This window comes from Corvus kubaryi, unplaced genomic scaffold (genome assembly GCF_017639235.1).
Source record: "Corvus kubaryi isolate FWS band 111438036 unplaced genomic scaffold, C.kubaryi_AGA036_p1.0 74, whole genome shotgun sequence".
Lineage (NCBI taxonomy): Eukaryota > Metazoa > Chordata > Aves > Passeriformes > Corvidae > Corvus > Corvus kubaryi.
Window position 1 is genome coordinate 11564209 of NW_024582061.1, and position 56258 is coordinate 11620466.

Consider the following 56258-nt stretch of genomic DNA (forward strand, 5'->3'; position numbering starts at 1 on the left):
TAGGGAAAAACCTGCTCACTCCTAGTGCACAGAAGGACAGCTGCTACTCACTGACTGTAATCTCCCGGGAACCATGGAAGCTGGAGGCCCCATTCAGTCTGATAGCCAGTTTGTGCTCTTGGCTCATACTTACATAGGAGAAATACCAATAGCCACTCAACGAGACCATGAACAACAGAGTGGGGAATGCAGGGAGAGGAGCATCAAAGCTCCACTTATTCTTCCAGAAATTTGAAACCTTTTAGTTTCCAGCCCAACTTTAGTCCTAGACAATGTGCAACCACTGACACTGTTATTGTCTAGATTTTCAAATTTCTTCTCTCTATCTAGTTTATACTTTTCCTTATGTCTGCTGAGCTTACAATCATTGGGACATCCAGCAGCCTTTGACTTGCTGGGCTGAACAACCAGTTGGTTTCGGTCTTCTTCTATAAGGCAGGTTCTGATCAGCTGTGTGGCCATTCTCTGTACCTGCTTCATTTTCTACATCTTTGCCACACGTGGGTGGTCAGAATTGTATTGTATTCAGAGTGGAGGCTTGCCAAAGCTTTCTGGGATGACAATAACGCTTCCCTTTCTTTAGCAAGACATGCTAGAGTCATAGCTGTCATCTTCTTTGTGGCTGCATTTCATTAATGACTAATCATCAGCCCTTTCCCCCCTTCTGTCCTGTTTGTGCTGTCCTAAGATCTGTAGCTACGCACTGTAACTAGTAAGATAGGTTTGGGTTTTTTTGCAAGGCAGTGCTTGGACATTGCCATAAAACTTTCAAAAGAGAAGTTCATTCTGTTCACACTTTTTAGGAAAAATTTACTGCTCATTCTGATCTCAGTAGCCAAAAGATTATTTTAATAGGTGTGGCATTTGCAGGTAAAATTTAACAAGTGAGGTTGGTTTGTGGCTGTTTTTTCCCCTTTTTCATGCTTCGGTGTGATTATGATGAAAGATCCAGAGGTTCAGATGAACAGAGTCAGCCTGTGTCAGATGGTCCCACATCTTCTTGATTCACAGAGGGAAAGGATTCACCGGCTGAGTAGCAGGACCACATTATTTAGGTGACTGACATTTTCCTAGACAGTGCCATTTGGCAGCTGTGCTCATGGCCAGAGTTGGAGGCTGCTTAGCCCTGCCTGCCTTCCCTCACACCAGCCTGAAGGAGCTGCCTGGACCAGGGGTCAGTTATTGAGAAATACACACAAACTCTCACAGGCGTGGGGGAACAGAAAAGCAGAACAACAGTCAGGGGTCCCCTCATTCTCTCAGTAGAACACACCTTGGTGTTCCCTTATATCCCAAATCACCATCTGCTTCCTAATGGGCCCCAATGCCCACCTCTCAAATTCTTAGTTTCATAATGCCTATGCAACTGCAGAGATCATAGAATCATATAATGGTTTGGATTGGAAGGGACCTTTAATGGTCATTTCATTCAAGCCACCTGATGTGGACCACATGTTGATTTGTCTTCTCTCTAGGAAACAAATTTAAATCAGTCTCTGTTGTTCTCTGTGTAGTGGTCATGACAGTCACCATAAGGTGGAGTCTGGGACATTTGAGTAGTTGCTGCAAACTCTTATCAATAGGATCCAGCACCACCAGTCCTTGATTCCTGGTTGATATAATGCCCCAAGGCTGTTTCCCCAAATTTTTAGGGAAGAAGCCTCCATGTTATTTCAAGGATTCTTGGGACATTGGTTCTTCACAAGGAAAGAAAAGTCAGTGGAGAGGCAGATCTTTTGTTAACTGGATCTTTTGTTAGTCTCTAAAGACCCCCTTCTCTCTCCCTTAACCTCAGAATAGCTGCAGGCATTTCCAGGGCGCATCCCAAATCTCTACTGGTTTGTATTCTTCTCCAAAGAAAGTATAGAAAAGCAAGAGGAAGCTTCTGGCCAGAACAGCTAACAGCCCACGAAGCCAGGCCTGTAGATAGCAGAGGATCAGCAACAACAGCATCTCTTTTTCCTTGCCTTTGCCTAACTCTTAACTTGTTAGAGGATTTTAAGAAGCCTGGATAATCCTCTGCCCCTGCTTCCAGTGTTAGGAGCTTAAAATCCTGACAAACTAAGCCCTAGTCAATGTCTTCAGAATGGATTAGGTGGAATGCTCTAGGATTTACTAGAACTCCATTGGGAATACATTAGGAACAGAGTTTATCTCTTCACAGCCTATTGATACATTAATACTGCTACTGCTACTACTATAAACACCAATAATCATAAATATTACAGCTTATCTTGTACCAGATATACAGGTATCTGAAGGACACCTAAAACTGATATAAAATACCATGTATATTTTGGATAACAATTCAATTTTTAATCTACTTTATGTTTACTTTCCTTGGGCATTTGCTGTTGACACTGGTTACCTTGTCACTGTAGCCCAAATTGCTTTTCAAGGCATAATTCTCTGCCTTCTTCTCTTGAGCAATTTGTTTTGATTTCCAGTTTCTTTTCCAGTGGGTGGAAAATATGGCCATCAGCAACAAGTGATTCTTTTGCATTGAAGACACGGGGCTCTCTTTTTTTTTTTTGGTAAGACTACTTTGGTGCGTAAAAGCAGCTTTGCTGCTCTGTTCCAAATCCTGTGATCCCAAAGCATTTGATCAAGGCTCTCAGTGGTTTCTCTGCCACCAGAAGGTCCCTTCCTTATGCTGCTCTTAGCTCCCAAAGGGCTGTTTCTTGAGCTAGAGAGTAATAAGGTTATAAGGTCTTTCCACTTACACTGTTATCTTGCTGCCCTACCCAACGCTGGGACTTGAGCTGAGTGCTGCAGTATTCCCAAACTGCCATCCTCCATAACCCAGAGCCCTTTTCAAAGCCTGTGGAGCCAGGTGTGAGGCGTGTTTATGTCCCTGGGTTGCTGCACAGTAGTCTTGCCGGAGCTGGCAGGCTGGCCTGGACCATAAGGGTGTTCTGAGAGGCAGGCAATTCAGAAACTCAGGAGCCACTTCACTGCGTGCTGGCCACAATTCCTGCTTCCCCTGCCAATGTGCTTATGGTTTGGCATTTGTAGACACACCGCAGCTGTCCAGTTGATAAACTGACACACTCTGGGTGGCCCTCATCTCTTGAGATTTTACAACTGCTGTTTGCTCCACCAGACATGAATTGAAGTCTTCCAAACTCTCCCACAGAGACTTTCCTGGTACTCTGGTGTCAAGTTCAGAACAAGAATCTGGAGCAGGCTTTTTATTCCTAGTAACACTTGTTTTCCTACAGTGTTGCTCTCCTTCAGCTAACCGGTGCCTGTGATGAACACGTGTTTCTGTTCACTGGTTTGTCCTGCTCAGCAGAAGTCAGAAGTTATTTACAGAACCCTGTAATCCATTAGCCCTCTACCCTTGAAGAAAAAAGGTCTGTGTATGCACAGCGAAACTCAGGATTACAGATCAAATGTGTTGCTGTGCATGTACATTTTTATGACCCTTGTGGCTCTTTCTGGTGTTTCCTGCATGCTCGTTGTCCAGGTTAAAGAAAGAGGCATCACTTACTCATGCACAGTAAAATAACATTGAAAAATGCCATCTGTGTAGCAGTGATGTTGAGAAATACAACTGCTGGGTTGCCTGCATGTAAGGTGAATTGTGTAGCATCTTTCAGTGTGTGGTATGTGTCTCTCATACAATTTTTGCTTTACTCACATATTATTCCTGGAATATGTGGCTACTTCATCTAGTAGAAAAGAAAGAAAATAAATAACACCAATAGGAGGTGATGTTTCAAGCACAGGGAAATGAAATAGCTTTAGTTTTCAGTGGCCACCATCAAAATCTTGTCAGTCTGGTTCTTTTCCAGCTCCACATCACGGCATTCAGGTAGCAGTGAAATGGATTTACAGATAACTCTCATTTAATGCCAAATTGATGCCATGGTGGAGCAACTGTTGGATTGCAGACAGAAAGAGAGGTATTCATTTCCTTTTGCTTCTGCAGTAGATTCACTGAAATGTGTTAGCTCAGCTGTGTGCATATATGCTGATGTAATCAAGCCAGGTGCATGCACAGGATTTTCTAACAGGAGGTGGAGATGAGTCTGGATCATGTAAAGAGGAGCTGGAGAACTGTGCAGGATGCTTAAAGGTCACAAGGATGCTTAGCATTTTGTATCAGACATGTGAGGAAGAAAAATAGCACAGGGGTAGAGCCATTAATGTGCTGAATGGCAAGAAGGGTACAAGTTGAGCATTTCGAGGTCCAGAATTCCAGATTATGTATGGTGCATGGGAGAGAGGAGGGGACTATGCTCCTTTCTGAGTTTTGATAGAAAAGGTTAACGAAACTGGGCCTCTTATAGGAAAGGCAGGGAATTGAGTAAGGATTATTTAGGGAACAGTTTACTATACCACTTGAACCCAACCGAACTTTTTGGTAGGCAAATATTTGTTTCAAGCAAAACAGACTCTGAAGCAGCTCTTATAAAATGTATAAGGTTTTTTTTCCTTGTCCAAATACTGCATTCTAGTTCAGTCTGTTGATTTTCAAGAGAATGTATTTTTTTCTTTGTCTTCTCAGGAGCAAAGAGAGAGATGGGACAATGGTGTACAAGAGGACAGGCAGATAAACAAGGCTGAGTTTGTAGAGAAGGCTCTCCAGACTGATTCTTGTCAGCAGAGACTTGTACACCATTAAAATTCTTCGATATCTTCTCAGATTGTATAAGTGAAAAAGACATTACATAAACTGCCAGCATTTTTCTCCTTTTTCACTTTGAGAACCACCCTTGTGGGACAATTGTAAGGAATTTAGTGGGGTTGGCTCTAATAAGTTTCTGTGGATAGTACTCTAAAAATACAGACACAAGAGGAAGCAGTGTTGGGTTTTTCCGGTTTTGTTTTTAAACAGTTACAGAATTCTACAAAAGGGATACAATTCTTTTAAAAAGCTTTATAGGTTACTGTGAGAAACCTTTCAGTTTTCATTGCATTCTGTTCTGCTTTCAGTACAAGGAGGCGCTGGCAGGTATTTTCAGTGGAAGTGAGTATGTGCATTCTGTTCTCACCAAATCCCAGCTGGATCATGTGTTTAATCCACAAAACTTCATGTGACCTGATAACTGCAGGTTGCTTCAGTTTTGCATTCTTAAAGAGTTCACCACTTTGACAGGGATTGTTATTCCATCCCTACAAGAAATGGCATGCTGCTGCAGCCCCAGAAAGCCTGAGTGTCCAGCTACATATTCACTGAAAGAGTAGTTGAATAAGGAAGTAAGTCATGTCCCTCCATGCTGGTGATCAAGGGTGGCCATCACAAATTATTATCACCTTTGGCCACCCCAAGCAATAACTCCCTATGTTCACCCTTCCTTCTAGATCACAACTGCTGTCTCTTAATATTAGTGGTAGTATCCCAGTAGTCTGGGATAGCAATAGTCTGGGATAGAAAAAACCCTCTTTTTTTCTAGTTTCAGGAAAAGTTTTGTGACCCATGAAAACTTGCATGGAATCCAAATCCAGTTACTTTAGTTTCCAGGTTATATGGAGGTCTGAGGTCAGCTTCTCACAAAGAACTGGGATGCAGGGCAATGTGTGGTCTCACACAGAGCTCTGGCACTGGGTCATATAGGAAAGCCCTGGCTCATAGCTGTCCCTCTTCAGCTGTCTCTCTTTTTCCCCCATGGGGTTGCTCAAAATGAACTGACTTATGCAATGAAAGCTGACCGAGGTCTCTGTTGGTAAATCCAGTATTACAGGCCTTTGCATAGTAGTTCCAGGATCGGTCTTTCTCTCCATCTTCCCAGAAATTTGATAGTTAAAGATTATGACACCTCTGCAGAGTGACTTTTCCAGAGCACTGACCATTCCCTATGAAAGTTTCTTCTGTCACTGCATTTACAGTAACTTTGGAAACAATTTCTTCTCTCCTTTTTTACCTACACCAGTTTGGTATTAGTAATGTTGTTTCCAAGGTCAAATCTATAGCAGTATTCATTTTCATGAGGATCACTAGTAACCTCTTAAACAAATGACCTCATAAATGACACTTTTTGTCAAAGGCTTTTCAGGGAGAGCAGTGCCATAGACACATACGCACACACTCTGCAGCTGGGAAAAAAGCTCTTCTCAGCACTCTTCTTCATGTATATTTTTTGTAGCCAAAAACTAGAGTGGGAAAGAAAAAGATAACATCTGAGTTGGGATGACCAAAGTACATGGAGAGAACAATTTAGTCTCTTAAAACAATGCAAGAAGTTAGATTCCAGTAGTAATTCATGTGAAGGCAGGAGGTTGGGCCAGATCCAAACATCTATGCAGTCCCAGTGACCCAAACTATCACATGTGATATACCTCACTTCTTTATTTGCTTGTTTATTCTGAATGACTACAAGGGCACTGGATGTGATAAAAAGTGGACAATGTCCTGAGTTCAGCTGGAGTGAGTTAGGATATTATCTTTCTGGAGCTTGTCCCTACAGTAATGATGATACCCGTTTTGGGGTTAATTTTCTGTTGAATAAGCACGTCAGGTTTTAAGGCACAGGTCCAGACTGTAAACAAGTCAGTCTCTTTGGAGCCTGCTTTGGCAGCTCTGCTGAGGTTGCTATTTGTATTAAAATATTTGCTAACCTATTCTTCATAAAGCCAGGTATGTTTCCGTGAAAAGGAGAGGCAATGTTGACATCTGTCCTCTTGCCAGCAGCAGCAATCATATTACCTTGTTATCTCAGCTAGTCCTCCCCCATGCTGATGCCCTAAATAAGGGAGTGCTGAAATTCTGACCCAGGGCTCATTACATTTCTGGTCCACACACAATTTTGAGTCTCTGTGCAAAATTTAGTCCCAGAATTTCAGTGGCACCGAGATCAGAAGAAACCTTACTGCTGAGAGAAATCAGTGATAGAAAACTCTGGGATGTAAATTTTAGATGAGCTAGACATTTTCACATGTGGCTGACAAGCAATTTAAAGCACTAAGGAGAGTTCAAGAGGGAGTTAAGTGGTCCACGTAGATATACGGATACTGGAATAATTTGGATGCATTTAGGATACAGGATAGACAAAGAATTCATCTCATCCCTGAGCTCTTTGGGGCTGTGACTGCATTTTGGTTCTCAGCTTGTATTAAGTTTTCTGTAGCAAGTCCGACCCCAGCTCTAATAGATCATTGTAATGGCTCTGTTCACATGATGAGGCTGGGGAGTGGAAAGAAAACAACTAAACAATGTAAGACCACCACAATCACTTCAATTTTTTTTATAGGTTGCCCATAAAATTGTGGGCACTTTTCAGACATAGAAAGTAGCACAGACTTGGACTTAGATCTTTTAGCCTAAAGCTTTAGCCCAGTGCCTATTCCTTGCACTTTCAATACTCCCATTGATGGGAGTAGTAGATCTAGCTCAGGATTATTATTTATGTTCCAAGATTAAATGAGGTGTCTACAAGAAGAAAAAGAACCAGCCTCTGGGGACAGAAGGTTGCTGTCCCTTTAGTATAAATGTGCAATCTGGAGTGCAACAGTAGGTTTTACCTGGTCAAGGGTTTGATCCTTCCATTTGCCATTGGGTAGAATAGCTAGTGATAACTTTGCTTTCCTGTTCTCCATTTCTTTTCTTTTGATATACAGTTCAAAGTCTGATGAAGAAATGTGAAAAATATTTGATGCCATATACACAAAACAGGAGTTAATTCATGCACTCTGGTGTTTGATTTTTAAAAGATGGTATATATATCTATAAGGCACAGAATTTTTTCTTTGAAATAGGTAAGATTTTTCAAAGCTGGCCTCATCCTGCTCCCACCAAAATGACAGGTTAAGGTTTCCTTTCTCTTCAATAGGAGCAAATATGCATTATGAGCATATTTGGGAGCATTCCCTGTCAAGAAATTAGGACTAAGCATCGCTGCTGGGCAGATCCTGAAGTGATTTATCAGCTGATGAAATTAGATGCGCGTACACTTTACTCAGTGTAGCTGAGTTAATTTATATCTGACCATTTGTTCTGGGAATTCCTAGTGACTTATTGATATAACTATGACAGGTTAAGTAAACAGGAGAAATTAATTTTGTGGGAAGCGGTGGTATGGTTGTTACTCCCACTTATATTGTTGGAAGTTCCAACAACCGTCAGGGCATTTCAAATCCTTTTCCCATTTTATACCTGAAGGTTGATCTATTTTTCTGAAGGCATGTTTATTTTTTTCCTAATGGTATTAGTTGTACTGATGTGAGATACTATCTTTCTCTGCAAACTTAGATACGGGGATTTCTTCAAGATGTGATTGTTACAGCTTTTTCTCAGGTGTCAGTGTCATACACAGCTGCCTCATTTTTTTCACTAATTTCTGCTGCTCTTAATTTCAGCCCATTTTCTTCTCTCCTTCCCAGTTCTGCCCATTCCCATCCATTAGGCTTCCCTTTTGGCAATCTTTATGCTGAACTCCTCTTAATTTTTTTTCCTTATTTGGTGGTATGAATGAGCTTCCTCCACAAAAGACAAAGTACTCCACAGTATCTTTATTATGCGTTTTGGCATTTTTTGATTCTCACGTAATTATAGGCTGAGTTACTTTGATATGGATCTGATCCAGCTTCTGAGTATTTTGTTGGTTTGCATACACTCAGTGTTAAAAATTACTTTTTCCTTTTAAAGTGAGAAGCTTCCCATATTTTTCCCATCTTTTTTTTATTAGCTTTTTTTGACAGTAGGTCAGGTTAGGTGCTTTGCCACCTCTGCTGCTTCTGTCATCTCCTAATGTTGAAACTGACTTCTACAGAGGCTGTTTTTTTTATCTTTGAGCTTTCAGAGTAAGGTCTGTATGAGAAGTAGTTTTGGTTTTTTTCTTTCTCTGCCTTCTTTGCTGTCTCTGCTTCTTGTCTTTTGGTTTGGCTTTTGTCTTTCTGGTTTTTTGGCTCGGATGTATGGTAGTAGAGGCACAGTTACTGTGAGCTGGCCGAGAGAAAATACAAGATGGAGAAGCTCTTCCATAATTTAGTTTGATGTGAGATCTTCCATTTTAAGGTTGATTTTGAACCCCACCCTGACTTTGTCAAGCTGAAATTAATCCACCTGAAATTGCACAGGGAAACTTCTATGTCAGACTACAATTTTCCAGGAAAACGTGACTGATACTAGGCAAAATATTTGGGAGATACAAAGATATTTTACAAAGTGGGGTGATCTCACTTTTTGGATGATTTCCTGATGTTTATTTTAAAGAAATGTCATGACTCAAAGCTATCTTGACCGAGAAACTCCAAACCTCGGTTACTTTATTGTCCCTGGCAAGGATTGGTACTTTGGACTTGGTTTGGAAGGTGTGGGGGGGGAGTGTTTATAATTTAGATATTACTTGCAACAACATCCACATACATTAGAAACACATCAGCTCTCCAAATACCACATTCTGGCTTGTGCATTGTTTATAAACCACCGACCCAGGAGCCTTTGTGCTGTTTGACCAGCGTGCAGCACTACACACTCCTTTGGAAGCACATAGCCAAAGGCTACCAGATGCCTGAACAGTTGCTATTATATCCATTGAGCAGGATGTAAGAAGCACTCAGTTTGAAGCATCTTCTGATCTCCACAGGAGTTTCTACAGAGTCTGTCAACTTCTTGGGCATCCTTACGATTGTGCTGGCTGAGAAGACCTCTCAGTGCCTCCCAAACGTGAGGTCTCAATGAACCCTCCTCCTAGCCCACTGCTTGACTGGGAGTAGTTCTCTGCATTAACTGTGGCTTTTAGGAAGCACTTAAACATTTCTCTTAAGCCCCAGAATGCTGAAATAAGGACATTCTCTAACCTAGAATTGAGTCCAAGGAAAAAAAGAGTAGTTGAAAGGGGATGTGGAAGTACTTGTGGATAAAAGGATAATCCTGAAATTATGTCATTACTCAAACTGCTCAGGTACTGGCAAATAAACATATGAAAAGCACAGAATTAGGGCAAACTGGACCTAAACATCCTGATAGAGAAAATGATTTTGTTATGCCTGAATTTTAGTACATTCAAAGACAACTTGTTCTGCCATGGAAGGACTGCACAGCCTCTAAATATTCTGGTCCATATTTCCTGGAGTCCCAAGCCTGCTTTTTGTGTTCTTCTGCTCTCAATAAAACTGATGTAGGTCAGGCAAGTACTTTATTAACTGGTTTTACTATGGCACATACTAGGACATCTTAGGAGTGAGTTTTGAGTGAGCTGTGATTCCACTGAAACGTGGAGGTGGCAGACTTGGCCTCCAGCTGCGGATGAGTGCCAGCAGGACAATTCTGGTCATGGGAGCAGGAAATTCAGCAGAGGCTGCAAAACTCTCCCAAGATGGGCAAATTAGCCCTTACTAAGCTCCTTGCTGGCACAGTGAGTCAGCTACCGGTGTGCAAGCAAGGCAGCTTAGGTTAGATAAGTTTACATTGCAAAACCATTCCATCTGCCACGTAGAGAAATGTTGAAACATTTTGAAATTCCTCTAATAGCAGTACCTTTATTCATTATGAGTCTGGGAAATTGTACCACCTAGTAAAACCATAGTCCAGACTTATTCAGTGTGCAAATAGTCCCAGTAATTAATTCAAACTAGTGCGATCAAATCCATTTCCAAAAAAAGGAGACCACACACCTCCAAGATAGCGGTTTGAATGCTTCTCTTTCGAACATCCCAGGGGTCAGGGGAAAGTAGTGAAGCTGAAATGCTCCATTCTAAAATCTTCCATAGAGCAGTGCACCAACAAGGAAAAGTCGTCCTGTTGTGAAATGCATGCATTTTGCTATTTTGGACCCAAGACCTCTGTTCCACTCTGGAGGAATGAGAAACAAATTTATTACATTAGTGAAAGGGGCAATGGCTGCCTCTTCAGTAGAGACCTTGTGTACTCCAGTGATTAGATTTGGGATAAGTTGTCCAGGCAAAAGAAAAATGGAGCTAATAAATTTAAGTGCATCTTCTGAGAAGCACGAACTACCTTTTGCCCTGGGAGGGGGAAATTTTGACTGGTTAGGATTTACTAGAACACAATATTTCCTTCATGAAGAACACCTCCTTCAAAATCAGTCTCAACTGTGTTTGCTGTGTGTTTCAAACAACAACAGAAACACTTTGGGGATAAAGGATAATTTTCTAGAGAATGCTTTGGTAAAACAAAGGGTCTCTAGCCAAATACGACAATAGTCAACATAGTTCCTTTTGTACTTCACAGTTAAGTAATGTTACTGAAAGTTCAAAGGATTGGATTAAATTCCTCTTGGATTTCCTGTGATAATCTCAGTTGGATCATCTGCTCCTACATGCTAGAGTTCACAATGTCTGAATCTGTTAAGGAAATATGACATTTATTAGACACAACTTTCTTTTACAAACCTTCCTCATCTGACTGGGACAACATATGCTATTTAAAGGTCTGTCCTGCAACTAATGAGAATTTTGCATAGATAACCAAAAAATGATGTCAGATGGGAAATAATGAACTCCATTAGCCCTTTACCATTAAAAAAAAAAAAAGTGATTTTGGACTTGGTTTCTCTCTCTCCATGTGTTAGAATCCATTTATTTTATACTGCAGTTTCAGGGGGGTTTTAGCAAAGGTTAAATTCATCTGGCCTTGCATTACTGTATGACAAGTAGTTTGGTGAACTTTAAGGATCAGAGTCCTTGGATATAGACTTGTATTTCAGGAGATGTGGTTTGTGGGGTTTGAAGGATAAAACATCAATCAAACGGATTTCTTTTGAGCAGAAGAATTATTCTTTGAATTTGCTCTTTGTATATTTATTGGCAACCCTCATTAGCTATTTTAAGGACACTTACACTTTGCAAAGGATGCTTATATGCTTGTTGTGTTAAAATCTAAGTGGGCAAGTACTAAATGTTCAGCTAATAGAGATTAACATAACACCACTAATATTAAATTTACTCAGCTAATTATCTCTTCTGTTGTCTGTGAAGTAATTGGAAATTCTCCTGTCAACTTTAGAGGACCAGTTTTTGCTCTTTCAAATGTTCAAACAACTATATTTAGGAATTGTTATGCTGGTGAGTGCTTTGAATTCATTTGATAAAGAAAGTTTGTAATTTGTTGCTCCATGTGGTGAGAATGCATACATTGATATTTTGTTTGGTTTAATCTATTTTTATAGAGTACTTGGGGAGAAATACATAAATTTGTATAGTTTAGTCTTTAAGTCAAGTGAGTGTAGTGACCTCTTTTTGGCTAGTTCTTAGTTTCTCTATTTCTAATGCAGAATTTCTCTCATAAAGGCTTTCCTTTATGACAGGGGCAAGGTTGCTAATTCTGCCTATTAACAAATATGGATTTTACTTGAGCAAGGTTACATGACTGATAGTGATCTGTGTCATGACACAAATATAGGTATGGAAGGAAGTTTGTGCTGCCTTCCCTGAAAGAATGCCTTTGCTGATTTTTATAGGATTCATCCAAAACTCAATAAGAGAACTCTTCAGTGCTGTTAGAGAGGCAGAAACATTTCCAAGAAAAAGGAAAATTTGAAAATCTGCATTTTCAGCAGTGACTATTACCAGTTATTCCTCAGTCTCAAAGTTCACAAACAGAGAATTCAAAGGAAAATTTGGAAGAAAATCCAAATGAAAAGGGGCCCCAGTTTTCTGCTCCTCAGACTCTTCTTTTGAAGTGCCTCCACCCAGACAACTGAAGCACTAGTCATTTTAGAACTCTCAATCTCATTCTTCTCTTTTCCTCATCTTTTTCTCTTTTCCTCTTTTCTATTAAGGTCAAATCCTGCTTCTCCTGATGCCAATAATAAAACTCCCATTGATTTCAACATCACCAGGAAATATGCAGTTTGTTATTTACCACAACCACCACAATGAATCTCTGGGAAGAATTCATTTATATTCATTCCAACAATGCCATGAAAAATGGGCTCTTGCTATTTTATCACATCCAAACTGTTGCTCTAACTCTAACATCCTAGCTGTTGCTAACAAGTCAGTGATGATTTGTAAACCAACAATTTATGGTAACCACATTCCATCCCCATTATGATATGTGGTTTGGAAATGGAAAAGTAATCAAGACCTCCTGTTAAGAGACTTTATTTCAGTTGAGGGTTTCTGTAAATAAAAGCATTTTGAAAGGATCATTGCTATATGATTCTAACTCCAAATTGTTCATTTGATCTAGGCCCCATCTATGCTCCAAATTCCTGCCAGGCTCTGTCTGTCAGGAGTGTGAGATCCCCAACAGTGGCATGAGCATACTGGCAAAACTGTTTTTATCAGTACAAGTATTTTCACTCAACTGGATAGTTTCACTAGACTGGAACAGCAGTTCCATTTCTTGGAGACAGCTATGTCCATTCCTTGGAATACTTTGCAATACTTTATCAGCACACTATAAGGGTACTCTGACATAAATAAAGGCCTCCTACTACAGTTACAGTAAGAGATGAAGGATTGCAGTCAGCCCCATGGTATGTAGTGATGCCCTGGGGAACGAAGAGCCTGCGTAGTTTGTGCAACACTTTGTCTTGGTTGTAAGGATTGTGGGCAGTCACTATGACACTGAGGAGGGCTTTCCAGCACTTTGGTGGGAGACCACCTAGAATCACTGGTAAATAAACCCAAACAAGGGAATTTTGTTTCAGTACTAGGTTCTGGTACCAGCCAGGTTGAAAACCTTCTTTTGATCTCTTTGGCACTAACACACCATGTCCTCTCAACCCTGTGTAGGAAGCCCAGCAGCCTGGCTTTGAGGCTAGAGACACTTTGCTTAGTGACCTGTTGAAAGAGAGAGCAATTTAGGCAGTCTAGAGAGTAATCAGCCCTAAGTATTACATGATATGACGGTAGAGACCACACTAATTAGGAGAGAAAGCTCTCTTTTTACCTTTTCCTCTCCAGCAAAAATCACTATTTGATTAAGTTACATATCCCAGAATTGAGCACAATTCACTGAGGGTAGGATGTCACCTCAAAGGGTTTTGCTCTGATTTTCTATTGAACAGAAGACTGACTACTAAAAATCACTCTTAAAATTTACTTTTATTTTGTGACCTAATTCTTTGAAGATGATTTGAGCATGTATGAATCCTCATGAGGTGTTCATTAGCTTGGCTGTATTTTAATAATGGTACAAAAATGAATAGATATTTTGTTATTAAGTAACTTTTTAAGTAGTTATCTCTGTAACATTAAGGTGAATTACACGGTTTAAAGGAAATTTTATCTCATTTAGTACAATAGACTGAAAAATAAGACACAAATCCTGGCAGGAGAGCTTGTTCAACAGCAGAAACTAAGCATATATCCATGCTAAAAAGGGTTCATGGGGTTAGCTCTGGTTTAATGTGTTTCTCCCCCCTCCCAACCCTCTGCTGTAAGTAGAATGTCTGCTTGTTTGTGATGGCACAGCAGTTCATGAACCTGCGTTGGACTGCTGGAATTTGGTTAAGGAAAAACAGTTTGTATAATGGAGGGAATAATAATGGCAAAAGAGTTTCCTGATCTGTCATAGTTGTGCTGCCAGGTGTGGTGTGTAGCAATGAGTGTAGAAAGGCAGCGAAGGTTTTAGATGGGACTGTCTGAAACCAGTAGTAGTAGCAGTGCCAAGGACAAAACTTAAACTAGTTTTAGAAAAGAGCTCAAATATTTCACTAGAGAGATGCCCAGTGTGTTGTCCTACAAGCTGCTAGACATGGATTCTGGTGGGCCTTGAAAGGACAATCTGTCACACTCTGCAGCCACTTGAGTGTGATGATAGGGACCGCTGCAGCCCAGACTGCTTCATCCCCCTGGAGCAGCATTTGATAATATCTGGCCTCCCCAGTTCTGGAAACAAGTCAAAATCCCAAAGCTGGATTACATGATTTTATCCCTATCACTCATTCTTTCCACACGGCCCTTTGGGGCATGGAATAGATATCTCTTCTTTATTCTCAAATATTTATTCTCACAGATATATTAGGCCTTTGGCGTAATACATCATGCTGTTCTTTAGAAAGTCAGTGAAAAGGAAGAATATTGCCCACATTTTTTCAGTAGTAGGAGTGCGTCAAGTAACAGGGCAGGAGCTCAGCCAAGCCCCGTGTTTACATTAATCTGATGCTGCGCTACCACCTTGTGGGCAAAAGGTAAATAGCGCTGAGCTGCTCGACGCGCAGGGACAGGGTCCTGGGAACAAACACGGCAGTGTATGGGCAGGTGACGGTGGGTGGTCTGCTTGATAAGGACAGCACAGTCTGAATCCTCCAGGCTGAGGCAGTTTGGGATCTGGGCAGCCAAGAGAAGCCGAGCAGATTGTGAAAATCTGCTGGAGCTCTGAAGTGTGATAGCAGGTGAAGGGTACCCTTCAAAGGGTTGTGACAGCCTGGTATTCCTGTAGGATATAAAGAGAAGCAAGTAGGATGAAATCATGTTCCTATTATGCTAGAGTACCAGTGCCTTTATATAAGTAACACTTCTGATCTGCTTGCTCTTAACCACAATCCTCAGAGCTACTTACAAGTTCCTTGACTGGCTTCCACCTGCTAACTCCAGCGACAAGTCTCTTGGCAATGTGTTGCCTTGGAGTACCAACACCTCCATGGTGTTCTCTCCACATTCCAGGATTACTACAGCTCTCTTGAATTTCAGTGCCATGCTTCAGGGAAGAATAGAAATAAGAAAGCCACCTAAAAGTCAAGTTATTGAATATGTTAGTAATAAGAGTATTACTGGTAGCCTCTTCATCCCATCAGGATTTAGTACCCCATGGCACTTAACAGATTCCAAGAAAAGACGTATTCAAAACATCATCTTCTTTTTCCTTAAATCCCCCTGCACATCTGAGACTCTGCACAATCAGATGTAGTGTCTGATGTGCCTCCTCACACATAACTACAGAGGGATTTAAAATACAAGTGTTTCTCTGACATCTGTTACATGCCAAAGACTTCCCTGGAATTGTTCAAGGAATGACTTGGCCTGGCACTTAGTGCTGTGATTTAATTGATACAGTGACAGCTGGTCAAAGGTTGGATCTTGGAGGTTTTTACCGACCTAAAGATTCCATGGCTCTGAGATTGGCTGAAGGTGAAAGCATTTGAGGAACTGCGACTCCTGTTTGCCAACAGGTCAGAGTTCCAGATTTACACCAATGCCCAATTCTGGGATGGGATGTTATGCAAAATCTTACTGAGGATTTCCACATCCAGAGAACCTGTCCAACGAGCCCAGTTAATTTGATATTACAGAACAAACCTTTCTCAGTTGCTCTTCATTTAGAGCAGTCCACATCGTAAATGAGGTGTCTGCTGGAGTAAGCACATAAACTTGGGTCTCTAACATGACTACAGGTTGTCTTAGTAGAAAGCAGTAGAATTCTTTCTGCTTTCCTTCTGTCTCACCTCCCCCATCTCTACATTTTCATAAGACAGTTTGAGCATTTTGTCCAGGATTGCCTCTTCCAAGCTCAAGAATGATCCATCCTGACAGACAGGAAGCCAAGGAAAGATGGCAGGAGGCCTGCATGGATGAAACAGAAGCTCCAGAAAAAGCTCAAACACAAAAAAAGAAACATGCAAGAGGTGGAATTAGTTTCAGATCTCCCATAAGGAATATAGACACATTATATCACGCAAGGATGAGGTTAGGAAAACGAAAGCCCAGCTGGAGTTGAATCTGGTGAGGGATATAAAGGAAAACAGGAAGGGCTTCTACGAGTGTATTTACAGGAAAAGAAAAAAAAAAAGGGGGGGGACTGTGAAATGTAGGCTTGCTGCTGAATGAGACCATGGAAAAGCCTGATGAACTCACTGAATTCTTGGCTGGAGATATGGGACAACCAAAATCTTGGTGAAACACTGCACCTTATGATGATTAGCCCCAGGCACCAGTGCAGACCAGGGAGATCCACCAGCTGCAAAGCAGCTTGGCAGAAACGGCCTGATGGCCTGAGAGTGCTGGTGGACAACCAATTGACCATAAGCCAGGAATCTGCCCTTGAAACAAAGATGGCCAGCAGCATCCTGGATGGCATTAAGAAGGCCATTGCAGGCAGATGGGGTTGGGTGAACCTTCCTTTGTGCTCACCACTGCTGAAACAACGTCTGGAGTGCTGCAGCCACAAGGATAAGGACAAATATACACGGGCAAGTCTAATGAAGGAACATGAAGATTATCCATGGATTGGAGCATGTGACATACAGGAAGACACTGAGAAAGCTGGAATGGTTTTCAGCCTGGGAAAAAAGGCTCAGTGGGATCTGAACAATCTGTATAAATACTTGATGGAGACAGTAAAGAAGCAATATCCTGTGAAAAGAATCAAGACAATGGGCACAAAATCAAATATATGAAATTCAAATTTTAAAAGCTTTTTTTAAAATTATTGTGAATGGTCAAATGCTAAAACAGGCTTCCCAGAGAGTTTGTGTAGTCTCTATTCTAGGAGATGTTCAAAACCTGACTAGACATGATACTGACCAACATGGTCTAGCTGATGTCTCTGGGTAGAGTGCTGGAGAAGACAATCTCCAGAGGTCCCTTCCAAACTCAGTGATTCTGTACAGTAACACATTTATTATTCCAGGCACAGTTCTGATAGGACTGATGCCTCTTTGTAAAACTTCTTTTTCCCTTTTTGGCAGAGAGATGAAAAACATTTCTATCTTTTGATTTCTGCTTTCAGGATAACATTCAACTCACAGTTATTGTGGGACATGAGTCCTATATGCTGTCTTCAGCAGTTTTCCCTGCCCTACTTCTCCTGTTGCCCAAGGAAACTTACTGAAGCATCACAGCTCACCTCTAGCCCCAGCTTCTGTCTTACAAGGACATGGAAAAGACCCAAGTATATATTATCTTTTCATGTGGTGTAAGCACAGGACATGCTTGAGGCAGGTAGAACAGTATGTGCTCTGCAGGCACTCGTCCACTCCAGCTCTGTGTGAGAGTGGTCCTTTAATTCAGGAGTAGATCACTCACCCCTTACTCTGCCTCAAGCATGGCAAAATTGCTGCTCAGAACTACCATGTATCCAGGACTCTCCCATTTTTTCACACCTGCTGTCCTTTTGCTTCTCTCTTCCACTGTCCAACAGTATGAAATAGCATAGCTGCTGTGGAGTAACAGGTTGTGTACTACAGCTCTTAATCTTGAAGATGTGCTAATTTCATCTACCAAGATCTTGTTAGTGAAAGATTTTCATGTCATGCTTGAAATAACTCCTTTGCTGAGGGTGGAAGTCTGTTAATGTGACAAATGCTGAACCTGTTTCTCTGGAGAGAAAATTGCTAGCAGAAGACTGTGATGGTGTTGTAGGAGGAATTCAGGGTAAAACAGTTCTTGCTGTTTTTTGTTGGTCCCCTCAGCCACAGGAGTACATTCTTCCTCACTCATATGAGTGGGGCTCCATATATAAAAAAAAACTTCTTCTTGCTCCATGTTTCCTAAATGATACAATTTATCTTGCTTTGTGTTGTACACAAATATAAACAGGATTTCACAATCTCAAAGCTGTTACATTAGAAAGCAACCTGAACTTCCTTTCCTGAATTCTCAGGCAACATAGTACACCATAGAGCATAGCCTAAGACAGCTCTTCTGAAATTCTGTTCTAATACCACTTTTTATCAGCTTAGATATAGAACTAAGCCATCTGTGGGAATCACATGGGGCCCTGCAGTCCTCTGTAACAATTTTAGTGTCTTCAACTGTTAGTCAACACTCAAAGTCTTTGGTAAACTTCTTGAATGTGAGGAAGAATTTTCAGAAAGTGAGGAAAGTCTTCATACAGCCCATCTTTTCCATTTAAGTAGTAAAGAGTGATGTGTTCTCTAGGTTTCTGTATAATGACATCATTGCTTCTTTGCTTCACGTTTTCAGTCTGGTTCTTGGACAAATAGAGACGTCAAGGCAGTCGGAAATCAATTTTCTCCATGCAATTTTTTTTTTTAAATCTATCTTTAGCTCCATTTAACCGAGTAATATAGCAATACAGAAACTAATGATGTATCACAAAGTACAGAGAAATTGTTCTTGTATGGCTTGCCCATACCACAGACAGGCAATATCATCAGAAAGCCAGTACCTCATTAGTGATGGCGTGGAATTATTCCCAAAGTGTGTATGCACATGATAGCAATATTGGATGATACATTTGTAACAGAAAACTCACTCTGGTAACCTTTAATTTGTTTCCTGACCAGGGATAAAGATTATAATTGGAGGAAAGTTACTAAGCAACAGTGGCTAGCACATTTCATTTACAACACTCCATCCTCCTCAACCTCCCTGCAGCTCACACAGTATTTCACGAAGGGGCTAAACCTCAGATTCAGTTGCAAAGTTTGCCTTTGTAGGACACTAGACACAGCAATCAAGTTATATCATTTTATTTGCTCAGATTTAAACCAAGAAATATGAACTAATTCAAGAGTCAGAACCAAATTGAAATGTCTGAAGTACAAGAATTAAACACAACAAAATTCATATCATCATCCAGCACACATTCCATTTCTAACCCATCAGTTTTGGGATTCATTCAGGAAATACTTAAAAACAGGCCTTTTTTCCCTTTTTTCTTCTTCTTTCCTTTTTTTTTTTTTTTAATAACTTTTTAAAAATTTTTTTTATTTTACAGGTTCTATTGAGGCTGCTCCTAACAGACTTGTACAAAACACAATGTTGATCATCTCTGTCATCTTGTGAGATGTTATTGAAAGACAGCATTTGTTAATTAATAGATTAATAGATATTTTCCTTCTATTAATTCATTTTAATTGTCTATTTATATCAGGGTATCCAAAGTGTGCCAGTCTACCACTTCAAGAAATATTGAATAATACTAACAGTGGGTTTTTTTTTTCTCTGTCAGTAAATATAAGAGGAAAGTACTAAATGATGCACAGTGGTATGACTGTAAATGGATCCTTTATTTTTACTTCCACATTGTAGCCATTAGCCTACTCAACAGAAATTTAGCTGTTGATTCTGAGCCTGCAAGTCAGATCAGTCAAACTGGCTTCACTAAAACCAGTTTTATTGCACACCATGCCTGAACTCTACAACTTCAGCAACAGCTGAAATAGACCACATCACAGTAAATGGTATCCAAATTTTTATTAAGCAGGATTCTTCTAGTTACTGTACCTGTACTGTACCTGACAAGTGTTAGCTGCTATGGTTTATATTTAGATGTTTATGTTTAAATCTATCACGGTTAATGTTGTGAAAGACGTACCTTGAAGATTAGCACCACTGGTTATGGATGGGAGCAGAGATTTGTTTTGGATACATCAGAGGGTAGCTGTCACTTTCTTTACCCAAGTGTAACCATTTTTCCAGGTCTTAATTGCCTTCATCAAGGGCCAGGTTTAAGTTTAAGAGTGTCCATGTGTTGGTCAAGTTCCACCCAAAACCCTGGGAAAATAATCTTGAACTTTCTTGTGTTCAAAGAGCTGGTTTTCCCCATTTGCAAGCACAAATCAAAAGGATCGATAAATAACATTTTAAACTAATGGAAACAAGAAAGCTCTTGACAAAATAGTTAAACAGGGTAAAAGACAGCACCTAGCATATAGTTATAGAAACAATAATTTTACAGTCTTCTGCTGAGAGGGCAGTGCTTGGCCAGCTGCTCACTTTTCCTTCCTAAGGCAGCCTTCACTTAAAATTTAGGACTACTCTGTCTTGCAAGGCAGTAAGGCCTTGTTACCTTCATCTTTCACAGAATTGTAGAATCACAGAATTGTCAAGGTTGGAAGAGACCTTCAGGATCACCCAGTCCCACTGTCCACCCAGAACTACCATTGTAACTCCTGAATGATTAAACCACGTCCCCTAGTGCCAGATCCAGATACCTCTTGACCACCTCCAGGAATGGTAACTCCATCACCTTCCTGGGCAACCTATTCCAATGCCTGACCACCCTAGCAGGGAACAAATTTTTCAGATATCTCACCTGAATCTCCCCTGTCTCAGCTGAAGGCCACTTCCTCTTGTGCTCTCACTGCAGGTACAGCAGAAGAGACTGACCCTCCCTCCCTACACCCTCCTTCCAGGGAGTTGTAGAGAGTGACAAGGTCCCCCAAAACTCTTATTCTTGAGACTAAACAAACCCATCTCCCTCAGCTGTTACTCATAAGACATTTTCTAAACCCTTCAAAAGACTTTTTGCCCTTCTCTGGTGTGTTGTTTCTACACACCACAACTCTTTTCTAAAGACCTCTTTCTGCTTTCCAGCTTTTGTATCCCATGTCGAAAGTAAATGCCTTAGATAAAGCTAACACTCCTCAGGCACGGTTAAAAAGTCTTAAGTGACCTTGACTCCTCCACACTCTCACAGGTACAAAATTTCCTTGTTTATGCTAAAAAGCTCCCGTTCAGACAGAAATGTTTCTCTAATATAATGAAGCAGCATATGCAAAGCAAGCATGTTTCAGGCATATCTACTGGTCCTTTCTGTTCCTCATCCCTTTGCTCCACCAGTTGTCAGCCTTTCTGCTTCTTTTCCAGTCTGTCTTTCTTTCCCCTGGGGAATATGTGTGGTGGCAGAGGGTGCCAGAGATTTGCTTTCACTTTGGGCCTCAGCCACCAGCTTTACCCAAACCTAATGTATATTTAATATGATACAGCCAATAACCCTTTCTGCCAGCTTCTGATCATGTGCCAGCTGAAGAATGCTGCGAAGTAATGTGTTCTGACTAAATCTCAAAGCCCACGTATAAACTCCTGATTAGGGGTGGGTGAGATTACTGAGGATGTGTGTATATACCCCTCTGCTTCTATGCCAACTGGAATTTCTCCATACTGTAGGATATGTACGGAAGCAGACTCCAGAGAACCTTCTGTTTTTGCAGTAGGTGCGGAAGGCAAAGCTGCTGCAGGGTTTTTCCTGGTAGCTTCACTTCCTGACTCAAGAAGTCGTGTAACACTTCTGTGCACGGTTAATTAGTGGTCGTGATTTACTTGGGGAATGATGGCATTTCAGTCATGGGCATAAGGAGATCTTCATGTGTGGATTGTACACACTGGAAGAATACAATGCAGGTTTCTTTGGGAATACACTATCTATTCCATGGAAGCTTGATATGCTTTCTTCTTTCTTCATGGATCAGCAGAGATAAAGAAGACTGAGGGTAATGAAGTTTCCCTTCTTGGAAGGTCATTTTCTTTTTTCTTTTTTTTTTTTTTTCTTTCTCTGCTCACCTCTCCTTCCCCTCACCCCCACCCCAGCCTTTCTTGAAGGGGTTAAGAAAGGTTTATATTCACCAGGTAGTACAAAGATCAAAATGTTAAGGGAACCAGAGGGAAGTGATGGAGAAGGTCTTTCTGAGGATGACAGCTCTGCCTTGTAATACAATACTATTTCTCATGGGAGTGGGTGGGAGGCCAGCCTAAATTTCCTCTTCCTGTCCTGCCAAATTCCCCAAATTGCATAACTGTGTATTCTCCTTACACAGTGGTACCCTTGGCATCCCTAGCAAATCTGCAGGGAAGCAGTGAAGCAGCTGGAGGCTTGAAGGTGGACCAAAATTGGTAGAGGACAGACTTGGTTAGCCAAAAAACAAAACAAACCCAAACCCACAAACTGAATTTACTAACTCTCCCATCTATAACAGAACAGCACAATACAGATTTAATAACATACACTATTTTGTTCTAAATGCACTCCATCTAGGAAAAATAAGTTTATCGGGATAAGCAAAGGGCCCATGGGGAGTTCATCAGTTCAGTTTCAAGTCACAAGATGTGTTTTACTTGGCTTTGGAACCTTCTTGTGCAAGATTAATATGAAACTGCTGAAATGCAAACTGACAAAAAGGCATATTTTTACTGGTTGGTGCTTTTTCCTCTGTGCCATTATTTTAATTGGGAGGCCCCATTGCTGCCTTTCCCATCACTGCTGCCTTAGACTGACAGGAGGATGAGGTATTTGTTGGCTTCTGTGAGGAAATGAAAGAATGACTATTGGAAGAGCAGAATGACCAGTGTAACTCATAAGGATGTAACCCTGAAGGCTTTTGTTTTGTCACTACACTGAATCAAAAGAAAAGAATGTGGACCTTTTCAGAGGGGAGCGTCAAACATGGCTAGCCTGGGGTAGGTTCTGCCTGAGTAAGGAGGGAAGATTTACCTCCTTTGGAAAAATATCTACACACCTTAAAAGTTCAGGTAGCCAAATCCATTACTTTTGTAGCTTCACCAAGTTTCACTGCAGCCTACCCTAGCCATGTATGCCAGCTGACTATCACTAAGACAAGGAAAAAGAAAGTACACCCACTGTGGTTTTGATAATCTTGCTCTTATTGCCTATGTGCAGCACCTTAAACAGGCTCAGAGCTGTTGCTTGAGATTGCTTGAGAAGCTGGGTACTACTCAGCATGTGTAAGGGTGGGAGAATCTGGCTCCAAAATGGTTTCTTTTTCTCTCCTTGCTACAGGAACTGGAAAAGACAAGGGTGTGTGGGCGGGCCTGGAGTCCCTCCAAAGAAAGTGTGAGGCCTTGGGCAAAACAAATCCATCAGGTCTCTGATTTCTTCCAAATATAGGTCTGTTCTGAGTAATAGCCAAACTCAAGTCTAAATTCCACATTCAACCATTTCAGAGGGAATACTTGAAAAAGACCCTATGGCCCAGAGAGTCCGTCTATAGAAAATATTTTGATAGCTCTTCCGCTCTGGTGTTATCTTCCACTTAAAAAGAAAGAAAAGGAAAACACACAGAATTGGAGCACATGATTCAATTTGCACTGTAAAAGAACTGATTGATGAAAATAATACTTCTGAAAACAATCTGTTGTGAGCTATCAAATATTTTTGCCTATGCACCAATTGGCAGGAAGCAGACAGATAAATTATTACAATATGTAAGGAAACAAATTGCTCTGAGGAGGAATGGTATTTGTGTGTGTGTGTTTATGAGCAGGATAAGTAGAATTAAACCCATAAAAGCATGCTGAGAGATCATCTTCCATCACAGCAGAAATATACTGGAAGCAAAGGAACTCACTTCAGCTCTGTCTCTGGCTGAATTTCTAGCAAAACAGGGCTTATGATATGCAAGTGTTCTCCTGGAGTAGAACTTTTTAAAAAATTAAAATAAAAAAGGAGCTTGGAATGTTCCTGCTGTTGAGAGGAAGGGGGTCTCACAGCCACTTTTGCCAAGATACTTCCAAATTTTTCAGGCATCACCACATTTTAATAAAATGGAGCAGTTGCAGCAGGTCCCCAGATCCTGAATATTACTGCCCATGGGAAAATTTTCTAAAGTGCTGTAGACATGAAGGTTTAAGAGACAGCATTCTTTTGACTTTCAATAAGACAGTTTCTATAGAGCCTGACAAGTGGAAAAATTACAGTGAGATAAGGGCTGTATGAAATAACAGCCTGTGGCTTTCTCTGTGGTGACTGTGTACATTTTCCTATCCCACAGTGAGCAGCTCAGGCAGAGTTGGTGAGTCCTTTTCCCATAACTCCTTTTCCATCAAGAGCCAAACCACCTCACACTTTCCTCAGAGCTCAGACCCTGTACACTGGCAGCTAGTGGGTAGCAGTGGACAAGGCAGCCACATGCTAAACACAATTTTGAATAAATAAATAGAGCTTCCAAGCGGCACGGGATAAATCTACCTTACATTTGTGGATAACTATCACCCAGCCTGGGCCATGAGATCCACATTTTCCCTGCTTATGCCATGCCTGTAACCTGCATTGACCCCATGGGCTCGCACTGCTGCTAAGAGCAGAGGGACCCCTTCTGGTCTTGGGCATCATCTTCTTTTCCTGAACTACCCTCTATTTGTGCACAGTAGAGGAAGGAAGGGGATATGAACAGCATGGAAGTCTGGAAGAGGAGACTGATTCTGGGAAACAAGACCTGTGGAGTATAAACAAATTTCAGGCACATCTCAGAGAGGGGTTGGAGGGGGAGACAAGATGGGTTGGAGAACATATCAGATATTTTTTCCATAGCAACGCTATACAGCTGCTAGTGGCTGATCTTAGGTTTTCCACTAGGTGTTCCATAGATTTGGCCTTTTGATTATTACTACAGTCATCATGATACTAATAAGAAGCAAAGATTTCTAAAGGTATCCAGGAGAATCTGAATGCCATGAAAAAAGCAATGCAAGCCTATTTGCTAAAGGCCTCTTTGCAAATCTTTCCTTACACAAGAATTTCCTTCCCAAAATTTAAATTTCCCATTTAAAGTAAGCATCCTTGTATGTGACAGAGCCAGAGCATCTTGAGCCTTTTATTTTCTGCCTTCTTTTTAATCAAGATACAACTATTCTGTGATCTTAAGTGTGACAAGAAATTATCTTGTCATATTTGCAGGCTACTGAATGAGATGAGTACTTAAATAGTGAGCAGAAGTGCTGCTCTTACAAGCTCTTCTATTTGCATATTTTAAGGGGACCGTTCATAGTGTGTGGGCAATAGCTGATGCTAATTGCTAGCAGAAAGGAGTTAGCTGCAAGGACTGCTAACTGTAGGCAGCTAGCCAGCCTAAGAGGTTGTGATCATGTCATTAAGGCAGCAAGTAAAACACTGTGGGGATGGAAAGTTACCCTGCTATTTTGTGACAGATAACTTGAAAAGGTGGCAGGGGAAGGAAAAAACCTGTAAGAGTCCCGTAACACTACAAACAGATGTAGCTCATATCACCTACCAAAAATTGGAGTAAGCTGATCTTGTTTGTTGTTGAAACATTCTAAGCAGGAGCCCATTATTTTGTCTAAGTCAGCAGCCTAAAATATAGTGAAAAGATTATCTGAACTGAGCTGGTTTGTGCATTTAAGATTTCTGCCTGTGAGTACCTCTTCATCACTAAGCCTTCAAGAGCTAGCACCACCTCCAAGTATCTCAGTGACAGGTGAGATGTATTGCTGCGGTTTTAAGAGAGGTTTTCAAGGGACACGCAGAGGTTTTTCAGTTCCTCTTTTATCTGGTGGAGTGCCCTCTTGACTTTCTGTGGTGTGTTCAGAACCTCTATGCGGCTGGTGAAGGGGTCATAGTGCAGAGCAAAAGGCTTCTTGATCTTCATCGTGTAGTTCCTGTGGGGAGACAGGACAGAGCTTCTAGCGCAAGAGGCATTTCTTTAAGTGCAAAACCTGCAGGACCTAATTTCTCAGTTTGTAGTCATGGCCTTACTGGGGAGCCGAGGCTGCTGTGACACCTCCTCACTGCATCTCCTGAGCTTTGCCTGGTGCAGTACATCCTGCCCACAGCCACATGCAGCCCCAAAGATCTGCAGTGCCTCATCTCAGCCTGGCTGGCTTAAACCCATCTGCGCTCTCACAGCTCCGCGTTCACACAATTCAGAGTTATTACAACCACAAGCTGAGGAATGCAGGAGCACAGCATGTCTGCCGCCTTCACTTCCAAGAAATAACCTGGAGCAGCCCTTTCTGTGTAATTTTCTAAAAACCTGTTGATACTAGGCATCCTGGGCTATTTTTCTGTCTCTATTAAAAGAAAAAACCATAATTGCTTGCCATTTTTTGACAATATTTCCATTAAGTACATGCTGGTAGGAACCCCCTGTGCTGATGTTGCCTTATGTTTTCTGTGCTGACAGATTCTTGTGCCTTCAGTCATTTTGAGCAGCCTTGGCTGTGCAACTGCCTTGAAAAAAATGTATGAAAAAGCTTCATGTCTGAGAGTGGTGTATTCCTTGTCCTCATACGTTCTTTTCAGGTTTGCCTGAGTCAAATACTCTGCAAGTCCTCTCTCTTCTACCAGTGAGTACTCACCCACGTTTTTACACATACTTAAAATTTAATGTGAACATTCAGATTTAAGATGAGGAGCCTAATTAGCCGTGTCTATAGCCCCAGCAAACAGTGCTTCTGGGGAAGAGGGAGAGAGAGTAGGGAAGAAGTCTGGCTCAGGTTCTCTTCCTCTAATAAATTCCTCATTTCAGCTCCTACATGCTCCCCAGTAGCTCCACAACCAACATACTGCCTCCAGCCAGAATTGGTCCTGTTGTTCTAACTGTTGGAGATGAAGGCCAGAATTTAAACCCTGCTTACTTAAAAACACAAAGAAAAAGAAAAAACCATCCATCCTTACTGCACAACATCACAGTTAAGGAAATGTGTTTAGAAACACCTCAAGCTAATTTGAAATAATGTTATCTAGGTTGCAGACAGCTACTTTGTTGAAATTAGATTGCCTGTGAATGCTGATTCTGCATTCTTGTGCAGATATAATCAGAGGAGAAAGGCAATCTTGTTTTTAAGCCCCCTGCTGATCCATGTTAATTCCAGAGACTGCTATAAAATTTCCATGTGACCGTGGGTAAATCAGCTCTTCACGACCTCCTGTTTGTATGGACTAGCACATAGGGTGGGATTGCACTCTCGCAGTTCAGTTACAGAATTTACTTCAGAAGCTGCTAAAATGAAGCATTGTTAAGATGAAGCATGGAGCACAGCATAGCAGAATATAATTCTGAATTCCTATGAACCTTTTCTGAGATAAACAAGTTCATGCTCAACTTTGTTGTACAAAAGCCACTATGCAGATGCAATGAGATAGCCTGACATGGTTGTTGCAAAAGTAGTAGATGTATTTGAGATTAAGAATCAACCCAGTGTGCCCCCCTCAATGAAAACACCCACAAACACTTTACTTACTGAAGCTTGACTTTGGCATCTTCCAAATTTTCTGCTATGAAATAGACAGGCTGGAAGGCTTGATCCTGATAGGGGTGAACTGCAGTCACTTCTGGATCAAAAGGCTTGTACTCTGGCTCGTTTGACAAGGCATACTTTGTAGCAGCAGCAACACAGGTTAGAGCAGGTGAATGAATAGAGAAAGAATTAGTCCCTGCTGGTCTGTGAAATTCTCTCTAGGGAATAGTTAGGGGCAATATAAAGTCCTGTACTTTCATAGGTCAAAGCTGGTTTTCATAATTAGCAGTTAATAAACCAAATAATAAATATTTTTTAAGAGGGGAAAAAAAAAAGAAAAAAAAGAAATATATGTTTAGCATGATGTAAAATTGGATAGCATAGCCATGTTCTCAGACAGGGAGGGGAAGGTCTATGGCACCCCCCCAAAATACAAATATCTAGAAGAAAAAAATAATATCATGCTGCTACTTTTCGAATAGCATTGTAGAATATTTGCAGTCCTATCCAGCATTACTTTAAAGTCCCCTAGCCCGTGTCACAAATTTCACAGTTCCTGGTGCACTGAAGAACAGATGACAGAATGTGTCTGGTATTTAATGCACAGCTTCCAGGCCAGTATAGAAGCCTAAAATCTTCCCCGAAATCCAAGATATATTTTTGGACCCACAGAGGTTCTTCTACATGTTCTTCTCAAGTTCTTGTACATTGTCTCCCCAAGCCAACAGGAGGCTTATGGAAGCCACTTCTGTCCACAGTGCAGTCCATAGGTATCTCTGTACCGTTTGTTTATATTTACTGGAAATGCCTTTTAAACCAGCCACCTGCACAGAGTCCTGGGAAGGCAGCTCTGCTTAGGCTTAAAGTGAGTTCCCAAACACCTTGTCTGCCCGTGAAACCCAAGTGATGAACTTTAAACCTAGCTCAGCCCCAGTGAATTTGAGCTGCACCACAGATGTGCCTAAAAGCTGACTGGCCTCCAGCTGGCCAGGTTGGTGAAGTGTCCTGGGTACAAACCAAAAGGAAAAAGGCAACTCATCCCATCAATGCTGAGACCTTTTTTTCCACCTTCCGACTGGACAGTGGGTCCCACCCACCTGGGGACAGTCTTTTAGTACCCACCCTTCTCTGACATCTGCCTCTTTGCCTTTCTCTCTTCTTCCCCAGTCTTCAGAAGGCTCCCTTCACCATTTTATAATCCAAATTTCAACTCCCAGGGTACTACTTGTAAATAACTGGTAAGATGCTGCACAAGACTTTTAGTTCAATCTGCTAGCTGGAAAAATTCAGACAGTACTCCTAAGCACATATTTAGACATTTCACTGAACTGGTGCAGAAATAAATACCAGGCTTTAAAAAAAAAAAACCCTAAAAAAACACAAAGCCCAAAAAACCCCCAAGAATAAATAAAAGATGGTGTTTTTCTTGCTCTTAATTTGCAGTGTGTAATTGAAGAATAAACCTTGGATAGCACTCATACAATCTAAGATGGTTGGTATACACAAACATGAGGCTGCTCTTAGAATCTTAGAAGCTCTGGGGAACTAAAGGGAAAAGATTTCAGTAACTCAAAACCTGACAGGGGTCCCACTGTACTGTCAGTGTTGAAGCAGAACTGAAATCCCATTGATTTCAGTGGAAGTTCAGCTTGAAACCGGATGGCCTTAAAGGCCTCTACAAGTTAAGTACTGGTTGTGCTGCAAGAAAAGCATATGTAGCACTGAGTGTTGCCAGAAGTGTGGTATGAGCCATAAGATTTTACAGTATGTAGGACAGAGTCCATGTGAGTGTTAACAGAAGAAGCATTTTGGATAATGTAGAACAGCTGACAGAATATAGTGAAATAAATAGTGCAATGCTGAGAGCTGTTGGGGAGGAATTCTTACAGTTCAGAGGAGGCAAGTTTGGCCAGCAGTCAGACCCATTACAACTGCTCCGTTTAGACTCAGGGATGGTTATCCTTCTGATACCTAGCTGCTGTTACTAAATGCTTCGTTAGATAACAGGGATTCAAGTGCAAGACTCATGCAGAGAGTGTCTAGCTCTACCTCTCATCTTCTGCCTTTCCCCCAAATTAGGAGGCCCTGAGTTTGGGCAGGATCAACTCACCCAGAGAAAGTATCTACCTGAAGCTGAGTTCGAACTGGTAAGAGTGGGTGCTGTGGAGGAAAGGGAAATGTTTTGAAGATTTCACAGTCAGGATGTGGTTCCCTTGGTTACAGTCACACACCCACAGAGAGTCAGTCCAGGCTGCAGTTCAGGGATGTTCCCAGGCTTCTTGCTGATGCTAAGCTCTCATATAACATGAGCTGGATGACTGCTGCTTGCCCTCTCCCGCTGGTTAGTTGTTATCTTCTTGTAGCCAACCATCTAACCGTAGTAACTCATGCCCTTATTCCCTCCTTGGTGACTGAATCATTCTGCTATTCCTGGCCTAGAAGCCTTCAGGGACAAGGAAACCCCTCCCTTGCACAGACTGCTGCAGTGTGTCTCCTTCAACACACGAACTGCAGTGCGAATCCTACAGTACTTGCTATATTCACTGCCAACAAAGTGCCAAAACTTCATTGCCTCTGCCAAATAAGTTGATCAGCTAAATGATAGGGAATCAAGTCTGGGACCTCCATGCAGAAGTCTGTGTCTGGGCCCACTGAGAAGACTGGCAGATAATTATTAGGTTGGATTATGGCTTTCTGACAAGCAGCAACTAAACTTATCTAGAGCAATAAAATGAAGTCTATCACGAGCCTCACTATCTTCCAATCTTCATCTTCTCTAACAGATCTGTCTAGACACTGCTTTACTTCTAAAAAAATCCCTCCTGTGAAATAGGTACTGCACTACACATATCTTCTCTCTTCAGCTGTAAAAGAAGCAGTTGGTACACGTTTGCAATTTGCTAGCAGGTGCTTAGGCATTGGACCTCACTGCTTTACTCCCACTGCCAGTGTCTGTACTGGACTTAGAATCAGATGCTCAGGCAGACTAGAATGAATAAATGGAAATATTTCTATATAATAAAAATCTACGAGATGAAATCAGCTAAAGAAGGAAATTTCAGCACTTAAGTTCATGTGTATTATTATCTTGTGTACAACAAGTTTCAGGAGCTCGAGGTGGAACTCACAGAACCACTAAGCCATTGTCCCAGAAGGTGCACAGTGAGGAACTTGCAGAGCTCACAAAGGGATTGTGCAGGGTGCATTAGAGACATTGCTGGTTAACTGCTTGCCCATCTTCAGATTTAGGTGTTATTTATGAGAGGGACATGTTGCAAGGGGGATAATCCTTATTCATTACCTGTTAAATACAAATGCTATCATCCCTGCATGCATTTTCAGTAATATGATGGATGAAGACACAGGTAGACCCATCTCTATCAAAAGTTTATCCAGTAGCTTTACCCAACAACTACCAGTGATAAAAGCAACAAAAAACTGCCATTTATCAGCTCAAGGACAGTTAGGACTTCCATTGTCAGCTTCAGAGGTAGGGAGTTTGAGATGCAGTTGTGATTTCATGTTCTATATCACACGGTTTTGTGCACAAGCAGTCCTCGCCTGTAGTTTTAAGCAAAAGCAGAAGAGCTTATTGGTGTCTGGGGAAGAAAAGGGTGGAAATAGAGGAGAGAGAGCACAAGGCTGGTGCATTTGACTCCAGACACCAAAGCGGAGCATTTCTGATGAGATCTTTACCTTCTTTTGAGTCAAACTTAAACAGAAAAAGGAGGTAACCACATGCAGATAGATTTTGTCATGCATATTGCTATGAAAGCTACATAAATGCCATCAATATCATTACCTCTGCTCTTTAGTACCCTGTTTAACATGTACATGACTTTGATTTAAAACCATAAAGTATTAAGCCAGGCAGAGTAGAATAAACATTGCCTTGAATTGTGCTTTTATTGGGCATTTCTGATTTTACTGGGTAAATAAAAGCAAGTTTCTATTTTCTGTTTGTTGTCTGTGAATATAGCAAGTACTGAAGGATTACCAGATAAACAGGAGCTTCAGCAGTACATAGTGTAAGCACACTTCTGCTGAAGTTGATGAGCAGTCAGGCCAAGCTCAGGCTTCTATGTAGAAAGGAAGTCACGTCTGTTCCTCTAGAGGGCTAATGAACAAGCAGATCTTTCAGCTTATCAAGAGAGAAAGCTCTCCACAGATTTTCCTCACAAAAATCTTCAAATTGCAAGTGTCATGAGGAAAAACAGTGCTGAACTCAGCAAGTGGTAGAATTAAGGTTGATGTCTGGGACGGTTTCCCTTTCTTTGTGTTAATTTCAGCTGCTCTTCTGTGGGGACTCCTACTTGAAATGTCTTGAGATACATCAAAATGTTGTTTTTTCCTCCTGTCAATTGACTGGGAAGTGGGTTGACCTGTACACCATTGGGAGAGTTTTGTAAAATGTTTACTGTCATAACAACCCAACCATCTCCAGTTCTGGGAGTCTAAGCTATGCTAATTCAGCCACAATTTCATGCGAATGTATCATGTATCTGGCTGTTAGGCTGCTGAATTTATGTATTAAGCTTAAAATATATCTCCCATGAAAAAAGAGAAAAAGGTTTCTGGTTCATAAAAATGCTTGAAAAGAGTGGTATTTATTTTCCTTTGGCTCTTACCAACTAAAAAAAATCATCCAGTATCTGCACAGCTTGAAGCCTTTGAGCCCTACTGATAACAGCTTAGGGTTTTTGCAATTAAAAAGTGATCAACTGCTTCTTCAAAACTAAGGAGAAATTAATATCTCTCCTATCAATCAGCTGTTTGGTCAAAGGAGGGGAAACCCATAAGCTTTCTGAAAAAATGTATACAAGTCCTCTTTCTACAGTTAATTTAACTGAGCAAGGCAGTATGAAACCTGTGCACACAGACTTTGATCTATGTAAAACTAGAGCTGAAATTAATTTTGAAATTTGTTTAGGAATGAAAAATACTAAAGCATTTTCTTTTTGTCAGTGTCCATGCTATCTCCAGTTTCTTTGCACTTCATTTGGTCCAATCAGTCAGTGCATTTCCAGTTCATATGTGTGTGAATGTCAATGGCATGGACAAAAAAGCCAAGCTCATAATAGGCATAATATTGCCCTCTAGTGAGTAATTCAGAAGGGAACGTGAGTTTTATGTCAAAGTCAGCTGCATTACTACTGGCAGGAGCAGGAAGAAACAAATCTAATATTTTATAGGATGGTTACTTTCATTGCATTTCATCTCTTTAGATGGAAGACAGGTAGAATACCACAGTATTTTTCCCTACTCAGTAACTTCTGGGAAGGGAGAATTAATTTCTTTGTGAAAGAAAAACCTGAATTTCAAATCATATTGATTTTTTGGTGAAAAACATAGTTTGCTTTTACCAGAGTTCAGGAAACTGGATTATAGAAATCTTTCTATACTATGTATTTGACACATACCATCAGCTCCCCATAGGATGAAAGCAGTCCTGCCCCGTAAGCTTTGATCAATCCATTTTGCTTGCAGAGGCCAAACTCCACAGTGAACCAATAAAGCTGGGAATAAGAACAACTTGTGAAAAACAGTCTGAAAAGGCTTTTAAGCTTCTCATCTTTCCTTTAATTTTCTTTTATCTTCATTCCTTAATATCTTTGTATCTTCAAATTTTATAGTTGCATATTTTAAGAAAAATTTTTTTTTCCCCTCAACATACAACACACACTAAATATAACATGTATTTTTTAAAAACTTGCTGTCCCACTCAAAAAAAGAAAGTTAAAAATTTTGAATGACAATACATGGGTAGATAAAGTCATATCCTTTTCTTTCTTTGGAAGATGTTACAAGTTACCCTGCAACCTCTTAGCCCTGAGCCTCTTCATAGCCAGTGGAAGCTGACAGATTTCCACCCACAGTCCCCAGAAGGACAGGTAGATCCTGACAGAGGGTTTAAGACCTTTGGAAAGGTACTTGAAAGGAGAGTTTCCCTCCTTCTTTGTCCATGTGATCTCATTCAGAAGAATTGAAGAATGTCTTTTTCCATATTGTGCCAATTATATCTTAGTCATGCTCCAGAAGAAAATATTGATACATTTCTCTGGGCTTTTCTTGTGATAAAGCATACTTAACACCATAATTCCTTTGCCTGCTGGACAGTAGTGGGATGAAAGCAACTCTTGGCTCTGCCAAACTTTTAGTCCTTCCCTTATCAAAAACTCCAAGGAAATGGACATTGGAGAACCAGTTCTGGACGCAGCCTGATGCCCTGAGAAGCTGGATAGGCATTGTGCAAAGGGAAAACATGGTAAATGAAGCATTTCCAGAATATGGTTACATGCCACAACTCTTCAAGGTTCCTTTAGAGACAGAGAGCACTTTGCTGCCTCAGACACAGCAGGAGAGCTTGGCTTCACAAGTATGGTGTTTCAGGACCCTGCTTAAAGAACTGCAGACAATTTGTAAAACAGTGTGAAGCTCTGTATTATTCTGTCTATTCTGCCTCTTTCATACATTCTCTTTCTTTCTCCCACCCTCTCTCATACACCTTTTCATTCTGATGACTTGGTTTTAGCCTTCAAATTTATCACTGAAGAAACAACAGGCCAGGATCTTTCTTTTTGCAGGATCCTGAGTTGCTTTCTCTACAGTTCAGCAAATAATTCAGCATTTATATTCTGTTAATGATCTTGATTCTTATTATTTCACAGTGAAAAGTCTTTTGAGTATCTCCTCATTGTGCAGGAGGCTTTTTTGGCCGCATAATGAGACATGGGAGGAGGAGGAATTTTTTTAGTGCTTCTTAAGATATCCTGTATTTGGCTTTTGGTTAGTGAGGTTCCTTCAAGCTCTCACTGTTTTAACAGAGTACAAAAAATGTATTAGTGGCACTCTGGATGACAAGGACACTGGCATTTTCCCATCTCTGGTGCATGGATCCACCTGCTTAGAGAAGTCACGGGCCTGAATGAAATAATGGCATTTCAAAATTTGTCTTACAAATGTTGTAGACCATAGCAACAAACAATTTTGAGATTCTTTAAAGAAACTTCTAAACTAATTGCTAACATTCTCTTTATAAAGAACAGGGAATGACAGGAACTTCCAGAGATAATGATGGAATTCACGTTAGACTTTCATGTCAGGATAATATATACACTTCAAGTTCCTCTCTATCTTCACTTTCTAGAAAAGGAACTCAAACAGTAAGTCTTGATTAGGTATATAAATTTTAAACATTTTAATACTGAGATGTTAATCCAGAATAGGTTTACTGTTCAGAATACTTGATGGCACTTATAAAATTTTATTCTCACAGACCCTGAACCGCAGGTAGCCCTTTCAAAAAGGTGCCCTTATTCTACATGGCCAAACCCTGGATGACACTATGAAAGTTTCAGACACGAGACCCATTATTCTTCTAATCTTAACCCTATCTCTTTTCTAGTCCTACTCAGTTCAGAATCAGGAAGAGGTGCTTGCAGAGGAATGCTTTATAAGCCATGGGCCTTAACCCAATTTCACCAGGACCTGGGGAATGATGCAAAATGGCTCTCTAGGACTTAGAATTTTTTCACCCTAGCAAAGGCATGGATCTTAATCTCACTCTAACCTCTCTAGACCCAGACAGTGGAAGAGGAAATGTGGACTGCCACTGTCATAGTCTCCTCCCATCACTAGCCCAGGATCTGGATAATGTTACAAAGAATTCAGCACTCGTACCTTTTGCCCTCCAAACTTCAAAAATAATGGTAGCGTTACTTAATCCTAACCCAAGGATGGATATCTGCAGATGGATTTTAGGTGAGCCACAATCTCCTTCCTGAGTGGGACTGTGGACTGGGTAAGGAATTTCAGGAGTGACATTCTCCTGTCATTCACTACCTGTACTAAATGAGTCTCACACAGCTGGGTAAGGGTAAGACTCTTCTCTTCCCCTGAAAAAATCATCAGGACTGGTAAATGGCTTCAATTATCAGAAAAAAAAAAGTCACCTGGCCTCCAGATGACTTTCATAATAAGTTTAGATGGCAGTAAGGGGCTGTACAAATCGTTTTGACAGTTGTAGACAGCCTAGTGACTCAGAACTGAATGGCAGAACCTGCTCTCAAATTGTTTTTAAGTGCTCACCTGTTTGGTGAGGTTAATGAATAGGGGGTGAACCAAATTCTGATGGTTTTCTGCACCTTGTGTAGGAGAAGATATAGGTATCACACTGGGTATTCAGTCTTTTAGATGAATCTGGAAAGTGAGTTGGGACCATCATATGGCTGAAATTGTTAAAACTTGTAAGAAGAAATTTTATTTCTTATAAAATCAAGAAGAGTAAGCATTTCCTCAGATGGAATCACATGATTCTGGGCTCCCCCAGAGGGACACCAGTCCCTACTCCAGCACTTTACTAACCTGTGGAGGAGAAGAGACAATCCTGCTGATGCTCCCATTTTTGTAGTTAATCTGAGACACAAAAAGAGCCTTCCCTGCACAGTAAGGGATATCCAGTGAATCATTTGGGGTTTGCCTCCAATATTAAACTGCCATCTGTACTTACTGTGGCCAGTTTCTCAATCTCCTCTTCAGATGATCCAAGAGAAGCCAGTCCAATATCCTAAAGCAAGTAAGCGAGCAGACAGTGTTACACTAGTGTGATTATTCAGCCCAAGGGAGAGAAAGAGGGGAAGGGAGGGCCACATAATTTCTAGCATGAATAGCATGAACTATTCATTGTTTTTGTCACCCAAAATGACCTTCCATGGCTTCCAGGATGCCTACCTCTCCCTGGCCCCCAGCTACATACCACTGGGAGTCGCATTAGATGAGTGTTTAATCCTCAGTGTTCTTTGTGTAAAATTAACCACCTCTTGTCTTAATGCTGGACTATCTACCGCGGGCAAAAATTTACAGGGAGGCATGAGAAGGGTTTTATCTTTGCCATTACCTTTCTATCCCTCACTCTTTCTGACAGCCCTTATGAGTGGGTCAGATCTGTGGAGCGATGATGCTGTTTACTTTCATCTGTGCTCCCTGTTAAATGTTATTTTCACAATAGGAATCTGTAGATGTCTCTTTTTTGCTATCCCAGGAGCCATATCATGCAACAAACAAACAAAATTAGGGCATTCTCACCATTCATCGTCTCATATTGAATGGAACAAAAAAGAGCTTTCATGGGGTGAATTTCAACTATGACAATACTTTGAGGGGGAAAAAAAAAGTGAAATGTGAAAATTCAATGAATGTTATCCCATGTTGTATAGTCTGAGTTATTGATAGGAAAAGAAGAAAACTGAAAGCTTTGAAATTGCTATAATCTCTTATTTCTAATGTGTCTTAAGTTGCAGTATTGAACTGAAGAGGTTTCTTCCAGAAGAAATTAAAGATGACTAGGATACTTAAAGTACTACTCTTCTGATTCTGATAATAACCAATATTTACGATCAAAATGGCAACTGGCATGTATTCAAGTTGATATGACCGGAAATCACATCATATGAGGTGAACTGCTTTTCTTTTACAGATATTTCTTCAGAGATCTTCAGAGATCATGTTGGGACCTACATCATGTTACCCCTCTGATCTTATTGCCAGTTTCCACACTGGCCACTGATTGATAAGCCTGGACAATGAGATATCTTCTTCCCTCTGCCGTGGTTTTGAGGAACACTCATAGTTCTGAAGTCTTTAATTATGAGAAGTTATTGAGTTCACTCGGGTCTGACACTGACTGCTCATACTAAATAGCCCCTTATTGTACAAAGAAGCTCTGTTTGCTTTTTGGAGCCTCCTCACCAGTGTGAGCAATGCTGTGAGAATCTGGTGAGCTGTAAAGGGAAAAACAATTCTGATGAATGACATAGTGATGGACACAATTAAAGTCTCATGTGAGACAAGAATGTACATCCAGAGACAGAACCAGCTTGGAGGCTTGGCAGCTGTTGCTGTGTAGGTTCATGTGGTGTAGGACAGGAAGCCAGGGGAGCAGCTCAGTCAGTAGAGCTCAGACTCCAGCCCTACAGAGACAGCCTTCTCCAGACTGACACAGCCCTCCCACAGAGAAATCCCACAAGCTCTGCCTGCTCTGCCTTTCCTTCCACACCGCGTCTGTAGGGAGCAGTGCTACCACTCCCTTGGAGTAAATGTCTCCCAGGGCACTGCTAGCCCACCACGCCTGGAGGCCATGACTCAGGCAGAATCCAGTCTTAAAATTGCATTTCGTGGTGAGCTGCATGTATTTAAGGCACCTCTGGCCTGCTATCCAGAGCAGTTGGTTAAAAAGCCAGCAGAAAATGTTCTTACCTGTGAGAACTGGGCAAACTCCTTGTCAGCCAGCATGGGAACATGACCCAACAACTCATGGCAGCAGTCTCTGGAAAATAAGTGACCTTCTTGTTTATTAAAGGCTTCCTTTTTCTGCCCTTCATGAATTCCCCGTGAAGGACTTTAGCCAACAGACCCCAAAGGGAGCTGATGTTAGTGGCTGCCTCCATACCTGGCCTGATTCTGCAAGGATCAGAGCATTCCCTCCTGCCACAGGCAGCCAGCTGCCCCCTGCCACCTTGTCTATTGTCTGCTTGGGATGGCATGGGCACTAACCTTCTATGTCACAACATCTTTGAAAGGTCCCTGTTTTGTCCCAGCATACAACAAAAGCATCTGTGTGAACTTGTAATTTTTCATGAAATGTAATTCCTGTTGTCTGGCCAGCACTTACTGGGAGAGTTTCACAGCAGGAAATCAAACCCCAACAGATGGTAACTGAAGGCAGGATGAAAAGATTAAACCACATATTCTTCAGTCTTTTCCTTCCCCAGACAACTTTGCAAGAGAGACAGAGAACCACACCCTCTCATGCATGACTTCCCCTTCTAACTCTCCGGCTACCAGTTTCTCAAATTGTTTCATTCTGTGGACTACTGGATAGAACTCCAGAGCCAGTCCCAAGAGAATGATCCCAAACACATTCAGAAGGATGGAATTATGCCAGGGCATCAAACTTACGGTTCTGGGGAATACATGGGAGAAGAGAAATGCCTAATATACTGTGTGCACTGGAAGACACGAAATGCCAGGCTGGCAAGGAAGTCACGAGCAGACAGCAGTCCTGCAGCTGGTGTCAGCTGGAAACCTGTTCTCTCTGCAAAGGGACACCAAATTTAGCTGTTTCTAGGGTTAACTACACAGCACATTTACTTTAGCTATAGATTCAGGGATCCTTCCTGCTCTGTTGCAATAGTTCCCTCCACCAAGCATAGCAGGCACACCCTGGCTTATCATTAATGTGCCCTTGTACTATTATGGGGCCAGCTCCTGCAGCATGGAATCACCTACCCATCCAGCCTGTGTGTATTCACACAGCAATGAGATGAGGTGTGGCAGTACTGCCCACCCCAGTTCACATTTTTTGCACATTTACACACATTTACCTATGTTCCACATGACAGTGGTGTGTCTGAGATCACACATGGTCCCTACAGTCAAGCAGGGAACAGAATCTGCATCTGGATTTTTTTTTCTTTTTTTTTCTTTTTTTTGCCATTATGTTTGCCTAGCAGTCACTACACAGCCTCCCAGTGATGTGATCATAGGTGTTTTGCTTTGCACGTGTCTACAGAACAGGACAGAGGAATGCAACATTTCTGCACTGTGATTTCAGCTTGTACGTCCAGTGTTACCCCAGAGCACCCTGCATTACCATGAAAGGACTGTGAGAGACAGCTAGAAAAAATAACCAGTCTGGTGGTCAATAGAACACACAATCTACATCTCCATGGGAAACATGTTGGTGGTCTGCAAAGCTAAGAAAATTGAAAATCACTGCTTTCAAAGTGAGCCAACAATAATCCTTCTGAAGTCCTATATTCAAAATCTGTGCTGCATTCTCAGCTCCCATAAATGACATGTCATCTTCTTTAAAGCATAAAACTACATTTTAAAAAAATTAGAAATGGCTTTATTCTCAATTCTTTATCCATATTCTAATGTGTCAGGAATCCTGTAACCTTTTTTTTTTTGTGTGTGTGTGTGTAAACAAAGAAAAAAAATCCCACCCAGAAACCAAGCCATTTTCAAGATTTGTTTTCGTTTGTTTTTTCATGTTTCTTCCAGAATTTCTTGTCTTACTCTGTCAGGCTATTAGTACTTTTCCCATTAAAAAAAAAAGAAACAACAAAACAAAGCAAAAAAAGCACACAGAGAAAAAAAAAAAAAAAAGGGAAAAAACCAAAGAAGTGACAAAATATATGAAGAAATATAGGAATGAGAGGACAGCAAGGAGTGCTTCTACCTGACATTGAGATGGACTAGGCGGTGGGCATTTGTCAAAGTTATCTTCTACTGCTCCACTCAATTCAAAGGTAATCAGTACAGAACTACCTCAGAAGTGAGCAATATAAAGAAAACCCTATGGAGATTATGTATCTATCTTTGTCTATATGCTAGTCCAATCCAGAGGAATGTGAAAATTTCAGAATCTGGTAATCTTTGGGCTGAATTCTGAGTGAAGTGAAAATTGCACTGGCTGAAAAATATATTGTATGAAAACCAAGACCTTAGTAACTCAATTTTGGAAGGACTATGAAAGAGTCATGGGAAATTTATACAGCTTTAGCATCCATGTTGGAGGAGAAGGAGAGAAAATGAAAATTACGGCTTGTGCTCCCTGAGATGTCCTTTTAAATATAGGCCAGTGAATCAGACAGTCTGCTGATGGAAGAGACTTGGCCAGCTGCCTTGAAAAGCCCCAGGAAAAAGTTATCTGCTGAAGGTAATATCTGCAAAATCTGAACTTCTAGTTCATGACTGCACAATAAAACCAGCAATCAGTAGAGAATTGGGGGTGTGGCTGGTTGGACCTGCTGCCCGAAGATCTGGGAAATCAAAATGCATTGAAGAGAAGGTCTGGAGCAGTTGACCTAAAGTGATCTGCAAGGCTTAATTCTTGGCCTAAAAACTGGTGTATACAGGCGGCCTGTGCATTGTAGTGTGAGGTTGCTTGAGTTCACTGGCTGTAATTTCTTCCAGCTGTGGAGCACAATGACTGCCTACATCCAAACATCTTTCCTAGAAAGAAAGATGTGCCTAGGTTCATCTAGTTAACCCTTTGGAAAAACACTTGCCATGTGTAAATAATCACACTGTTAACCACTTAATTCCCTTTAAGTAATTATGAAATATTTGTGAAGTACAGTTCATTTCTCTTCAAACCAGCCTCACTAATAGGTAATAACAGACAGCTCTCGTGCTGAATCAAAAGGAATTGATTTCTTAAGGTTACAGATATTGCTAAGTTAAAGAGAAGATGGAAGTTTATCTGGCTGTATGGGCTGGTTTTAACACGATCACTTTCTTTCCAGGTTATCCCCCTCTCTCTCTCTCTGCCTCCTATAGTTTATTGTTTTCAAAGCTGTCCAAGGGGAGGTTCAGAATGGACATTCAGAAGCTTTTCTTTACTGAGAGGGTGGTCGAACACTGGAATAGGCTCCCTAGCGAACTGGTCAATGCCCCAAGCCTGACAGCATTTAAGAGGAGTTTGGACAATGCCCTTAACAACATGCTTTAACTTTTGGTCAGATTTTAGACCTTGCAGTTGCTTCTGACTCAGACTAAGTCTCGGCCGTGTGTTGGTGTGACCCAGCCCCCTGCGGGGCTGGGGCAGCGAGATGCCAATCAATCCCAGCCCATCCCCTGGATGGAGTTCCCCAAGAGGCAGACTCAGAGGTCGAGGGGCAGCTCAGAAGCCTAAGCCGCATCCCCTGGGCCGTGCCCGGGTCCAAGCCACCTCCCCCGGTTCGGGAAAATTCTCGGTTACTCGGTTGTTCACTGGTTCTCTGTTGTCACTCCCGCTTCTCAGTTTCCCCCAGTGGTTCTTGTTAAATTGTATCCTCCCCCTGGCTTGTAACTCATTGGTTGTTTTCTCCTTTCACCGGGGTTTTCAAATTCCCTATAAAACTGAGGACGAGCTCGGGCGGAGCCATCCCATCCCATCGAATTAAACCTGTTGGAAGCCAGACCCGAACAGCCTCTCTCTTCCTTTGTCTCTGAGCTAACGTGAGCTGATGCCATCGGCTCCTGCCGTGTTCCCTCTGCACAGAAGCCAGCTAGCTCACCAGCCCAGCCAGCAGCTCTTTTCCTGATGCCGAAGTTGCTTCAGCGACACACAGAAGTAGCGCAGCTGGACTGTCTCTGACCTGGGGCATGCCAGAGTCTGTGCCTCGAGCACCCTAACACTGTGTTAGCTGTCCAATGATGTCAATCTTCATGCTATTCTAGAAAGTATTCTGCCTAGTGAAATGACATAGTTAGAGGAAAGCAAGGTAGGACATCCATTCAAAGCCTCCTATAATGGGACAAAAATAGTTTCCTCTCTTTTGTCTCCTAATTGTCCAGCTGTTAACACAGCTCTTCTGAAAATATTTTGTTTCATTCGTGCATAACCCGTAGGCTAAAGTAATCCAGTTTTAATCTACAGTTTAATGAGGGTAGGACCAGTGGTTCCAAGAACCATTCTTTCCATTATCCTTAGCCATCCATTCCAGAATGGAATAAAATGCCTCTGAAATGCTTGATTCTCACTCCCAGTTAGTTCACACAATTAGCTTACAGTAGACACCTTGTGTTTATAGTAAATGAGTTGAAACTCACTGAGAACACCTTTCCAAATATTATTGGCAGATTTTTCAGCATTGCTGTTTGGTTTTTTGGGTTTTTTTTGTTTATGACACAGAGAAAATTTAGAACCAGAGCCTGTACAAGAAGTGAGCAGACTCCATGCAATCAAATCCTGTCAACCAACATGAACAATACAAATAGGTTTATGACAGGACAGTCTCACAGTATTCTAAATTCTCCCACTTTGATATCACCTGATACACTTCAAGGGTATGAATATCTGTGGTAATCAAGTCAGAATCACAATTCCTGGAGCTCCCTCCTGTCAGTTACTGTGTAAATTAAATGAGATCAATACTTCAAGAGAAGAATATTTATCAGCCCAATTATTGTAAGAGGAAAGTAAGGTGGGTAGTTGAATAGAAGGGAGAATACATGAGAAAGTACATAATGCCTACACAGAAAAATTCCCACAGCTGGGTGCAATGGTGTTCGTGGAAGATGCTTTTCACATAGCAACCCTCCCTTCCCTTACACTAAACATGCAATAAAAGCCTTGTCATCAAACAGCTTAGTCTTCATTAGAAATGCTAATGTCTTAAAAACTCTTCAGCAACAGAAAGCTTATTCAAGCTAACTTGTATCCCCTACTCTTATACAGAGCAGGTCTCTTGCTTTTCTGAGTATTGTATTTAAATATAATTTATTTAAAGTTAAGCCGTATTTTTTATTGTTTATTTCATCATAGTGATAAGCTGTCTTCTCTCTGGCACATCTTTTCACTGAGGAGGAAGAAGGCAGCTTTAAAGTTCACCTTTCTTTACTAATTCTTGATAATCAGGTGGTTTACACAAAAGCACCTGGCCTTGGGTGCAGCCTGTGGCCTCATAAAGATAATGCAGGCTCCCTTGCTCTCCTGCTCTTTGCTAGTCAGCCCCCAGCTAACAGGTCAGCCTAGCAAACTTGTGTGTTCTTTTTCCAAGGTCGCATCTTCATGCCTTTATGGACTAGCACCACAGCCTTTGTGCTCTCCTGTCAGCCACATGGTAGGCACCAACAAGTTTAGTGTGGCAAATGGTGCTACGGAGAAGCAGAGTTGTTTCAAAGCAGCTGCTGATTGACTAGAAGAATCTCCTGGAAATATTTTTCTCCAGCACACATTCCCATCCTGCCTCATGCACCAGGAACAAAGTGTACTTGAGAGGTATGTACCTGTACTTGTGTTTGGGTCTTACTGTCAGCATGGCTATAGAAGCACAAAACAGCAAAAAGGCTGTGAGGAAGTCATGCTGAGCAGTGTCTGCTGTGACTGTGGTGCTGCTAGCCCTGGGATTAGCTGGTTAGTGCCACACAACTGCTGCCACTCACAGAACAGGCACAAACTTACAGCCTGGTCCCTCAGTGTGCCTGGTGTGAATGTCCTGTGCTACGGCTCCCTGTGCCTGAGGGAACGCTATAGCTCATCAGCTCTGCTCACCAGCCTGTTTCCTAGGAAATGGTTTGTGGTGCACAAATTTGTGCAGGAAACCCTAGAATAAGCCACGGTTTTTAGTGACCTGACCTTTTAAAAATCTGGAGACATCCTGAAGTTGAGGTATGTTATCCTCTCGGTAGCCACAGTGTTTCTCAAGCTGCTGGAAAGCATCCAGGTACTGTGTACAGGCGTGAGTAGGGTAAAGGCTCCTCAGCTTCCTGTAGACTTCTCCCCTGAAAATCAAAAACTGTACAGCATGAGACCCCTTAACAAATGAGTCCTTATCTGTCCTATCTACAGATCCACAGAGAGATGTAAACCCCCAGCAGACATCGTGGTCTGAAAATAGGAGCTCAGGACACCTGGTGCTTGAAAGCTGGTGCTGGTTGGGTGTAGCAAACCAGAAGGGCTTTTTGCTTCACTTTTCCTTCAGAAGGTGTCCTTTAAGGACACCTTTAAGGACTCTAATACCCATACAGAAGTGTTTCTTGATTAGGCACCTTCTTCCTTACGGTGTTGGAGGCATCAGGGAAATCCCAGGGAGAGAGCTGAATCTGGGATACTCTGTTGTTCAGTTTAGGAACGGAATGAATCGGGTATTCTTCCCTTTCAATACTGGGGTAGAACTTGGAATGCTGGTCCTTCCTTTTCCATGCTGAAGCCTAGCCTAGATTTGCCTCTTAAAAACCTCAGAAAAAGCACCTTTTCTGATACTGAAGAGTAATATCTGGACAGGTGAAGAGGTTTGTATTTTTGTAGTTCGAAATGCCTGGCACGGGCTATGTGTTTGAAAGATATGCCAGCTTCTTGAAATATTTATCCCATTAAACAGAAAGAGACCAGCTGAAAATAATATATGTAACCTGATTTGGGCACAGGTTTTAAGCTTCTCACAAACTTGGTGGTGCTTGGATTTAGAGTTGTGGTTTGGAATATATTTAGCTGTTGCAAAATAAGCAAGTAATAATAGGATGGCAAAGAACCTTATAGAAATGGTTATTTTTGTTCAGACGTGGCCCTAGGGTGTTAACAACTTTATAAACATTGTTTTATGAAAATTGAGATCATTCTTGGAAATGCTGGGTACGGGAAATGACCTTTGGTTGGTTTTGTAATTTTTCTTTTTTTTTACTATTATTATTATTACTCTCTTTTTTTGTGATGCTATTGTTGCTATGGAGGTGATAGCCAGTCCTTGGTAAAGGCTCTTTATTTTTACGAATGTCTTGCGCAGCATGGGAGTAATGAACCAGAATGAAGCGGGGAGGAAAACCTTAGGAGGAAAAAAAGTTAAAAGAACAGAGGGAAACAGTGGCTGCTGTCACTATTGCAAAAGCCACAGGAGACTGGGCCATTTCCATGGAAGAATTAGGAAAAAATGAGGAGGACTAGAGTTCAAGTGTTGCCCTGGCTTATTTCCTCATAGAATACCACTGACTTCAGTGGGGTTGCATGGGATTTGAACCAGCGCATGGTTCATGCCCAGACTGGAGTCTAGAGAGAGCAGGCTTGTTTACACTTCTGCACATATGGTCTCTTTTATCAAAGTGTCATTCTGCTGTGTGTCCAAACATTGGCTACCACAGAAATGCAGGCGGTCCCAGAGACCAGTGATGAACTATCCAAAGCTAAATGTACCTCTAAGACAATCATCTGAGTATTCTCCAAAGTCAAGGGAATAGCAGGTATGAAAGAACTGCTGGAAGCAGAGTCTATGGAACACTCTAGAAAGGAGACTCCTAACAAAAGATGGAGCCAGATGCTTGAAAGACTTTGAAGGCAATAACCTTATTTTACATAATTTCCTTATTGTTCAGGAAAAAAAAAAGTGGCACTATTCAACTTCATTATGAAGATGTGACAGGTGCATCCCCATAATTTTGTCCTGAATTCTCTGTTTTTCTTACACAGCTTTTACCCATATGGCATCTCTGACTGCTTAGATTCAGGGCCTTCCAAGAAGTTGTTTTGAAAACAAAAGCTCAGATCATCTGTACCCTCTGTTTTCTGAAAGTCATATTTCTTCACTGGCTTGGTTTTCATTTTTATAACCATGTTGCTTCAAACTGAAGGCATTCAGCAACTCTTCAGAGTGACACCAAGGGAATTTAGTCTGTGCGACAAATTTTGCCTGCAATTGCACAGTGCTCGATTAAGTTGTGCTGTAATGCAGCTGACCTCAGGGTACGGCCTCAGGGGGCTGAGATAACAATTGGGAAGGCTAATTTTGGAAACAGCTTTACTTAACAAGGCAACCTGGGTTGCTGGGGTTGGCTGTTTAGGGAAATGGGCAGATACTCCTTTAAAAGTCTATTCTGTTGCCACAATGGGTCTAATTCTAGGTGGAGAAGAGCTGGAATGACGAAGGTTGGCAACAAAAGAGAAAAACAGGAAAGAACACAAAATTAAATTTTCTTAAATGTGACATTCCCACACGCCATCCCATGCCAAGATTGTTGGCTGGTGGTAGTAATCATGAGCATGACACTGACCATCAATCTTTGACTATTGAAAGATGCTATAAAAACCTATTTGAGCTTAATAAAAATGTGTCCTCCTGGATGAGTTGGATGCAAGGTTTTTATGTGGTCATGGCTTTCTGTGGCACAGTAGATTTTATTTTAAATAAAGTAAGTATTGAAAGAGATGGGACAGCAGTGTGGTTGAGGTTCTGGCATGACACAGCTAGTCTATGGATTTAAATTCTGGCATTGGAATAAACTTTGCATGTGATTTAGGGCAAATTACTGAAGTTCTCAAGTTTTCAGTTGCGCAGTTAGAAAATGTGGTCTTCATTCTTCCTTTCTCCCACCTAAGGCCTTCTTTCCATTTATACTGTAAACTTTTGAGAACAAAGACTCTCCTATGTGCATATGTGGCACCTTGCACAATCCCAGGACTCTGCTCTTACTTGAGGCATTTGGACATATTAATGCTTTGTAGTAACATGCAAATGTGTAATTCCTGCTGCTTACTGATATATTTTAAAGTCAGTGGGAGAAAGTGGAAAGAGAGGTATTTCAAATCTGCTCTATTTCAAATCTGCCACATACTTCACATAATGTTTAAAAATATACTTTGAATTTTAATTTTGTTTAATTCATTGGTTGATTTTTTTGTTGTGTTGGGGTTTTTTTGGGTTTTTCTGGGTTTTTTTTGGTTTTTTTTTGGTTTTTTTTTGGTTTTGTTTTTGTTTTTTTTTGTTGTTGTTGTTGTTGGTTTGGTTTGGTTTGGTTTTTTTTGAGTGGCAAACCTTCAGGAAAAACAAAGCCCCAGTGAAGAAATGCTGTACCCTTGTAAAAGTAACTTACCATCATTTCATATGATATCTAAGGCCCTTTTACAGTTTAAATAATGTACCCTGGAAGGGTATTTCAAAATTTCCTCTACTTTCAGTTTGAGAAAATGATATGTATTCACATTAAAAGCAATGAATACTTGTAGGAGAGCAAGCTATTCTGTGAATATTGAGTTAGCCATATCCTCTGAGTGAATTTCCATCCCATGAGTGAGCATTTTTCTCCTGGGAACAGGTTTGAAAAGGTGGTATTTTTGCCAGCACCATGGCTATGGTAAATTAGAGGTCAGTTAGAAGTTATTCTGTAGGCTCCAGGTGTTTTCTGGGGATCAGCAGGAAGGGAGATGGTCAGGAAAATGCCTTTTGCTCTAGGATGTGAATAGTTAAGACCAGCCCAGAGAATGGCATTCTGCAAAACAAATGTCCAGAAGATGACATTTAACCAAAGAGTAAAATGTGGGGTGGATGAATACAGTTTTAAAAAGGTTATAGCTGTCTCACACTGCCAGTCTTTCCTGGGACCGTTGTGGAATGGCACAGGAATTGGAGCAAAAGTACCAAACTCACCAAGTTGCTGTTTCCTGTGCTGTGTACTCGATGTGAGGTAAAGGGTCTCCTCTGTAGCGAAGAGAAGAAATATGACATGTGTCTCAAGAAAGTTTCAAGTTCAGTTTCCAAGTACTATATTTTTGTTTTGCCTGCACCATGAATATTTGCTGGAATGAAAATAGAAACAGTAAAATAGTAAATAAGGAACTATTTTTTTGTCTTGGTCAGCTCTGATGTTGGCATTCTCTGCTCTGTTACAATGTGGGGAGGAAACAGAGGGATATGTAAGAAAGAGATCTGTGTTCAGAAGGTTTACAGATGGAATAAGAGACCTTCAGGCTTGCCATCACCTCTGCTGAAGGCAATCTAGCAAGCAAAACACAGTGTGTGCCTGGAGAGTCCCCCCCGGAGGATGTGATCAGCACAGTACTGTCACAGAGAACTTTCATAAAGCCGTGAGCAGAGAGCTGCCCAGGCATTCACTGCATGGTTAGCACTGACTTCTCTGATGGGTGTTTTTTTCTCCTCTTCCTCACTGTTGCTTCTTTTGTAGCTCTGAGTCAGTTCAGTTCTGCTCTTGGGCTGTTCTGAGCTGGTCTGACTCTGGTATTTGATGGCAGAGAGAAAACTGTACTCAGAAGTCTCACAAGACTTTGGAGACCCCACCAGTTCCTGGATGCCATGAGGCTGATAATCCACGATCAGTTTTACCTATACCTTTGATTTACCTTATCAGAAAGCAGGGTAATTCTGGTGAAGGCTTGCACATAAAGGTGGAAACATTTTTATTCTCTTACACAAGAGAATAAAATAGCTTTGTATATTTTATATGTATATACACAAGAGAATAGCTTTGTATATTTTTAGGTAGTTAATGTGCATAGATGGAGACATTTAAAAAAGGAAATAACAAAAATAATAAATTGCTTTCCACTGTTAAATATATATATGTTAGTAAATAGTGTTCCTTAAATTTCCCTGAAAAAGATTAGCCTCAGCTCAGGACCGAGTCCTAAAAGGAACTAGAAAATTGAAATAAAGAGGCATATTGAAATCAATTCTGTTAAAACAAAATCCGGCACTGAGCTGGGATATGTGAACGCAATCTTAAGATTTTTGCCTTAAAATGTATTTGCTGTGTTGTCACAAACGCCAATTTTGTATGGCGTGAAAGCTTTTGTGCCTGAATTTTGTTCTCTCAAAAGTGGCCCCACTGATACATTAACAAAATATTACATCTCTGACATTTCTTGCACATGAAGTCTGAAAGTACATGAGGAGCACTGAACTCTCCCTTCAGCAGCCTTGTACTTACACTCTGTAATTAAAGGCCAGGTCAGCAAAGAACGCCCTCCGTTTGTTATACTCCAGGTCAGCGTATCCCTGGGTTAGAAAACAATTTGGGGGAAAAAAAAGCCTTACATTATGAGAGATCTGTGGGCATAAGTAGAAATCAACAGAACCAGCACTGGATCTGTAGGAAGTACGGGCTCCCCACCCAATCTCCCCTGTGCATTTATTACTATGTTGTGAAAAACAGACTCAGCGGTATCTGTTTAAAGGGGAAGTTTACCTACTGAATACCAGAATTTTCCTTCTGCTCCTTCTGTGTTTACTAGAATTTAAACTTCAAGCAGGCTTTGCCAGCTATTGCATATGCATACTGACATGGAATCACATTCCTTTTAATTTTACATCATTCATAATAGGAATTAAAACTGAAATCTGAAACTGTGTGCTAATATAACTCATAAAACAGAGTTGATCAGCATCACTGTTCAAATATTTATTATTCTAAAATATTCAGAACTTACTGGAACCACTTGGTATACTACAAGCCAAATTTGTCCCTTAGGTTTATTCGCACAATTTTTAGTGTAGCAATAATACCAGTAAGCCTGCAGTTAATGAATGTTGTGTGCGTGAATCTGAGGAAAGGGCTGGATCCTGGGAACATGTTTATTTTGTCATGTGCTGTGGATAATATGTTCATTCAGATGCCACCCTTGCTTGTCAGTGGCTGTAACAAGTCCATTTACATGAAAAAACACGAAGAACTGTTGGGCCAGGTTTACATAGATGCTGTGACCTCTCAGCTTTGCCCCTGCTGTTCTGAGGGCTCTGCACCCACCCTCTGAGCAGCAGGAGCCTCCCTGGGGGACCTGCAGCCAGTGACAGGGTGGCCCAGAAACTGGTGTCACAATGACATCAGTTTGATTGGTTTCAGCCAGTAAAGAGAAAGTAAAGAACAAACTGAAGGTGTGGAGATAAACAACCCAAACTGTCTACTTGGTAGGAAATGTTTATGCAAAATCTTTCCTGAGCTACCTTGAGCTACCTGTACATCAGCTTCTTCTGTGCCTTCCCCCAGCCTCTCCATTTTTTGAGCCCTGCTCAGAAGCATGATAAACAAGCCCATGCTGTGCTCTCTCCTGCCACAGACAAGCGATGTTCAGTGCCTGAGGTAACTTGTTTTCAACTTGTTAGGGATTTCTAAATTGCACTACATTCTGCAATTTAAATTTATCCCCACTCAATACTTTGGTTACTCTGCACCACTGCTGCTTTCTCTCAACTTCTTCAGTGCTCACACCTTCTATTTGGCAAAGATGAGGGGAACTTGGTCCAGTTCAAAGAATTCCCAATACATGTTAATTTGTCTAATGAGAAACAGCCTAAGAGCTCAGGAAAATTACAAATACTTGGACTGTTTGCATCAGAAAGAAATGAGGAAGAATTAAATATGCCCTGATTATTGAAGATATGAAGCTCTCCTAGAGCATTATAGTTGAATAAGTGATCCTCAAAACAGAAGACAGACTTATAGACTTGGAAAGGCCTATTTCATATTACACAGGACTGTACATAGCTCACAACAAAATATGGTTTAAGGTTAATGAAAGGGACTAAATAGAATTCAGACATGTAGAGAAGGGAATGACAAAAACTTTCTTGTAGATTCTGTTGACACATATCTATACCTGCACTGCATTTCTCAGTGCAAAGTATGTCCTTTTTCTTTCCTTTCCATGCATCCCTTCTGTGTGATGCTTGACAGGACACAATGCTGCTGTGACCTGCCTTGTTGATTGGCAAACGGCCCTTTGGAGTCCCTTTTGTGTCTGTGTCTAACTCACACCTCATCTGTACTAAAGCTGGGAAACTTTGATGAGAAATGAGTGTTTGTTTGTTTGTTCCCAGTACTTTGCCTTAATATTATCACTAGAGCAGGACTCCACAGTGCATTTTCCCCTTCCCTCTCTTAGAGTTTGTGCTTAGGGCATGGCTAAGAATACACATATAAAGCTCTTACAGTAAAACCCTTTTTGTGGTCCACTCCTGCAGGGACTCATGCAGTCCTTAATTCCACTGAAGATGAGTTTTTATCTGCCCCTTTGTTTTTGCTCTTCGTTCTAGAGTATTTCTTTACTCTTGAAGTTTCCCTTACAACATCTCCCTACAGAGAGTTTCTCTTTTAAAGATGAAATAACAGTAATGTTAAACTTACAGGCTGGCCATGGTCCAAACTGGGATCATACTTCGTGATCAGATGGTGGCACTTGTCCAGATCTTGGATTTTTCTAGGGAACCAGGGCACTGGAGAGAAAGCAGAGAGTTAAACAAAAGAGTATCAAATAAATTTTAGAAGACAGAGTAAATAAAAGCTGTGATAAAGATTAAAAGCTTTCTTTTTATCAATATCTAAGAATATTCATATCTACATGTTACCATAATTGTCATCGTACATGCCAAGTTGACTTGTTTCCTGGCCAAACTGACAGATTGGATGAAAAATTATCTGAAATTAACTTGCTGTGATAATCTCTCAGTTTTAATTAGTAGAAACAATTTTTAAAGGCAAAAATATCTTTTAGATCAAATGTGCTGTTCTGTTTGACACAGGACAGCAAATTTATTTCAACATTCTGGATTTAAGAGTATATTTTGATCTTGTCTAAAAAGCAGTCTTACATTTTCATACCTTTAAAAGTGAAACAATATTTTAAAAGGAAAACGTGAAATTTCTAAAATTTCTAGAAACTGAACAGGTCAAGAAGCATCTTCAAGTTTTTTCCTTCTGGCTCATTTTTTTTTCCAGCAACATTATTCTTTAGCTAAACTTCCAAACAGCTTCCTTCTCATGAAGTGGGAAGCTTTTCCAGTGACTAAAATTAAAATAAAGTGTGAACATTTTAATTTAAATGTCAGTATTTATGAGAAATTAATTTAAAAAGAAGTGTTGGAAAAACACAAAATTGATTTTGCTTTCGGAGGTCAGACTGATGCTGTAATCAAACTTTCTGTGGTACAACTCAGGTCCATTTGGGGTCACCCTTAATCTCATACTGGACAAGACATCAGACATCTCTGTACTGAATGTTAAATATAACTTTTGCTGTATTATATTATATCCAGGCACATCAAGTTTAGAAAAGTACAAACCTAAAAATACTCAGATATTGGGGAAACTCCATTTTTTTCATGTCTTACAACCAATTCTGTGATACAACAGAAGAAATACCTGTTTGACAGATGTCTTATGTGCACCCAGAACTTCTTTCTGAGCCTTTGTCTCTGGCTGTACCAGTGGTTCTGCATGCAAGGTACCTTTCCAGCCATCTATTACCATATCCCCTCAAAACCTGTACCTGATCACAGCTGCCCCCGGGTATGTCCCCACACACATCTTGCCTGTTCCTTGCAGAATTGAATGTAAACACACCCTCTTTCGACAGTGCCTTGTTTTTATTGTAGTTCCACATCCTGGCACATCTGAAACCTCCCAAGTCCCAAGGAAATCCTAAAGAAATGCTTCTCCAGCTCCTAAACCCTCTTTGGCTCTCCAGTTTCCCTGATAATAGTGATGCCCTCTTGATATCCCCACGGTTCCTGAGAACAGCTTGGCGTGGACTGCATCTTGTAGTTAGCCTGACAGTGAATTTCAAACAATACCCAAAGGTGCCCAAATGGGTCTGTATTAGTTAAAAGTGCTCTGGGAATGTCTGTCTGGCCTTGTCAAGGGAGGGAAACCCCATGGCAATTCTGTATTCAGAGAACTCAGCCTGTGAGCTGGACCCTCAGTCTTCTCTTCTGTCATCCTCAGGATTGTATTAGTCTCTAACGGCTGTATTCACCCATTCCTGCCTGCAAACAGGAAAAATACCTGTCTGGCCCTGTGTTTTTCTTGAAGCAACCAGTTCTCTGCACAGCTCTCAGCACACAATCTTCCTGTCATTGAGGAGTTTCTAGTTTCTCCTCAGCTTTTTGTTCTGCTGCTCTTTCTCATCTCCCTCTTTGCTGGAACACTTTTCTCACCTCAGTTCTGCTGGCTATGATGAAGTGCTTCTCTTTCTGAACTAATGGCAATGGAAAGCAGCCATGCAGAGACAAATAATGAATGCACAGTCACTGGCTTTCCAGACAAATTAAATTACTATCATGAAGCTGAAGCTAAAACTAAAAAAGTTACTCCGAAAGAACAGCACTAATAGATGCATACATTGCTTACCTTTGTCTTCTCTGCTGGCTTTCAGATCCTTTGCTACTCTCTTTAAGGTGGTGATGAGGATACCAACATCAGCACTGTGAACTTCACATTCAACAAAAATGTCAAGATCATCAGCAGAGTTCTTGGGCTTTTTGGTTCGACGGGTTTCAAAGTGATAGATTTGAGTTTCAAACATCTGCAAGAGCCAAGTGTTCATATGATGAAGCTTCTCCGAAGACTGAAAATCCAGGTAAGTCTAGATACACTTCCACAGTGTCTTTAAAAGGTGACTAAAAGAAGTATTAATTAGAAGTGCATGCTAAGCAATGAAGACCAATAATGTCTGGTTTAGAAAGAGCTAAAATACAGACAGAGCTAAAGATTAAACACTGTAGAAATGGCTAGAGAGAGAATGAGATGAATGATGAATACTGTTGACTGTAGAATTTCATCTGTGCAGAAATAGTAAACGAATGGCCGGGTAACTTAAAACCCTGCCAGAATGAAAGCAGATCTATTGATGTCTAATAGCACCATAATCGTCAAAAAATTGGGAAAATAAATAACAAGTACAATGCTTTTCTTTAGAGTTATTCATTTTCCCAGATGAGAGTGAGCACCTGGTGGGGGTACTTCAAGTGCCCAGACTACATAATGCCTGTGTGGTTCACAGCTCTTATAGTCTTTGTATCTCCTGCCAAATATGCAGAGAAAATTCACTGGCTTCTAACATCTCCACAGTCTGAGTGCTTGAAATGCTGGCCACCACAACTGCTAGAAAGAAACAACAGATTGGTATCTGCTCTAAACAACCCTTGCATAAAATGTTGATTCTTCTAAGAGACTGTGCCTAGATGCTCCCTTCCCCCAGAGCACTCTCCCTCTTTGCCCTGAGACCAGTCCGCCTCTCTGAGCAGCTGGAGCAAAACCAGGACAGTGAGAAAGGGGGAAGGCAGCACAAGGTGCAAGTCAGGCAGGGAGCAGGAGAAGGGTGAGAGAGGGAGAGATGCAGACTGGGAGACATGAAGGCAGTAGGGGCAGAAGAGAGGGCTCAGCAAAGGAAGGGAATATTGAGGTCTGTACCTCAAAGACTTCAGCTGCCTTAGAGAGCTCAATCTTCCTCACGTTGTAGAGGGTGAGGGTCAGAATGAGAGAACCTCTGTCATCTTCCCTGTTGGAGTCCAGGCTGCCTTGGCTGTTCAATGACTGTAAGCCACACATCTTCTCCTTGTTGGCCTCTTCTTTTGGGCCTGAGATCCCCACCAAATCCATCTTCATTGGGAGATAGGGGAGGGGATTGCAATAGCCAGGTGTTGAGTGGAAACTGCCTGAGGGTGAGGGAGAAATGGCCCAGGGAATTGGTGGGACTGGAGATGCAGGGTGTCTGTGTGGGCGGTGAGCTCAGAGCTGCCAGAAGCAGGGAGACAAGTCTGTTGCTGTGTGTCAGGCGTAGGGATGTTTATGTTGGTCGTGCCAGACGCATCAAGGGAAGCCGCCTGTATGGGATGTGCGCAAGGCCCAAAGATGGCCCTCCTCCCCTTGGTGCCTTCAAAGTGCTATCCTTCTGCTCTGTTTGAAGGTGTCTGCAAGCTGTTCAGCCCTGGATGGGGATTCCTTTGTGGAGAGGCAATCAATTAGCCTGAACTTCATTTACATCTCCCAGTCTGGACTGACCTGCACAGTGTCTGAGACTGTCCTGCCTCCCCACTCTCTCACCTCACTGGGGCCCTCTCGGTATTGTCTACAGCCCCAGTGAACCAATGGGGTCTTCTCCCAAATCACAGCCCAATCCAAGTATTGTCTTCCCTGCACAGACACAATTCTGGGAGTGCCAGAGACATCTCAGCCAGAGTCAGAACTCATTGCCTACTTCTGAGCTTTTCCTGCTCACAGGACCTGAACCTTTTCTACCCTACCCCTCCAAGAGACGAGTGCTTCCTCCAGGCTACATTCCTCAGTTGGAACTTGTTTCATGATTTTATCTCCAGCGAAATAGGCTCTTAAAAAAAACAGGGTCGCACCTTTTTCACAGGTGGCAGGACAAGGTCCAGCGGAATTCAGCTCTGCTCCTGACAGGGCAGGCACATCTTCCCTTCCCTTTTACTTGACATCAACAAACCTGGTTTTGGATATGAGCATCTATATCTTCATACCCCAAGTTACAGTGGGCCAGACACCCTGTGAAGGTCATCCTGCAGGTCCAGAGATAAGACCACCCCTCTGGCCTCCCTTTGGAGATAGAGCCATTTTTTATGTCCCCCTTAGCTTATCCTGGCTCGATCACACCCCCAAGTGCTATAGTGCTCTTGCCTCTTCCCTGGCCAGGGAAGAGAAACAAAATTTTGTTCTATAAGGATCGTGACAGCACCATGGGTTCCCTTGGGCCAAGACAGAGTACTGGGAAGGTCTCAATTTCCTCATCTACATTGCTGACAGACAAACCCATGGTGAATTTCACAGCACCATGCCCAGGAGGCAGGTCTCAGCATCCTGAGGAATGTTGGCTCCACCAGACCTCAGGCACAGTGGGCTTTGCAGGGTGTGGTGAGTGCCAGCCTAGGAAGAGGCATCTCCCAGCCATGCCCAGCCTGGGCCCAGGGCTCATGAGACAGGCTACAGTCTGCCATGCAGAACGCAGCCCTGTTGCCCACTGCAGCACCCTCCAGGCCTGGCTTGTGTCTCAGGTGACTCCAGGATGGCAAGGGGGCATCCGAGAGGTGGTGAATGGCAGCTGCAACTGAATTAATTGGGTGGAGAAGTGGGCTTTAAAAGGGGAAAAGGCTCTTCCTACTCCCACATTCCCCAGCAGTGGTGGCAAGGCTGGGCACAGGAGAAGAAGGCCATGTCTGAGCACCGTAACCAACCTGCCCTTTTTTACTGTGCTACCACTGCAGATATCTCCACCCTGTATGAGCAGAGTGCCACTCATTTGAGATGGATGCAGCATTAATATTTTTAGTTTATTTAGGTTAATTTAGATGGTTACATCTGAACATCAAAATTCTCTGACAGCTGCTGGCGTGGCTTGAAGCAGCAGAGGGACGTTCAAAAAGAATGCACTCCTGTGGACTGCTCCTGTGTTTAATCCCTTTTTCAACAATTTCTGCATTCTTTGGGGAATAAAATGTCCCCTCTCCAAGGCTGGTGTCAGATCTAGGCATCTTAAGACACCCACAGGAGTCCACTAGTGTTGACAAGCCCTCCCTCCATTACAATCATTGACCCGGGCCAAGGTCACTGTAAAGGAAAGAGCTTTATTAAAGGGCTTCTTCGATCACCTGAAACTGAGTTGGAGGTGAGGACACCAAGAAATTATTGTGGGATAGAAGAGATGAAGGCTACTCAAAAGA

The 56258-nt window shown here is 41.5% G+C and overlaps 1 protein-coding gene across 1 annotated transcript; it reads right to left on the bottom strand.

The window, feature by feature from the left end:
• Window positions 1-19273: 19273 nt before the first annotated feature.
• LOC121675565 (tyrosine 3-monooxygenase-like) lies at window positions 19274-54312 on the bottom strand. Its single transcript, XM_042051130.1, has 12 exons — window positions 53992-54312; window positions 52930-53104; window positions 50929-51017; window positions 48736-48803; window positions 47439-47489; window positions 43661-43806; window positions 38491-38626; window positions 37789-37858; window positions 36044-36100; window positions 32955-33050; window positions 27538-27671; window positions 19274-25953 (listed from the first exon to the last, which is right to left on the bottom strand). The coding sequence occupies exons 1-12, from the start codon at window positions 54184-54186 to the stop codon at window positions 25794-25796; spliced, it is 1377 nt and encodes a 458-aa protein (XP_041907064.1). The 5' UTR covers window positions 54187-54312; the 3' UTR covers window positions 19274-25793.
• Window positions 54313-56258: the final 1946 nt, after the last annotated feature.

Coding starts and splice junctions, on each gene's coding strand:
- LOC121675565 (XM_042051130.1), bottom strand. CDS start 54,186: ATGAAGATGGATTTGGTGGGGATCTCAGGCCCAAAAGAAGAGGCCAAC. Junction 51,018..52,929: donor AGCCAGCAGAGAAGACAAAG/GTAAGCAATGTA, acceptor CTTTCTCTCCAG/TGCCCTGGTTCCCTAGAAAA. Junction 33,051..36,043: donor AGATTGAGAAACTGGCCACA/GTAAGTACAGAT, acceptor TCTTATTCCCAG/CTTTATTGGTTCACTGTGGA.